Source organism: Pecten maximus, chromosome 4 (genome assembly GCF_902652985.1).
Source record: "Pecten maximus chromosome 4, xPecMax1.1, whole genome shotgun sequence".
Classification (NCBI taxonomy): Eukaryota; Metazoa; Mollusca; class Bivalvia; order Pectinida; family Pectinidae; genus Pecten; species Pecten maximus.
The window spans coordinates 41,854,265-41,926,353 of record NC_047018.1 but is presented as its reverse complement, the minus strand read 5'-3'; the positions used below and the strand labels follow the sequence as shown (position 1 = coordinate 41,926,353).

General features: G+C 35.3%; 4 protein-coding genes across 5 annotated transcripts; 2 read left to right on the top strand and 2 right to left on the bottom strand.

Annotated features, from left to right (window-relative positions):
• Window positions 1-2,308: 2,308 nt before the first annotated feature.
• Window positions 2,309-6,989, top strand: LOC117326121. The gene is made up of 4 exons (XM_033882746.1): window positions 2,309-2,377; window positions 3,342-3,480; window positions 3,894-4,008; window positions 4,522-6,989. The coding sequence occupies exons 1-4, from the start codon at window positions 2,323-2,325 to the stop codon at window positions 4,624-4,626; spliced, it is 414 nt and encodes a 137-aa protein (XP_033738637.1). The 5' UTR covers window positions 2,309-2,322; the 3' UTR covers window positions 4,627-6,989.
• A 5,946-nt stretch (window positions 6,990-12,935) lies between these two features.
• LOC117326120 lies at window positions 12,936-19,206 on the bottom strand. Its single transcript, XM_033882745.1, has 2 exons — window positions 18,245-19,206; window positions 12,936-14,272 (listed from the first exon to the last, which is right to left on the bottom strand). The coding sequence occupies exon 2, from the start codon at window positions 14,253-14,255 to the stop codon at window positions 13,470-13,472; it is 786 nt and encodes a 261-aa protein (XP_033738636.1). The 5' UTR covers window positions 14,256-14,272; window positions 18,245-19,206; the 3' UTR covers window positions 12,936-13,469.
• Window positions 19,207-24,200: 4,994 nt separating this feature from the next.
• LOC117324814 (stress response protein NST1-like) lies at window positions 24,201-25,547 on the bottom strand. The gene is made up of 2 exons (XM_033880646.1): window positions 25,406-25,547; window positions 24,201-25,101 (listed from the first exon to the last, which is right to left on the bottom strand). Exons 1-2 carry the CDS (start codon window positions 25,499-25,501, stop codon window positions 24,307-24,309), a joined length of 891 nt encoding a protein of 296 aa, XP_033736537.1. The 5' UTR covers window positions 25,502-25,547; the 3' UTR covers window positions 24,201-24,306.
• A 1,809-nt stretch (window positions 25,548-27,356) lies between these two features.
• LOC117326119 (hippocampus abundant transcript 1 protein-like) lies at window positions 27,357-51,562 on the top strand. Of its 2 annotated transcripts, XM_033882743.1 has the most exons (14): window positions 27,357-27,529; window positions 29,078-29,176; window positions 29,802-29,864; window positions 30,904-31,031; window positions 32,794-32,908; window positions 34,628-34,846; window positions 35,815-35,928; window positions 36,683-36,754; window positions 38,599-38,711; window positions 39,279-39,376; window positions 44,330-44,505; window positions 45,472-45,628; window positions 46,474-46,497; window positions 51,288-51,562. In XM_033882743.1, exons 1-14 carry the CDS (start codon window positions 27,449-27,451, stop codon window positions 51,341-51,343), a joined length of 1,515 nt encoding a protein of 504 aa, XP_033738634.1. In that variant the 5' UTR covers window positions 27,357-27,448; the 3' UTR covers window positions 51,344-51,562. The 2 variants fall into 2 exon arrangements, with proteins under 2 accessions (XP_033738634.1, XP_033738635.1); XM_033882744.1 differs by lacking the exon at window positions 46,474-46,497.
• The last annotated feature ends 20,527 nt before the right edge of the window (window positions 51,563-72,089 follow it).

Below are 72,089 nucleotides of genomic sequence, written 5' to 3'. Positions count from 1 at the left end.
AATTTGTGTAACTGTTCTATGTTCTTTGCTTATATGTGACCGTTTATAATTTACTTGTATCTTGATAAAGGGGCAGATTGCCTCGATTATTCGACAATTGACTTATCTGTACTGTCGTTATTACTACTTGACAAATTATATATATAATCAACAGTAAATAATGTCCTTGTGATAGATGTACATAATATATATATATAAACTTTATATCAAAAGCACAGTGTCCGGTATTATATATGAAAATAATAATATTAACAAGAAATATCTTTAAAAAAAAGATAAACGGCATAGTTTTAATTCTGGTGGTTATACTGTAAAACTGCTGGTGAAATTTATTAACGAACTGATGCGTTTCAGCACGGATAACAAAATTATATCAGCTTGAATCATTTTAGAGATAATAAGACTGCATTTGAATCAGGAATATAATTTTATTAAAGCATCATTTACAAAGATACATCCACTTATTCAGCTTGCATTCGTTTTAAACTGCATATCTGCATTTTGCATTTACCGCTACATTGACCAATCAAATACTTCATCTTGACCAGTAACGCTACCTGTCGCGTCATATCCGGTACCAAAAGAATTTATTTCATACGGCTATGCCGAAAAACACGTGTTATGATATATAATGGAAGCGCTCATGCTTTACAGATCAACGTGTTATCTTGGTTAGGCTATATGAATGTGTGTTCGCACAATTAATAAGGGACAAATCATGACTCCACTGTGAAGTGCGAGTGTGTGACACGAGAGGTTTATAATACCACAGGTGCCTGACTCGTTTTATAAAATAATAACATATAGAGTACATATAAATATCTCATTTATATGTACTCTATATGTTATTATTTTATAAAACGAGTCAGGCACCTGTGATAATACAGGAGGCTTGTTCCTCAATAGCATACCCTGCCTGTGGGTCCCTAGCAGCAATACGTTCTCTACACACATAGGTTAATATGTAGAGTAATGTCTATTTATAGTAACACAAATTTTCTCCTAATTACTCGCTAATGAATTAAGTCAATGTTACCACAAACATCTCAACTCGAAATTAGCATAGTAGCTTTAATTGTAATTAATCAATTGTTCTCTGAAGGTACTAGGAAAGCTCAAATCGTTGACGAAAGACAAACTTTGCCTAAAAAATGCGACCCATGACTATACTTCCATCGCACTACGTCCAGGGAGGTAAAAATGTTTGATATATATTGACTATATTGGAAATTAGTGTCAAATCCCTTTGCTTTTTAATAAATACTTTTGCTTTGGCTTCCAAGTCGTAATCATTGAAATGTAATGTGATGCAGAGATTATCTTCCCTATCGACAAACATTCAGATATCTTGGTCTTCGCTGTCGCGGGGACTTAGAATAGACATCCTATGTCCTTAGTGGCTGTGATCTAAGTATATTCCTAGTCATCTTTATGTCTGTGACCTACGTCGGTCAAAGGTCAAGAACTGCATGCACGGGCACCATTAACTTTGCGATCACACTCCTAACTTCTTTGATTTCGCTTACATTCGCAAACTTGGCATAACTTTTGTATCTTTGGTAACGCAAAACACATTTCTCCCTTGACCCACCCCCAGTCGGTTACACAACGCACCGGTCTGTACCGCGCGAAATATGATTTCTTTTGAGAGTATTGTGCAATAAGGGGTCCATTCAAAATCAATGCATGTTCTGTTTATGTATTCCTAATTAAGCTATTTAAAGTGCATGTTAATTGTCTGTCCACTTCTTTCTTTCTCCTTTCTTAATATATATTGGCCATGTGAGGTATATGGATCTGATATTAGCACAGGGATTTGACACGTTAAGTAGAGAGTACTATGACTCAGATTGAAAACAAATAAACCCAGGGTCAATAAGAATTAAGTGATCTAGGGGTCGGAACCTGGGGCTGATTTTTCATTCTATGTCATAGAGGAACGTGTCAAGACCATGTGGATATCGGAGAAACTTAGTAGTATGGTACCATGTAGCAGGGACATATATAGATGTATGTACGTCCCTGCATAACAAAACTACGAAAAGATCGCAATAAGCCCATATGATAAATTTAATATTGACTTGCACCAAAGGTGGAATTTATGTCGTTATGCCACTTAAATAAATCCTTGAATCGATTTCACAGGACTTGTTTTGATTAGGCACCCAAAGTACATTTATTTCCGAAAAGTGGGACGTACATGTATGCCTATATTTGTTCAAAATCTTCCCGCTATATGTCAGTTCACTGCAAGAGATAATTTAGGTATCAACAACTGGTAGACCCGCGAGAGATTCCGAACACCAGGAAATCGGGATAAAAATGGCGGACGACAGTAAACAAGTCGAAAGTTCCAAAGTAATAGTTCCTGACTATGGTAAGAGGCATCAATACTTTTTGTGTAGAGTTGTTCAACTGTACTACAGACTAACTTTACAACCATCCTCCACATAATCATCGACATTTAATCGCTATAGAATATAATTATTGTTATAAATAGCGGTAAATAACAAGCACGTGTTACGTCACCGGGGCGTGTGACTATTTTAGTATTTACAGGAATAAGGGATTGCGTGCATATGACATGTCACTGAAGTATTATGCGTTACGTTTTTTTTTTTTAAATGTATGTGTAGTGATGAATTGTGTTATAAAATTAATCAAATAATAAGAGCTCTAGATCAAATAATAAGAGCTCTAGATATCATTTATAATCATTAAAATCATATAATGTAAATCAGGGACGTTCATATATGTCCCTGTATAAGTAAAGATTTTTGAAAAATGCTTTTTACCCTTATGCACTCCGAAAGGCGATGTTACCATCAGAACACGTCAGATTAATGTACGCTATCACACTCATGGCGTCATGTACATAGTCTGCTAAAATTGACCATAATCGCAGGCTCCAAAAATTTTGACCGGTCATCTGATTTTAAGAGATAAGATAGCTGACCATGATGATGTTGCCAGTCAGAATTCTGCAACCTAAAATTATGGTCAGTTTAGGGAACTAACATGTATAAAGTGTAGGTAGCTGGCAAAAATGACAAATTTTTAAGATTGTAGCGAGAAGTAAATGGTGTACACGTGTTGAGGCAGGGACTATATTTTCAGGGATATCCGCAGCTTTACATGTACCAGGGTGAGATTTTCTTATCTTACCCTATGGAAAAGACAAGCTATAAATGCTCTTTTCATGCTCAATTACATTATACTCTGAGTATTATAACATCCGTAAATTAAGATAATCAAACATGTCTGTTGGTTCGAGCATATAATGCAGTTTATCAAACATCTGAACTCCATACTGCTACAATAGCATAATTTACTATTGACAGCTACTGATGAGAAGAAGAAAGATGGATTTGTCAGAGTGATTGTTGCTGTAAAGAACCTCAAAACTACACGTCAGATGAAAGGTCTCAAGTTTGTAAAAAAGGCTGACAATGCAGATGTTGCTGTTGACTTTCAGGAAAGGTAGTTATTGAAACATAAAAGATAATTTTACGACCACTGTTGCTTATTTGTTTTACTGATAATACTCCGTATATGGATCACAATATGCATTTTAATTTTATATTCCTTGCTTTAGAAAGCAAAACATTCTTCTTTGGTAACCAAGGAAAATATGATTTTCAAAAACTAATTAACAATTAAAGAGAATATTAATACCAAAACAATAAATTTCATGTAATAGATGTATATGTACATCTGCAACAATGAATGTCATATATAGTATTCATTTTATTTCAAGAACAATAATATTTCAAAATGATATTTGGAGAAACACTTCAACATTCTAGCCTTATGGATATCATGTATCTTAGAGACAGTGTAAGGGAGGTAACTCCGCTTATACTAAATGTTTTTGTGAACTTATTGAATCTTAGGTCATTTTGTTTGACGGTGACTGGGAAAACGAAAGGAGAATTGAAAGGAAAGCAGTTCAAACTTCACATCAAGAAACTCCCAAAAGAGATATCATCTAACACGTCTTACTTTGAGGTAATGGATTATTTTCGAATTTTCAATCTTTAATTAATGGTAAAGTTTTGATAACTTGGCAATATTCATTTTTTGATGATTTGAAAGTTTAGATATAGTTAACGTTGTGTTGTACTTATGTATTTTATAACAGAAAAATTTACTGGAGTATAAGTATGATTTCTCATTAGTACCTATGATATAAAAAAAACTTTCCAAAATGTTGGGTGATTGCGTTACATGATTAATGTATACATATTTATTCCAATTTTCGTGAAAGATATTCCCAGTGATTTTTTAGTGTTATATGTATTTTATTATGCATCTAAGTATGAAACAAAATATAGATATTACAGGTGTGGTGTAATATATTACATTTATACTTAGAGTCCTACATTTATATAGGTCTCAACATGATGATGCTGTAAAACAGTATTCTAATTATACCATAGTCTGACTCCATTAAAGAAAGGGTGACAGTAAAACAGTGATGAAACATCCCCTTATACAAAATGCTGCCTCCATTTTTGACAGGTGGACACTGACCGAATCCTGCTGTTTCTATGTAAAGCTGATGACAGTTCTTGGTACCCAGAGTTGGATGAAGGACTTGAAACTGAGGAAGAGGAGGCAGAATAAAGAGTTAAATGTGTCCTCTGACCAGAAGAGTCCTTGTGATGTCAGAATAGTGTTATCTTAAAAACTTCTCTGAAGATACCATAATTAGCCTGCAATAAACCCTGCTTAGTGAAAAGTCTACTCATGTTTGTTGAAGTTTGGTAAAAATTCTTGCAAATTTTATTTTATTTTACTACAATAAGTCTATCCCATGGCTTTAAGTTAATGTGTTTCTTCAAGCTGAGGGTTTATTACAGGATAAATATGGTGCAAGTCCTCCGCAGCATTGCAGGGTTCACTCTGAAAAAAAAAAACCTTTCTTTTAATTTCAAGAGACATGGTTGTGAAGATGAGAGACACTTCTGACGAGGGGGTTTATCTAGAGGAGTATCGATCAAAAGATGAAATGTACATGATTTGTGAAAAAAGGGAGGTGGGGTGCCATGGGGAAGGTGTTGTAGATTTTGAAGAGTGTCCTGTTGTTTATTGAAGGTGAAGATGATGTTCACTATTTTTTACTCTACCGTAAAGGTGGCCTTTTCAGGGGTCTCAATTTTTAGCAATTTAGAATTTGAAACAAATATAGAATAAAATTACCTTGAATATAAAGTTGACACATCCTGATTTGTTGAAATGTTTTAGTAAACAGCAAAAAATTTAAAATTGCAAATCAATTATAATTATACTCTATTATTCCACCAATTATGAAATGTAGTTTACCTGTAATTCATTATGATCTGAGTAAAATGTACTTGTGCTATAGATGAAGGGGTGTGGGAAGTAGATTTGGGAAAGGTGTTGTGAAGTTAATGCATTTCATGTTAGAATGTAAATTGTGAAATCTGAATTATGTGTCAAATTTATTCGTACATGTATTAGAATATTTTTGTCTTATTCAATGATATTCTAAAATTGTTGCATTTCTCCTGGAATAAGTCAGGATTTTCCATTACATAAATGCTACATATTCTATACGATTTAAGAAAGGTTGGTAAACTAAAAATATTTTAGTCCTGTAAAATGTTGATCCAACATTTTGTTTATTTTGTAGAAATTATCATGATATTTCACTCTTTATATCCAATGAGTAATATTGTTACCATTGTTTTTTCACTGCCATAACCTTTTTAACCTTTTTATATGAATTGGTTCCCTATAAAATGATATTGTTGATTTTTTCATACAGTTTTGTACCAGTTGATATTTTTACTTTTCTTTCTCTTTTTATAGCCATCTGACCATCCATGTTTAGTCCTTTTCAGAGTTTTGTTGCAAAATTGTGAATTTGTTTGATTTCATGGCTTGACATTAACACTTTGTTACAGTTATTGATAATCAATCATTATAATATTATTCATTTAATTAGCTGTGTAGATAGTGCAATATATTAAGCTACAGCTAGGTTGTTGTTATTGTATAATAATAGTAGTTTTATACATGTGTATTGAATTTTCTTCAACCAACATTTATATACCACAAACAGATACTACTAGTATACATATTGTTTTCTTCCAAACACTTGCTGTACATGACTTTCTGCTTTATACAACAGTCCCTAGAAAATATCAACTTTTAACTAAATTACAATTAAATAGTTACGACTTAAGCAAGTCTAATCTTTGATATTGACATATTTCCCCATTGTAACAAGTCTTGCTCAAGCCCAGCATCTTAAATGTCATTTAATGTTGGAATAAAGTAGTTAAATGATATAATCCCAATATAATAATGCTATGTTGTATAAAGATCTGCATACATGTACACAATTGTTGTTTTTTTTAAATTTTTTATATTTAACACAATTATTTACATGTATGTGTCACATGTAAATTTATTCACACATATATGTTATATACATTTCTTTACACATATGCAAACCATAAATTTATTTAGACATGTGTAACATCAAGATTTATTTACACATGTTTTATATACATTCATTTACCCATATGTGTTAATTATTAAGCTTTGTGCCTTAACAGCGCTTTACCTATATGTGTAAATTCTTAAGGTTTGTACTTAGTCTATTTTACATTCTATAATTTCAAAGGTGTGTAACATCACAGGGTCTTGTATTTTGCCTATTTTAGATTTGTCGGTTTGTCCATCTTACACATCGTGTGTGAGTGACAGTTCAAAATATTTTGTTACATTAGGGTAACATATGTTATACAAGACCCAATGTTATTAGTACATGTACTTACGGATTGTATTCTCTAGTCTACTAATATAACTATTAAGATTTCTATAGTTTCATCCTGATAAAAATACAAAATATTTAGTGCAGTAAATGAACTAAATATGCTATTTTAAAGGGAAACTGTCTTCATGTTCATGTACAAATGTATCAAATTATGTGTTAAATACATGTGTGTAAGTTTGAATTTTTGTTATTGATTTATAGTAGTTGGTTGTTATAGAAAGGCTATACAGACTTGTAGGTGACAAAGATAAGGCCATGTACTAATTAGTATAACAAATTGATACATGTAGCATCACGTGTAAACAGAATGTAGACATGTACCATCACATGTAAACAGAATGTATACGTGTACCATCACGTGTAAACAGAATGTATACATGTACCATCACGTGTAAACAGAATGTAGACATGTACCATCACGTGTAAACAGAATGTATACGTGTACCATCACGTGTAAACAGAATGTAGACATGTACCATCACGTGTAAACAGAATGTAGACATGTACCATCACGTGTAAACAGAATGTATACGTGTACCATCACGTGTAAACAGAATGTAGACATGTACCATCACGTGTAAACAGAATGTAGACATGTACCATCACATGTAAACAGAATGTATACATGTACCATCACGTGTAAACAGAATGTGTACATGTACCATCACATGTAAACAGAATGAGTACATGTACCGTCACGTGTAAACAGAATGTGTACATGTACCAACACGTGTAAACAGAATGTGTACATGTACCATCACGTGTAAACAGAATGTGTACATGTACCATCACGTGTAAACAGAATATATACATGTACCATCACGTGTAAACAGAATGTATACATGTACCATCACATGTAAACAGAATGTGTACATGTACCGTCACGTGTAAACAGAATGTGTACATGTACCAACACGTGTAAACAGAATGTGTACATGTACCATCACGTGTAAACAGAATATATACATGTACCATCACGTGTAAACAGAATGTATACATGTACCATCACGTGTAAACAGAATGTGTACATGTACCATCACGTGTAAACAGAATATATACATGTACCATCACGTGTAAACAGAATGTATACATGTACCATCACGTGTAAACAGAATGAGTACATGTACCATCACGTGTAAACAGAATGTATACGTGTACCATCACGTGTAAACAGAATGTATACATGTACCATCACGTGTAAACAGAATGTATACGTGTACCATCACGTGTAAACAGAATATGTACATGTACCATCACATATAAACAGAATGTATACATGTACCATCACGTGTAAACAGAAAGTGTACACTTACCATCACGTGTAAACAGAAAGTATACATTTACCATCACGTGTAAATAGAATGTATACATGTACCATCACGTGTAAACAGAAAGTATACATTTACCATCACGTGTAAATAGAATGTATACATGTACCATCACGTGTAAACAGAAAGTATACATGTACCATCACATATAAACAGAATGTATAATGTACCATCACGTGTAAACAGAATGTATACATGTACCATCACGTGTTAACAGAATGTATACATGTATCATCACGTGTTAACAGAATGTATACATGTACCATCACGTGTAAACAGAATGTATACATGTACCATCACGTGTAAACAGAAAGTGTACACTTACCATCACGTGTAAACAGAAAGTATACATTTATCATCACGTGTAAATAGAATGTGTACATGTACCATCACGTGTAAACAGAATGTATAGTGTACCATCACGTGTTAACAGAAAGTATACATGTACCATCACATATAAACAGAATGTATAATGTACCATCACGTGTAAACAGAATGTGTACATGTACCATCACGTGTAAACAGAATGTATACATGTACCATCACGTGTTAACAGAATGTATACATGTATCATCACGTGTTAACAGAATGTATACATGTACCATCACGTGTAAACAGAATGTATACATGTACCATCACGTGTAAACAGAAAGTATACATGTACCATCACGTGTAAACAGAATGTGTACATGTAGCATCACGTGTAAACAGAATGTATACATGTACCATCACGTGTAAACAGAATGTGTACATGTACCATCACGTGTAAACAGAAAGTATACATGTACCATCACGTGTAAACAGGATGTATACATGTACCATCACGTGTAAACAGAAAGTATACATGTACCATCACGTGTAAACAGAATGTATACGTGTACCATCACGTGTAAACAGAATGTGTACATGTATCATCAAGTGTAAACAGGATGTATACATGTACCATCACGTGTAAACAGAATATATACATGTACCATCACGTGTAAACAGAATGTATACGTGTACCATCACGTGTAAACAGAATGTGTACATGTATCATCAAGTGTAAACAGAATGTATACATGTACCATCACGTGTAAACAGAATGTGTACATGTATCATCAAGTGTAAACAGAATGTATACATGTATCATCAAGTGTAAACAGAATGTGTACATGTATCATCAAGTGTAAACAGAATGTATACATGTACCATCACGTGTAAACAAAATGTGTACATGTATCATCAAGTGTAAACAGAATGTATACATGTAACATCACGTGTAAACAGAATGTATACATGTACCATCACGTGTAAACAGAATGTATACATGTACCATCACATATAAACAGAATGTATACATGTACCATCACGTGTAAACAGAAAGTGTACACTTACCATCACGTGTAAACAGAAAGTATACATTTACCATCACGTGTAAATAGAATGTATACATGTACCATCACGTGTAAACAGAAAGTATACATTTACCATCACGTGTAAACAGAATGTATAATGTAACATCACGTGTAAACAGAAAGTATACATGTACCATCACGTGTTAACAGAATGTATAATGTAACATCACGTGTAAACAGAAAGTATACATGTACCATCACATATAAACAGAATGTATAATGTACCATCACGTGTAAACAGAATGTATACATGTACCATCACGTGTTAACAGAATGTATACATGTATCATCACGTGTTAACAGAATGTATACATGTACCATCACGTGTAAACAGAATGTATACATGTACCATCACGTGTAAACAGAAAGTGTACACTTACCATCACGTGTAAACAGAAAGTATACATTTATCATCACGTGTAAATAGAATGTGTACATGTACCATCACGTGTAAACAGAATGTATAGTGTACCATCACGTGTAAACAGAAAGTATACATGTACCATCACATATAAACAGAATGTATAATGTACCATCACGTGTAAACAGAATGTGTACATGTACCATCACGTGTAAACAGAATGTATACATGTACCATCACGTGTTAACAGAATGTATACATGTATCATCACGTGTTAACAGAATGTATACATGTACCATCACGTGTAAACAGAATGTATACATGTACCATCACGTGTAAACAGAAAGTATACATGTACCATCACGTGTAAACAGAATGTGTACATGTAGCATCACGTGTAAACAGAATGTATACATGTACCATCACGTGTAAACAGAATGTGTACATGTACCATCACGTGTAAACAGAAAGTATACATGTACCATCACGTGTAAACAGGATGTATACATGTACCATCACGTGTAAACAGAAAGTATACATGTACCATCACGTGTAAACAGAATGTATACGTGTACCATCACGTGTAAACAGAATGTATACGTGTACCATCACGTGTAAACAGAATGTGTACATGTATCATCAAGTGTAAACAGGATGTATACATGTACCATCACGTGTAAACAGAATATATACATGTACCATCACGTGTAAACAGAATGTATACGTGTACCATCACGTGTAAACAGAATGTGTACATGTATCATCAAGTGTAAACAGAATGTATACATGTACCATCACGTGTAAACAGAATGTGTACATGTATCATCAAGTGTAAACAGAATGTATACATGTATCATCAAGTGTAAACAGAATGTGTACATGTATCATCAAGTGTAAACAGAATGTATACATGTACCATCACGTGTAAACAAAATGTGTACATGTATCATCAAGTGTAAACAGAATGTATACATGTAACATCACGTGTAAACAGAATGTATACATGTACCATCACGTGTAAACAGAATGTATACATGTACCATCACGTGTAAACAGAATGTATACATGTACTATCACGTGTAAACACAATGTATACATGTACTATCACGTGTAAACACGATGTATACATGTACTATCACGTGTAAACAGGATGTATACATGTACTATCACGTGTAAACAGAATGTATACATGTACCATCACGTGTAAATAGAATGTATACATGTACCATCACATATAAACAGAATGTATGCATGTACCATCACGTGTAAACAGAATGTATACATGTACCATCACGTGTAAACACAATGTATACATGTACCATCACGTGTAAACAGAATGTATACATGCATCACGTGTAAACAGAATGTATACATGTACCATCACATGTAAATAGAATGTGTACATATACCATCAACGTCACGTGTAAATAGAAATGTGTACATGCAGTCATTTGTTAAAATGAATGTTGATATTTAGATACACCAACACGGTTAAACTGATATTTACCTAACAGACAAAGCCCTTGGTAACCAGTCACTAACCACGTGCGTTTTGAATAAGATCAAACCCCAAAGGACATAACGGAGGTATTCATAAGTATTTATCATATTCATAAAGTCGATCGGTTTGTCCTGTGGATACCGTAAGAGCGCGTGTTGGCTCTGACCTTTAACCTTCATCATCGGATGCTGAAGGTCGATACCTGGCATGGACCAAGCACAGACTGTCGAAACGCAGGTCTCCTGGGGGTGATAAAATGGTTTGCATCACTTGTGAGTGTATAACGATGACTATCTCAACAAAATATGTGCGTTTTTCTGCACATCGGCGTATAGGGTCCCGATCGATAGGTTTACCATCATGACCAAGGAGGAAAGTGGCTTGCTTTTTATTTTATATTTGAACAATTTTTAGAGGAGAAACCTGAACTGAAGCGAACAAAAGATAAACTTGATAAAAGATAAACTTGATTGCTTTTTTATTGCATTGGAAATGTTTTGTATCAATATCATCAGAACTTTGAACAAATTACATTAAACACGCATGGAAAACTCATCGTGGCGGATCAAATAGGTGGCGCAAAGGCTCCGCAACAGCTCGGCTAATTTCGTCGTAATTCCGACGACCGACGGAATTGGCCGAAGAGTTTGATGGCGTAAACAATCGCAACATCTCGGGGAAATTTCCGGCAACACTCGGAAATCTAGATTTCCGAGTGTTGCCGGAAATTCCCCGAGATGTTACGATTGATGGCGTAAAGTCACTAGTCGGTTATTTTGACCTTTTCTTTTTAAATACATGTACATTTTTGTATTTTTCTTTCTTTTTTTCATATTTGATAAGAAATAAATATTCTTTCTGCTCCCAATGTAAGAACGAAATAGATAGAATTTAACAAAAAATGCATATAATTATCCAAATGATGCATATAAACTATGTTCATGTGGTATAGATTTACGCATATAGAGAGGAACATTGACCTAAAATAATGAAAATCATAATATATGGAATGAATCACCACTCAATTACATAATAACTCTTAAAATATGTATGCTGGTACACGCACGAGACATTTCTACATATCTAATTGAATATACATGTATATAGGCACCAGGCATTAGCTATGCGCATGCGATTGTATATCCCGGTTCGTAAGCTCCAGATAGACTAAAGGCCGAGTTTACGAGGGGCATTATCCAGTTTTCCCAAGGGAGGGCAGTCATCGAGGAAATCGATAAGTATTAACAGCCAGGAAATAATGAAAGGGCGACGGAGTAAATTACTGGCTTGTAGACATGGTGGCACAATTAACGACATCATGACAGATCTCTATACTGCCCACAGCTTTGCATACCTTTTGAGTAACTGTACCACAGGGACTTGGTAATTGGGAAAAGTATCTGATATTCATTTTCTTAATGCTTCTGATATTAAAATCATGAAATAATAAGTCTTATCTTTGCTATACATTTTCTTTCGTCTACTTTTCGTCTATTTTTTCCGGAAATACATGTACTTACGTGTCAGAAAATGTATAGAATAAAAAAAATCGCCTCAATTAGCAAGACCCTGTGGTTTGATCTCGCATAATAATTATACAGGCATTGATCCTAGCAACAGCTCTTAATGGGCGGATCTGTTTGTTGATAATGTTGAAATACTGGCATGTCTAAGATGATGCATAGTATCCGGAACTCACCACAAATCGGGATATTTCACATAGCATATCTTCGTCAACAATAAACGTACGTATCCCTATAGAATCACATTGCGAATTTATTAATAAACAACCAATTGTATTTATCACACATTTGACATCATCAAATATTTTATCCAAGCACAGTGAATTTAATTATTCACGTTGGTGAGAAAACATACTTGTCACAATGAAATTTCGATGAATGCTGAAGAACTGCAAATTAAATCCACAGACATTAGCGAATCATTCCTCACAAAATGTATTCATCAATCATATTTTCTATATATGCTGAATTTTTCTGTCAATCACAAACAGATTAACTATAGGACACTTAGCGCGCGACGGAATAAAATATACACTTCATTAGTGACGTCATTATGACGTCGTTGTGTCAACCTCGTCTTCGCCTTCGTCGTCCTTTACAGCTTCAACCTTGGTCTGCGATAGTTTCACGTGCTGTTCTATACCGAATCTACAGCGACACCGTCCTTGTGTTATGAAGTATATTCCGGATTTGTCCACTCGGAACCCCTTGTCCCCCGTAAACAACCTCTTCACGTCAGTGGTGAGGGTGGTGATGGGGGTGTTATCTTTTTTATGACGTAACGTCACGTGGATCTTGCCTTCGAACTTGCTCTCTGTCTTAAAATGACTCGTATATTCATCTTCTTTGATAACGAGGTTGGCTTTTGTTTTGAATTTTGGCGGGACAGTAATCTGATTGTCAACTGACCACAAGAGTTCTTCTTCGAAAGTCTCGTCGCTTGTCTTGGTTAAACCTAACTCGCCCTTGAACCCTGCGTTGGCTTCTATGACGGGATTTGGCGGGGTCAATTTGATATCTACGCTGAAGCCATACGTATAACTTTTCTCTAAGGAAAGCGTGCACGTGGATTTTGTCCGTCTTTCTGTTTTTAGCGTGTACACCTGATTTTGGTCAGTATCGTTCGTGAAGTGCGCTGTAAAGAGAATGTGCGACTTTGGTGTAGTTGCCTTTATTTGGTCAAAGTACTGCGTGTCCCCGTGTTGCACGCGCAAGTGTTTCCAGTTGATGTCAGTGGATATGAGGTCATCGGCCTCTTTACGTTGTTTCGCGTCTAATGGAAAGTCGGCAACCCATTTCCTTACAATTTCTTCTAAATCGACAAGTTCTTGTGACATTTTGCTATAGAAGCGACCTGGAAGGAAGAAAGCAATATTTTAATTAAAACGATTAAAAGTTTAACACATACGGACATATAGGAAATGACATATTGTATACAGAACATAAGGTGATGGTTTCATTGTTCTTTGAGAGTTGTCGTTAATAACCCTGATCAGAACACAGCGTTAAAGTTTACATATAGGAGGTGAAAGCTAGGTTTCTCAGGACAGGAAATAACGTATGTTGGTACCCTTGTGCAGACACACTACTGACTGTACTATCACGGGGTCCGCCCCTTTAAAAAAATGTCTCTTAATGTCTCTGATAAGTTTATCCATGTCTCAGTCTATTATCAAGATTGCATTGTTCATTTTATTAAACGTTTATCTGATATTAAACTGATAATTGAATGATCATCAGATTATTTATTGCCAATATGACTGCAATGAGGATGGCTGATGAAGATAATTATTTGTCACTCAGACTGCATTCATTTTTAAACATGTATACAATGTACGTATTAATTCTACATGTATTTTGGATGGCGTATAATGGAGTTTCCTAAAACCACAATCATCTGAATGATTGATACTAATTAGCTTTAATAATTATGTGATATTTAAGTCGACGTGCAAAGCGTTGATGAACGCAGGTCAAAATGGCGTAAAATGACGTCATATTGTATTTTGATGTAGAACGTAAAGATTTGAAGTGCTTTGAATGAAGACTAGATCTACAGTCCTGTGAATACAATCTGTATTGATATCGAGTTAATGAGAAACTGTAAAGCAGACTGTAAATATAATTGTCTGTCGTGTTGATTCTAGTCGACAATCACTTGTGCTGTTTGTTGATTCTCGCCGACAACTATCACCTGTACTGTTTGTTGTTGTTACGCCTACCTGTTAATGAAGTTGAGATATATACAGGTGTAGATATATGTTCCTGTAAAGGGCGGTCAGTATATAAGTATACACTACGTACATGTATGTCGAAGCCCAGAGGGAATAACGGACGGTATTTATCAGGACCTGGCCATTCTTGCTTATGTTGTTAACTCCGTATGTACACAATTATCAACATCAAATACATGCAACATGACTCTAGGGAAGAGAGATTACAAGTAAAAAGCTCCTGTTATCATGTTTCGACCCTATATAGCGGATTACTTTCCACAAACAATGATATACACGGCTGGAGAATCTCTTGTTTAATTATATAGAATTACTAATTTTCGGATTGTTTTTCGATCTGAATCTAACTGTGAAGTGTGCTATTACACGATCTATTGAACCAGTGCCATCATGTCCAAGGCTCGCTACATCTATGCATATAAGCGAAAGACATTAAAATATTTGAAAATATTATATATAAGTGGATTTTGATTCATTTTGAATTAAAAAGAAGAGATAACGATAAAAAAAACCTTTATATACTGCAATTAATCATCCACAAAACCTCTCCTGGTACATTTATACAGCGGAATATCAAATCTGCAGTGTACTTGTGTAAATGTAAACACAACTTAATACACATATGTTAATATTTTGCTTGACTTGAATATCTATACAGATCAAAATTACGGGACCACACATACCATTGGGTTTGTATATATACAGTACATGTGTATGTGTGTGTACATATATTTAATTCTATTGAATCGTCATAGTGGTACCAAAATTTGATTTATTCTAACTTAACAACACGATACAAATCAACTCCATCTTATGATTTTATAGTAAAACACATAAGTTAATTCGCTTATATCTCCTTTAAATATTTGAATCAACTTTTTATTTAAGGTATGATGTGACCAATATTGAAAACATTCGTTAGTTTGTTTTACAATGGCTCGTCCGCTGAAAGACCGAAAGGCGCTGTATAAAGCCGTTAATGATAATACAATGTAGCTTGTTTTACTTTGGAACTCTTTTGTAAAATGAGGTCGTGATAGATAAAGTAACATACATCCTTAAAACAATCTTAAAACTTATGAATCATAATGAGGACATACACGGCTTTATATATATGTGTGTGTATATATATTCTGAAGGATATAAACAGGAAATATTTAATGCCTGATTTCCGTGTGTTCCGGGGAATTTGAACATAACCCTGGCTACGTTTAGAGGCCTGAAGTGAGACGGTGCATTTGAAATGTGGTATAAGATGAATGATAATACCGGTGGTGGTAGATAAGATGATGGGCTTCTAACTTCTACATGGAGAGGGGGAGGGGAGGGGGGGGGGGGGGGGGGGCGCAGGGGCACCTGCTGTACTCCCGTAAAGATTAAAATTCTATTTCCAACTTTGATGAGGATAACACCGATAGATTAGACCGACACAAACACAATCCTTCTCTATCTCTCCTACACCCCCGGGGATTTCGTGTATATAGACCAGTATATATATACACAGCGCATATAGATAAAACTAGGAGATGATAATTTCATATACATAAAGCTACAAAGCATGCATGCTCCGGGGCTCGACAAGTAGTTAAAGTTCAAAAGTGCATGTAAAGGGATATAACGTATATATATATATACATGTAACTTATATATACATCCAATATTACTTATATTAGATAATAGTATATAGATCCAATAAATGCTGTATCACCAGTGAAGCCGATCTGTTAAAATTTACATGTCCTTTACCATATACTAACTCAGGGTTCATAACGGCCATTTTTTACTACAAAACTAGATAATTTCTGTTATAGGTGTGGTATTTTAAAAAATTCTACAGAACTGTGTCTATGCATGTATGTATATTAATTGACAATATTTCTTTTCATGATCATTTTCCGATTTGCGTCGAGAGGCACTTAACGAAATCGAGGTTACACGCCATTCATCAATTTCCTGTGCAAACACGTACGCACATCATTGAAAATATGACTAATATACATTGTATATAGTGTCTGTTTCGTTACTACATTTGTATAACTTACCCGATGTATGTATACATACATAGGTATATCAATAGATATATGTCAGCTTTTCATAATGTAATAATTGTGAATACAAAATCTTCATTCAAAATCGACAATTATTACACAGCAAACATATGGGAAATGTGACAGACATTTTCTATCCGAGCGATATATACTAGTATCTTTATAATAGGGAAAAGGCATGCCCATCTTTGTCTTTTGAAAACAATAAAGCACATATGATTAGAATTTGAAATTGTAAATAATAATAGAAGTCTAAAAATATGGAGAATTACCTTGGAGATAATTTATGCACATTTAATCAACATCAACATGTTTTTGTGTATGTAAGGTGTGTGTGTGTGGGGGGGGGGGGGTATCGGCATCTGCAGCAGTAACTCTTTCTTGATGGAGTGTCATGGAGTGTCATCGATATTTTGTATATTGCACTCCGGTATATTTACAAGGTTGTCCAAATGACGTGTTAATGGGTTCCTCGGGGTTTATTAAAATGACCCGACTTTTCCGTTCACCTGGAACGCCAGATGGTCCCCGGGGGAGGAGGAGGAAATATATCCGCGGATTAATGACACAATATGGCCACTTCGACATGTTTACATTTAAAACAATGAATTCACATTTCGTCAAAACACCAGGAAGGAAGTCTATTCAGTATAAACATTCTGAATTTTCGCCAATTCAATGTTGTATAGATACATACATTAATTTCACGCATAATGATTTTGCTTACTGATGTATCCCGTTTAAATTTCCTTCAATTAATTTTACAGCAAGATTTGACTTGTCTAAAAGTGAAATGTCTATTAAATAAGAAATTTTGGGTGTAACCTATTCGGCCATTATTTAGCGAGTCTAGACCTGAGCATTCCATTATCAAAATAAACAGGTATTTGGAAGACCAGAAAAAGAAATTGCATAAAATTCACAGCTTTGAATTTGTCTAATGCAAATGAAATACCGACTAAATATGAAATGAATAAACACGTTAAACATCTATAACTGAATTAGAAGTACTTATGTTAATCATGCTGAAAAATAAGATCTTACCTCAAAGCTTGTGTATTCCCAAACCTAGAACGAGACACGATACTGAGAGGTGGTAGGGTGTAGGGCGAAGCCGATTGGTCGACGGCGATGAAACGTCATTTTCTCCCTACGATACATTCACACCAACACACATTACGTCTAGCTGTGTATGGGGCTTACATATACGAGATCTGACAGGAAACTACCACACGTTCTCAATAGATATATGTATGTGTGTGTGAAATTCAGAAACACGAACCCACATATACACATATATATACATATACACAGTAAATTTGTTGCAAATTTGAATAGAAATATATAAAAAAAAAAAAACATTTTACAATTTTTTTTCCGTATTGAATATATATTTCATATGTTAAATTTGTAACACGTTAAACATCATATGCAGATAATTTGAGTAGGGCCTGGCTTCTGACCTTCGATTTCTATATTTAAATGATAGAGCGAGTGTAGTTGATCAATGTACTGAAAGCATGGACGCGTGCATGCATGCTTTGCATAGCCACGTCACATTGATTAATAGCGATATCTGGCTGGCTTTTTAATTCAAACAATCAGAAAAGTGTTTTTAGGTTTTATTTCACATGTAAAATGATTTATTTGTTTGCAAAAAGGCTCTGATGCGATGAATACCTTATATGGATCGCTCAGCCTCCGGCTGCAGCCCGCCTTGTATCGCGGTGACAGCCACACAGTGAGAAAATGTCACATCCAATGTTTCCTCTCCAGAGGGAATATTCTATGACGACTGGCAATGCGAGCAAAACACTTTTCTAATCAATTATTCAGTGGAACGACGTTCATCTGCCTATAGTTGAATCGTGCTCCTACAGTACTGCCCTGTGTTGAAGTGATAGAGTAATTATATCTAACGAAATTCTGATGCAATTTGGCCCCTTTATGTTGAATTAACAATGCTCATATGCCTACCCAATGCAAATAACAAACTTAATAAAAAAAATACATCCGTAGGATTACAAAATCATTTAATAAAAGTCCTTTCGACGCTTCTCCTCCCGCTTCGAATCACATGCAAAGCGAAGATTTAAGCAAACATTGATGTGACGTTGGGCTGTTTTGTTTCTGTTTTTTTTGTTTTTTAATTATATGCAATATTTTCGGTAATATTTCACTATATTTAAGATTAAAGTGTCTTAAAGATTTCTGTAAAAATAGACGAAAAGGGAAATTAAACGACCAGTTACAATTCTAAATCATAATTTGTATATTTAACTGTAATAAACACGGTCAAGGTCAATCCTAAAACAGGAAAATAAAAATATTTTAAAAGCATTTCGATGCTTTCAGGTGACATTCATATTACCTATAAATGCCAACTGATACATTGTAGCAGGTCATTGGCAATAATATTTTCAGAAATATTTGAAATTCACCATTGCGTTTTGAATAAGTATATGACATCAAGTTGTAGTATTGAGTAGAGATCCTCAATGAATGACACAAGTTTACAATTATGACGTCACCACATCAATCACGTCATTCATCGGGTCATGTCATTCATAGGACTATAATTTATTTCCGGTTGTAGATACATACAGTTATAGATGTCTGTCGATGTGTTACTTTACGGCAAAGTGAAATTTTTGAAATCTTAATTTAATGTGATTAAGATTAGACATGTCAGTTAAATCACATAGTTTAGTCCATTCAGTTTCACTTTACGGAAAATATAACAACTAATAACGATCAAAGGGGGATAACTCTTACGACTCTTCGCCAACGAAACGCATATACGGTAAACCTCCGGTTAGTTCGAACAAAATTAAATAAATATTGACGAACCTGTTCGAATAATTCGAAATTATGCTCCAGAAAATATGCGCGAGTTCGAACTATTCGAGACAATATCGGCGAAAATCTCGGCAGAGTAAAATCATTAGACACAAACACATCCATCGTAAATCCGATACGTAACGGCGGCCTGAACAATGGCACATTTATAAGTAAGTAAAATGATAGTTTTTCATTTAATTCAATATTAATTGATCGTTAAACGTTCTTCATTTCGCGATAATTATGATGGTTTTTGCACGAAGTCGCTCGCGGATCGGGCAATGCGTAGCTACAGTAGGCCCCATAACACTACAGTACACGTTTCATTTGTGACACAAAAGTTAAACATTTGTACAGTATAATCTTTGCATGATTATATTTTTTATCTGAATGAGAAACTATCACTTTATTATTGTAATAAATGGTCTCTTAAAATACATCAAAAGCAGTCTTCATAACCTGTTCCGTTTACGAAACCACTACTGTAAAAATAGGCGATATGTGTTGGTAAAATTAGGTCAGAACATCAACATGTCTGCTTTTACATGTAAATATGCCCAGTCGTATTATCTACAAAACATAGTTGATACCTGCAAAATTATCCATCACTAATTGGGACACCTGTGGATTGTTTTGACTGGATATGAATGCTCTTCACGTCACTCAGCACGATCGGGCGGCCGATCCTTTCAACTTTACCGCAAGCGACACCTCGCGTGGCCTGCTTACCTAGCGTGAGGTCGCAGGTTTTCAGGTAATACCTTGATTGGCAATACTTAAGAGATTGTCCAGTCACAATTAAATAATCATAATGCTAAGTTAACACTAGTTATATGTGAAAATACACGGATGATTTCTTAGTTTGCCATACACAGCGCGAATACAAATATCGCATGTTATTTACACATTGTCGGGGCCTAAATTTTGCAATCAGCTGTCTCGTGCGTGGTGTATTTTGCAATGTAACAAAAACCGAATTAAAGCTAAAATATGTGGCATATATATTAAATCACAGACGCATTCTAATGATCACGCAATCTTTTAACCTAAACGTGCTTGTTGATCAAATTTAAATCTTGGCATTTTTTCTGGGCCGGTCATCGGGGCCGGGTCGTCGCGAGCTTTCAATTGAGTTTGCCGATAAAAAAAACCTTACTTTACGTTCTTCATTTGACAAGTTCGAACTATCCGAAATGGTGTCAGTTATAAACTGCCAGAGTTCGAACTATTACTAGCTAAAAAATTACTGTTTTTCTAGAAAAAAATGTGTGTTCGAACTATCCGCGTGTTCGAATTAATCGGAGGTTTACCGTAGCCTCTATTACAGGTCTCTGTATATGCGTGTGAATACAAACAAACTTTTTTTTTTTTTTTTTTGACATTTTTAAGGTTTTCCAATCAGGATTTAAAAAAAAATACTGTTGGGATATTTCCGTCCGCATGATACTTCTACTTAGGCCCTAATCGAGAAACACTCATGACGTCAAAAAAAGATTGTGTCCACTTGAGTTATGTTGCCTGAGTGAATAGTCTGGTAACTTGACACTATCGAGTTACTTTTTTAAATACTTCCTTAAAACTTTTCCGCAATGCACGTAAAGATTTAACCCCGCAATCTGTTAATGTTAAGTCCATGTGAAAAAATAGTGGTTGTTTTAAAAATCTGTATCGTTTTCGAACTCATTTACGTTCTAGATGGCACAAGGCAATTCTTCTTGTTCTTTTGGTTCATAATTTTAATTTCTCATAAAAATACAAAGACAAAAAAGTAAGGAATGATGGTTCAGCATGACAATGATATTGCTTGGTTATGTATAACGACATTTGTAAATGAAATGAATGTGTTTATACCTGAACGGTGACGTTTTTTTGTTTTGTTTTGTTTTTGTTTTTATAAATTTGTCTGAATGTCACAAATTATCAATTTACTTGTTGATATATCAACGTAGTTTATTTTGTCGAGTTGTAAAAAACTAACATCCACTGATCACGTGATTCCATAGAGCACGGACGTATTGTTAGCGGAGAGACATATCTATCGTATTTCAATGTTTTAATATGACTTTTCATTACATATTTTATGACTGTATGTGTGGAAGAGGCAAGTAAACCAAGCGAGTCTTCTATTTGGTGATTTTTAGTCAAGGTATATTGACTTATTTCGCCTTTTATTGAAATACCATTGTTACCTGTGGTATACCTGTGAGTTAACATGGCCGACCCGACACGTGCGTGTCGCACGAGCATTGAGGCCAATAATACTAGTGCAGACCAGAGATTACTATTCGCTTCACGTGTTAATGTGGACAACCTAACACATCAACAGTTTGATTCGTCACCAGACCACGAAGAAAATGTGTCGAAGAAATCCTAGCTATGTACACCCCCCCCCCCCCCCCTCCCCCCCAGCTACCATGCAGGTGAGATACTAACTTTTTAATGAAGATTTTATATTTCTGAACTTCTTAGTGCTCTAGTTATTCCAGTCTCAGAACTCGTTGCAAATGCTGTAAAGAAAAGTCTAAATGATTCACATTTTTCTCGTATAGCGAAGGTCGCCTCAGAATTTGTAAGCGATAGCCAAACGAAAGATTTAATGAAATGAATGTATTGATTCCAAAATCAGCGATTCTGTAAAACTACAAATGTCAGAGTTATCTACCCTCAAGTCGAAGGATTCGGGAGCTAGAAAGGGATAAGTACTGTATATATTCACCGGGTTCAATCGTACTAACCGGGCGCCGGTGAATTTTACAACCGGGCAACGATAGTTTTTATAGAACTCCCCCCCCCCCCCCCCCCCCCCCCCCCCTCCCTTTGCTAATTCGCCCACATTGTAGGCGGGTATGACCAAGTTATGCCGCTATCCACGAATTATGCAACATATACAGCAAATCCGCGATCGAAATAACTGTAAATCTCACAGTTTATCGGAAAACGTCATCAAAAACGATATAATAGCAACTGTCGTTTACTGGTATATTGTTATACTGGTCTCCCGACCCTAAAATATTTTGGAAATATGTGAATTCAACACGGAAGGTAAAAGTTAACATTCTTGATTTAATTTCTAAAACGGAAAATTCAGAATCCACAAATTAAGTAGTTCCAGACCAGGATAAAGCGGCTGTCCTAACAGGCGTATTTACAGAAGGACCCGACGGAGTGGTACCTATACTCTAGCCTAGCCTGCTGTGACGTCCGTCTTTCCGTCCGCAGGCGTTCGCTTTTCTCTTTCAACAACTTCTTCTCAAAAGTCAAGAATGCTGAAATGAAAAGGATTCCAAAGTTCGAATGTTTGACCTTAACCTACAAAGTCATAGGGATACCCACCCCCGTGTGCAGAGTATAGTAAATAGTCTGTCGTGATTAGCCCAGAGGGTCAATTTTGACAACGGATGGCATTGCTTGACAACGAGTTTTATAAACTGGTTTAAAGGCGCTTTCCTTTGTTTGAATAAAGTTTAGGTCATCAAAATTAAACTTACTGAAAAGTATGTATTTTTTCGTAGTAGTAAAAGTTATAAAAAAAATTACGTTAATAAGGCAGTTTTACTCTCAAGATTCTTTGAGTATTGAGTATTTGAGTATTAAATTCTGAAAAATTCAATTCGACTCGAAGTATCACTAATTACCGCCAAGACATACAGTTTTTCGAGTTTTATAGACTTACGGTATTTGTATACGAAACTCCTTTTTCTTGCAAATTTCGGCGTTAATTTCATTACATGCAGGCACACACACTCATATAATCATCGTTCGGATACAGATTTCGTCAATAGAAATTGTGTGTTTCTGGTGTCCGAAAGAAGGAATGCCCCTTTAACCGAGGAGTAGGATATATTTAGACGACTGACACACAGGTCCGTGTATTGATATACTAGTATATTCCGGATGTACAAGAACCGTTAGTCCAGGTATTGCGTAAATTAAGTTGTTATTGTTGACGCCAAGAAAACATTTTCGCCCGGTTCGAAAATTTAAAGATATTTTACTGAAGTAAATAGCAATTTTTTTTTAGCTTTTTTTGTTTTTGTTATGGAAAAAAAGGGGGGGGGGTGCAAAATGGATTACAATGTGTTCGTTCGATCTGCTGAGACCAGACTTTTTGTCAAAATCGTGTCAAGAGAGGAAAAAGACAAAACAAAGAGTAATTGATAATAGTAATTTATTCTATTCAATCATCATCATCATCATCATCATCATCACCACCACCACCACCACCACGACGTTACCATCATCATAAACATATAATCTATCATTGTTTACATCTCTATTTTTGGTACAGACGCTGCGGGTGTATTTAATCTTCGACTCTTCTTGATTTCTTCAATTCTTTTCTCCTTCCTGTCCAACTTCTCTCTCATTCCTTCCAGCCGTTTTTCTCTATTCTGTCGAGCCCGCTCTAACCTCTCGTCAGTAGATATCTTGGTAGGTTTTTCCGTTCTTGGAATTCTGGCCAATTTTTCGTTAACTCTTGATCGTTTTTCCGCTGCTTTTGAATCTCTTTTTAGACGCGCTTGTTCAATTCTGTCGTTAACATTCACCTTATGATCAATTTCCCCATTTTCCTGGATTGTCGTTTTCATCATCTTTGCTTCCAGGTGTTCGCGCTTTTGCTTTTGCTTTGCCTCCCTTTTGGCTGCCGCTAATTCTCGTCTGTTATCAGACAATCGCGCCATTTTGCCCTTTCTTCGTAATGCTTCATTTTTTGAATATTCGGCCTTCGCTTCGCGTTTCTGGGGAGGTAACTTAGAAACACTTTTGGTGGTAAGAGGCGGCAAGAGTCGTGGCTTTGATGTAACTGTTTTTGTGTTGCGCCACGTATATTGCGGAACCCCAGGCATTTGATGAAAGTCTTCGTTTGAGGTTAACTTTTGTAGGGGTTCGTCGTTTAATTTCACCGTGAAGGCCACGCCTCCGGATCCCGTATTAGGTATGATCCCTTCCTGCCTGAGCTGCATTAACACAGTCTGTTCTGTCTTGCGCCTAAGATTTATCATCGGAGTTCCTTCGTTCACGGCTACACCAACAGGGTCTCCGATATGGATTGATTGTACCTGTGTTGCAGAGTGATGAATGATTGTTAGTTATTAATTAAGATAATTAGTCCTGGCTATGTATATAGCTTTAAGAGGATATTGAAAATAGCCAATATATGATATGTGGTATAGAGAAGTTCCGTCATTTCAAGACAAGAGGTAAGGGTAAAATAATGATGTTCGGATGGTGATGAGCCATTCAGATAAATGTAGCTGACATGTCTAAGCTTTACGTCTGAGCAAATGTAGTCGTATCTGCTCTATAGGGACTTCTCTTGTTGGACAAGAGCAGACTTTTGGGTGCCTATCTTACTTATATTACCTTGGTACGTCTGTGATCCCGTCCGAACAGCGCCCTCAATCGCCCTCTCTTTGGTTTCTGCTCATACTCGAGCGTTTTCGCATATGAGCATCCCATGATTAGTCAGAGTAAGCTGCTTTCGTGAAATGATTGAAACATACATAGAAACAAGGTATTGTGACGTCATAGTCCTTTTGACGTCATAATGTTGCAGAACTGGACCGAGTCGATCATCTGGCACTTGAATCGGTTGGCTACTGTAGGCTTTCTACAAAATACCTGTAAGGTACATGGTTTCCCACACAGGTATACATGTAAGGTTAATGGTTTCCCAAATAGATATAAATGCAAGATATAACATTTAAAAGTAAATACGTACATCAGTTCCTATATATGTAAATATACAAAGAATACGGTTCCACGTGTGAATATACACGTGTAGGGTACGTGATTTCCCATACATGAATACATGACAGGTAGCTAATTTTTCATGTATATGTGTCTTTATTCGCATTAGGCAATACTGCCATTGAGCATATATACAAAACAATTACAATCTATATGTGAACTATGGGGGAACTTTGATGTACAATTGAGTAGCAACATTTTAGTAAGTACAATAAGGAACGGTAATAATTCAGTTAGCCTATGCATATTACAATCCAACAAAACCAATAAAGTAAGCGAAGGGTACACGAACATTACAAAAAAAATCAGTTAAATAATCTTTCTTATTTCATTAGCTTTTTAAATAAATATAGCCAAATTTTGAACAATTTTTGTGTCCTGACGACATGAGATCAATAAACTTAAATACATTTGGTCTAACATAGTATTTCCTTCTCAAGAACTTTGATCTTATCTCTGTGTATAATGGACATTCCAAAACAAAGTGATAATCATTTTCAATTTATAGTAGTACACACACTACAATATCGCTTTTCTGAAGGAATCGGGTTTGGACGATTCTATCATCCCGCTTTTATGTTAATGTATGTGATGATACACGCAACTTTGTGAAAGATTTCTGAAATTTCTTAATATTCACAATATCTAAATATTTCTTATAACCGAATTCGTGTGAAAAAAAATATATAACATCTAGCTCTTGGTGAATGTACAGTATGTAAAGTATAAGATCCCTCAAATAAATATATATATGCATGTAGGGTACATGATTTCCCATATAAGTGTATATGTAAGTTATATGATTTTTCTAATAAACACGTACAAAATTATATACATATATGTAAGATACAAGATTTTTCAGATAAATCATGTATGTTGATATACTTAAAACATTCAAATACATAATTCTAAAGTAAGTTTAATGTATGTATAAAACGAAGGGACGTGAACCATGAACCTTAGAAGTCTTATCATAGGACGAGAAAAGGCCACTCGATCACTATCCCTACCCTGAAAGCATTACTGGACATTGTATATATATTGTTTATTGTGGAGAGGGCCTTAGTGATGTAATAAATTGTGCCTAATCTTTTGTACTTTTGAAAGAAATAAAATATGTTTAAATCACCATCCATAGTAAAAATATTAGACCAGTAATATAAATCATGGCGCACGTGTACATTATTTTCCATATATTTTTATCAATGGTTCGCCCTTACAATATAACTGCGATATATATTACAAAACCATTGCCTAATAAGAAAAATAAAATAAAAACTAAAAGTTCCGAAAAAAATATTTCCCTGTTGCGCCTCGAACCCCTTACCTTAATATAGGCTTGAACCCGGCGTTCGCCGTTGATATTAATATTTTGATAGGAATAAACATTATAGGCCTAATTACGTACCCAGTTTATGCTTCATTCTTTTTAAACGGAAAGCACAAAAAATAAATTGCATGTTACAGCAGTGAAAAAAAAAGGAAAAGATTTTTTAATCGTCTTGTTCTATTTTTGGACACTTTGCAAAACCGGAAATAGGCGTGTGACTCTTAACTGCGGATCTATCATCGGCAACAAGGGTCAAGGTAGTTTTCCTGTTGGTACTCGAGAAACGGTGATGTTTATACGAGTAGTCTGACCAATATTTAACGGCTATGCCAGGGAAAAGAAAGAAACGGATCGTCGGGAAGATAATATGGGGACCGAGGAAAGGACATTTAAAAGAAAACGGAACGGTAAATTGATCTGTGTCTTGAATCTCGGTGATAGTATTTGTCGATATTATTTGCACAGCAGGATAACAGTTCGGTCAGTTGGCCCTGTTACTAATCCCCTTATCTATATATATACTGTACCTTGTGTCACTTTCGATTATATAATGTTTATAATTGATTGTAATTTATTTAAACACATATTACAGGTTTCCCGTCTGACTCTGGAAAACCAGAAATATAATAATATGTCCGAACCGATCTGTCCGAAATATGTTACCAGTTTGGGTACGTACAGTACTGTTAAAACTTAAACGAGTGCCGGAGTTGACTGCCTTTGTCGAAGCCAAAGGATTGCCTGTTTCACTTTAAGGAACAATATTGCCCTGTTTTGACAAGCTAGAATAGAGCTGCTATACAGCAATTGTCGCCAAAATGCCTATGGCATACTGATTTCATTATCAATTTATCACAATGATAGTAACAGCTGGTCTGAATATTGCTTTGTAGACGTTGGGCTTTATAAACTTGTTATACTGTTTTTATATTGGAGATAATACTTTGATGGAAATAAAAGCAAAAACATATTCGAATTGAGCATGGTTCATTGTAATGTATGTAACTGAATTAAAGATGTGTGTCGGTAATAATATATAATATAATATAATATATGTGTGGAATTATTAAGTAAATTCCTATACTGGTATAACAATTAATATATAAGTAATGTAACTGATACAAATTATTTGGGACTCCTACTTGTTTCATGGCTTTTTGGGGCCGTTAATGGGCCCGGCCCCATTCCCAATGGAAATTATTTCATATTGAAGTCAAATTCCCAAAATTTGTCGTTTACTCCTGAAAAAATCATTTCCAATTCATCAATTTTCTTCCCAAAATGAGACAAAAAGGCTCCTTCCAAAACCAGTGAGAAAAAGCCCTGTGTTTAGTCATTAATGATTTTAACACAGCTATATAGATTATTATTCAAAACAACAATATGCAGCCTAGTTACTGTACAATGTTATTTATAAACTGCAGACCTTGTGATTTGGCTTTTTAGATAAAACTATATAGTGACATGATACAATATATATTGTTTAGTATATAGTACAGTTTTTAATGTATGTGGTGCTGTATATGTACATTTTTCATACAATAAGGAAAATTTCTTCACGTGACACCTCACGATCAAGTCAATAGTTATAACTTAAATTTAGATTGATGAAAATTCTAATATCTAGTAATTTCTATTTGTGGTGTCCTTTGCATACAATTACATGTTACATTGTATGGTATCCAAAAGTCTGACAGCACAGTGGTAACACACTTGCCTTTCATCTAGGCTAACAGAGTTCAATTCCTCCTCAGACATGAAAAGGTATGGGTCATCTGTATGCACAATCATGTTGGTTTTCCCCTGATAATCCAGTTTCCTCCAACAGTAAGACCCCTCACGCTTCCATCTGTGCCAACAAGTGTGATAAATATAAGTTGATATAATTTGTTTCACAATTGTTGTAAACTTTACATTCAGTATATGGTAAAATGTCTATTTTTTGTGTGTTTCAGGCCTCGGGATGGATGAGCCAGCCCAGCGTGTACCATGCTCTTATTGTGATATTTTTAGAATTCTTTGCCTGGGGTTTGTTGACGTCCCCCATGATTATGGTAATTTGTTGTTTGGATTAATCATTGAATGGGTGATGAATAATTTACATCAAACTATGACTAACAGATCATAAATTTCTTTGGTTGATCATCATAATTTGACTATATAAGCTTAAGATTTAGAGATTTCGAAAATCCTAAAACAAAATTGACCTTAAAATTGATTATTTGAACAATTTTACCAGTGAATTGACTATGAATTCATTACCAGGTAAACAATTTACCTTTTTGCAAAGTTCTTAAATCTGTTAGTGTAGCTCAATGCAACTTTGACATACATTGTATATATATATATATGTACATTAAAAAAACAACAAACATTTGGTAATGTACTAACCTAATAGGTTAAAATATCATTTCTGAACAAAGCTTAGACATCTAAAAGTAATTTTCTACAACAGTATACCAGTAACCTTACCGATTTCAAAATACTGTAGTAGTCTAGATATTTCTCTTTCTATCAAAGATTGTTTGAGAAATGACCAATAATGAATTTTAAAGCAGTTTATTCTTACAATATAATCCTGTATATAAATAGTTTATTTCAGACTCTTCATGTTGAAAAGTTACTGTTTACTGAAATTAAATTACAGGTGATATATAATTATGTACATTTTTTTTTCAGGTCCTGAACGAGACTTTTCCCAATCACACCCTCCTACTTAATGGGTTAATAACTGGTGTAAAGGTAAGTGAATATGTTTTTACTATGTAATCTGAGGATAGTAGAAACAGTTACAATATCCAGGGCTTTTTCTGACTGGTTTGGGAAAGGGCCTTTTTGTTTCATTTTGGGAAGAAAATTGGTGAATTGGGAAAGATTTTTTCAGGAGTAAACTACAAATTTTGGAAATTTGGCTTAAATATGAAATAATTCCAATTGGGAATGGGGCCCATAAACGGCCCCAAGAAGCCCCCAGAAAAAGCCCTGATATCCATTGATGTCAATGATTTTCTGACCTGTATATTTCGTCCCAAATTAAGGGTGCATTCAAAATTGTGTCATTCTATTGTTGACGTTGTTGATTTCCAAAATCTTTAAATTTGTTTTTCATTTGAGGACAAAAGATTTAGCAACCTAACATGTTCCCCATTCCCTGTCATAATTTTACACTTTTTTTCTGCACAAAAATATAACATTATTTGTAAAACTTTGTTGCTTATTATCCAATGAAAACATCTTGAAATTACAGATGTAATAAATAATCGTATTGGTATTATATGTTTAGTTTCAGCAGTCTACAATATTCATGTGAAAAATAAATTTCCAGTTTTTAGGATTTTCAAGTATAATAACTGAATATTAAAAAAAGAAATCTTACATTGTTTTGTTTTTGCTGTCATATCCAGGTAATTATAATTAAGGAGACAATGATTGTTTTCTGGTAACTCATTAATCTATTGTATGTTTATGTACCAATAATAATTACCTACAAATTTTCAACATATAAAAGTTGCATTCCTCACGCAATTATCAAGATAAGAGAAAGTTTTATACGATTTTTCATTAAACATTTTATAGTTATATCACTTGATTAAAAGCAGTGTTTTTGTGAGAAAATAACAGATCTTATACATTGAATCTTATTTAGGATTTGCATTGATTCCTATATTACTTAGCAGTACCATATTGTCTGTGTTTACTTTTTAAGATCGATGCTCCCACACATGTAAACATCATAAATTTAACTTGTGTATACACATAATGTCTATTTTGTTTTCTGCAGGGGATGCTATCCTTCCTCAGCGCCCCATTGATTGGAGCGTTGTCGGACGTGTGGGGTAGGAAGACGTTCCTCCTTCTGACCGTGTCGTTCACGTGTGCACCAATCCCTCTGATGAAGATCAGTCCTATGTAAGAACATTTGTTTTTCTGGTTCATAAAAAACATAAGTTATTATACCTGCCATTTTTTGCTGTTGCCATGCATAAACTTTCACATTTCAAACTTCTTCTTAAGTTTCACCATTGGAATTCAGCTCTAACTTACCTGAAATAATTCTGGAATGGTCCTGTCCACAGGTATTTTTCGAGTTATTCAGAAATCCAAGATGGCTGCTAGTGGTGGGCCGATTATGGATTATAATCGAAAATTAATCGAAATAACCAAAATACAGCGACAATCGATTGTTAAATTCATAATCGATCAGTGAAATTTCCATTGAAAATATCTCCGGTAAAAAATGCGGCGTTTCCGGAATAAGTGCCCTGTGTTGGTTTCTGTGTTAGTCACTGTTCCGGTCACGAAAACGCTTCATGCACTCAAATTATATACAGTTATAAAGCGTCTGTTTAACTCATACGCTTGAACAAAATGGAGGCACCTGAGACATGAGGCAGAATTATTCCACCACCCAGGCGCGAGTACCTTTAGTATGGAAATATTTTGGATTTGGAAAAGTAAAAAAGGGCCTCCAAATAAAGAAAACCTCAATGTGAAGGCGGCAGTTTGTCGCCTTCGCTGATATGTTAATAAAGATAAGTTGACATATTTTTTTTCTCCTGTATGATGGCGTATCAAGTGACTTGTTTCAGTTTCAATTTGAATTTCAACATTTGCCGGTGATATTCATGCTAAAGTAAACAAAACCCAAAGTTACATACTGACTGGTCTGTTACGTTACAACTTGGAACAATGGCTTTAGTTTTGGATTACGTTGACATGTTTCAAATACTGGATTTCTGTACCAATTACAATATGAGTATTATACAGATTGTGGATGGGAAATAATAACAACAACAACGTCTCGTATGACTTCTTTTATTTCTATTAATCTGGTATGTTCATTGGAAACTTGTTAATATTGTTTTAAACTTTTAATCATGAATTCACAATACATTTTTCAAATATTCATAATACATTTAATAAATAACTCTGATTTACATACTATCCGATTATAATCGATAATCGATCGGAAGGGGCTCTCCGATTATGCCGATTAATCGATTAGGAAATCACATCTGATTCCCAACACTAATGGCTGCCATGACAGCCATCTTGAAAAAGACATTTTAAACTTCACCAGTTCCACTGGTGCCATTGAGCTGAAAATTGGTAGGGATGTTGAGAAAGGTATCCTAAAAGATGTGTTATTATTTTTTTGGCCTTATTACTTTAATCTAGTAAACAACAACATGTATATATCACATGTAGGTCATTGTTAAAACACTACAAAAAATATATCAAAGATAGATCACTGAAGACAAACTGTGAAAGACATTTCAAATGCTAGTCACTATTAGAAATGTACACCAGTATATGATGAATATAGGCCTCTGTTAGAAAACTACAACGCCAGGACATATCACATGTAAGTCACTTTATTGGAGTAGAGGTCCAATAGTATACTATATTTATATTACTGGTTCTGACTATATTGTAATATATACAGGTATATAGCATAAACATTTTGTCCATGAACTCGTGTCCCACCTGTGCATTTTGTGGATAATTGATGATTTGTTCTTTATATAAAGGTGATATACTGGAAAAAACATATCTGTAAAATTCTACTGAAATCTGTTGCAATCTGTCTGTTGTTTTGATTATTTCAGGAAGACATTTTACTGTACATAGGAAAACAATATATTTTCTTATTGTGTTGTTTCATTGACAGGTGGTACTTCGCTATGATATCCATATCGGGGATATTTTCTGTGACGTTCAGCGTTGTGTTTGCTTACGTAGCTGATGTAACAGCAGAAGAAGACCGAGGACAGGCCTATGGTCTAGTAAGTCGTATTGTATTTATCCAGCATTATATCATTCCTAGTAATAAGCCCATCCATCCAATAAATATAATGTCATTATCCTGGAATAAGTCCACCTCCCTGACTTTGAGTTGGAAGGTATGCATTAATCCTGGGGCTTATTGCAGGATATGTAAAAAAGATTTATATATAGATATAAGACCTGAGCTTGAAAGTATATTCTATAATAAATCATCAGTTCAACAGTGTTATGATTCTTTACTTGTCAAGGGAGACTGCATTTTGCATGCTGATTCTGTTCACCAAGTCCCAAACATATATGAAATGTTGTTCACCTGTCCAGCTTTTCTCAATCCCCAGAAAAGATGGTGATACATACACACACTACAGTTATGAGTCAGGATAAATATATATAATTATCTTGCTAGTGTAAGATTCAATTTTATTTTCTTAAACATAAGCTCATATTTGCAAGAAAATATGTGGAAACTACCAAATTTATTTCTGTATTAGACAGGCTAATTTTGACTTGAACAGTAATATTTCAATTACCAAGTATTTGATATAACATAATAATATCAACCAGGTAGATAATAAAAATTGAGATAAAAAAATTAATGTTGATACCATAGAATTAAATTAAAGTGTTAAGGTTTAAGATATTCATTTGTAAAAATGATGTCCTCTTCTCGGGGGGAAAAGACTCTCATGTGGAATTGATGTATAAAAAAGATACTGTACAATAATTTATCTTCACCAACATTATCATAGTTGAAAAGATACTAACGATTATAGATTCCAGCCGAATGAATAACAAAGCTAATTGATTAGGCATCGATGATGTTCCAGAAGTCGAAGCATTTACCTAAAATTGATAGCTAAACATGCATAAATCATGACCACAAGTGTAATTTTAACTAAAATGTGCTTCATTCAAATATGATCAGTGCTTGTTGTGAAATAATGGATAGGCGTTTACATTGACTTTTGATTGTTCCGAAACAAATAATTATCTGCTAAAATCTTCAGCTGACAAATACATACATGTATGATACGGTGTTTGCCCATTTCTGAATGAAAGATACCGAGCTAGGTGTTTTGGAAACTATAATTTATCGTAAACTCGCATGTATACATGAGAATGCTACAAAAAATTTAATTTATCCAGTTTCGATACATGTCCACTATATAGGTTGGTTTTTTACTGTGTGGTTAGAGTAAAAAATATTTAGAAGGAAATTTGGATAGACATAATTCAGAGTGGGAGTTTTTACAACAATGAAGTTTGTTCCTCTACCATCTTGCCTCGCATGTGCATATACAACTGTCGGGTCAGTTCAAGGTCACATGAATGTGGCAGGGTTTCTTTTGGTTTCTTGTCATACAGACAATAATTACTTCCAGATTTTTAAAAGACAAAGGTCACACTTTTTGTCAAAGCAGTGCAGCACACAGACACAACCCCAAAGTAACAATTGTGTGTAAAAATGCCAATTTTTCGCTCAAATACTGTCTTTTTCAGATCCTAGCTGGAACACTGTACCTTTGTAGACTTAGTGATTTGAGTATATTTTTGTGCAGGTGCCAATTATTAGTGTATATTATGTGCAGGCGTCCGCTACCTTTGTTAATTATTAGTGTATTTTTTGTGCAGGTGTCCGCTACCTTTGTTAATTATTAGTGTATTTTTTGTGCAGGTGTCTGCTACCTTTGTTAATTATTTGTGTATTTTTTGTGCAGGTATCCGCTACCTTTGCTGCTAGCTTGGTAACAAGTCCTGCTCTAGGATCGTACCTGGAACAGGCCTACAGTGAGAACTTAGTCGTGTGGCTAGCCACAGCGGTGGCTCTACTTGACATATTTTTTATCTTGGTGGCTGTGCCAGAATCCCTTCCGGAGAAACTCCGGCCAGCCACCTGGGGGTCCCAGATCTCCTGGGATAAGGCAGACCCTTTTGGGGTAAGGATTACATTGCAGAATTAGTATAGGAAAATTACACTAGGCAAGATAATTTTAAGAGATAGAATGAGGAATCATTGTAATATTTTGTTTTAAATTGTTTATTTTTAATTTTGGCTTAAAAAGAATGTACATGTTTATATATATATATATATATATATATAGATGTGTGTGTGTGTGTGCAATGGCGATTTATGTCGATATAAATTAAGTACTAAGTTAATGATTTGCATCCTGCCTTTGGAAAGGGAAGTGACCTTTGATCAGAAATGAGGTGTTAGTACAACTGTTCTATTCTTATGAAAATACAAAAGGATTGTTACATTTCAGATCCATCACAGTTTCAGTTCTGTCTGTTTTGTTCTGTAATTTGAAAATTCTTTACAATGAGAGCATTTACATTCTTAACATAACTTCTATACTTAATTTATTATAGGTATTCTTATAAGGTATCAGTGTTTGAAGAAATTCATGATTTATTTTTATTTACATTTAGCACTCCTAAGCTTTATTTTGTCAATGACCTGGCGACATAAAATATTGAAACAACAATTGAACCATTGATTAGCAGGGCATCCAGTTGACCCTTGACTTTTAGCAATTTCAGAAGTCAAATCACCTTTTCTCAGAAATGTGAAGGGTCAAAACATATGTCAAATAGACATGCTCCTTCAAACTCAAGAGTCAAATCTGATTTTGAAGAGTCAAAAACACTCTCAAGGGTCTACTGGATGCCCTGGATATTTTCAAATTGAAAAACCAGACTGTAAGAGTTGTCTCCCTTTGAACACATTTTCCAAGGTGACGTGAGCGACTGGGATTGCTTCATAACCTCTCTGCTAAATTACATGTATAAAAGTGTCAGATTCTTAGAATTTAATTTGCGGTTTATACTCAGTGTTTTAAAACATTACAGCATCTTAATGTTAAAATTGATGTGGTAATGATTGAGTTTCCAACATCTGCAGGCTCTGAAGAAGATTGGCCAGGACCAGCTCATCTTATTGCTGTGTGTAGCTGTATTCCTGTCCTATCTCCCCGAGGCTGGGGAGTACTCCTGTTTCTTTGTCTACCTTAGACTGGTGAGTTCATGATATTCCTTTTAAAATTTTCCAAAATGACATTCATTGAATGTACATAGGTGAATTCTTATCTCAGAACACCATACCATCACAAGTTTGATTGACTCGTTTGTTTTGTTTTGGGAGTTTTATCGTCCCGGCAACAGCCAGGGTCATATGACGACAGGTTGAATGACTTGTGCAAATTCATTGATATCCAGTATTCTAATGTATCATGATAGAACTTTTTAAAAAATGATACATTCAAAATGGGTAGGGTTAGGGACATACACTTTACCCTTTCACCCCTACTGATCATATTGGACTTCAAATCATGAATGAATGGCAGAGTTCACTAAGGTTTCTTGGGGTTTAAAGGGTTAATGTCAGCTATGTATATATGTATGATCGTTGTATAAGATTGTTTTCTGTTTTTATCTACTCTTCACATTCGTTGTGTCTTTTTTTATAACATGTTTGCTGCTATTTTTGTTAACAAATCGTTTGATGCTGCCATCCTATGGCATTATATGAAGGGGGACATAAAGAAATGCAAGTGATTAGAGGGAAAATGAACAATGAAAGAACATTAACTGCAAGTTAAGTAACTGTTTTACTGTGTAAACAGCATTATATCAGGGTTTTTGTATATAAAAAGGGTCAATATATCAAGATTTTTATTGTATATAAACATGGGATTTATATCAAGGTTTTACTGTATACAGGGAATTATAACAAAATTTTTATTATATTTATAACTTTTTGACTTTTCCAGAGAATGGGTTTCTCAGCTGAGGCTGTCGCATCCTATATAGCTTTAGTAGGTGTTCTCTCCGTTATTGCTCAAGTAAGTATTGATGTTTGACATCTGAAACAATGTGATGTACAGTGCAACTTCCGAAAACCGAACCTTCTAAAAACCGAACACCTCTGAATACCGAACGAATTGACATTGTACGGAATTGGTCCTTCTTTATTATAGTATTAAAAAACTTCCAAATACCGATCCCTCTGAATTCCGAACACCGAACTGATTTTGTGTCAGGTTCCTGTTAAAATATAGCAAAAATTACTTCTGAAAACCGGCCTTACCTGAGCGAATATGACACGAGGTCAGGCCAGTCAACCGTGAAACAACAACCGTGACGGGTATTGTGTGAAGCTTTATTGTCTCGGGACCTACATTGTACGTATGTGATTTGTACAGGTATCCAATATATATCCCAAGGGGGCATTATGACGGATGGCCTTGTGTATAATCAACACAACAATTATGAAACAATGCCACACTTCATTGAAGCGCGTCGGTTCGTTTATCTTCTCAATGCAAGTAGAGCTAGAAGCCTGAGTTTCGCATTTAATCTAAATGAGGCCCAAAGGGGGTTGTTTTCGTAAATGAAGCCTGTGATATTTTTTTAGACAACAGCGATGTCGGAAATACGACCAGCATCATCTGATCAATTGTAATTGATATTGAAACAAAACATCTTCACACCCTTTAATATTAGTCGATATGTAAAATATTCCGTATTGGACTATCGGCCCCATCCACATGACGGAAGCTTCACCGGATGTAACAAAATGTAGGTCGATCGTAAAGTGTAGTTGTACATGTGAAAATACTGTTTAAAACTATAGTTATAGTCATTTGCCTTTCTTATATATTCTGCAATAGATACATTGATTAACTTTCATAATATGCATATTATTCAGACAAACCAAATATTGTCTACGTGATACCGGCACGGTTTGTAATCGGGTACATTCTAATAAAACCATCGTCCGACCAATTATATCCGGAATTCGACCGGTCATTTTTCCATCAACTTCTCCAAACCGAACCCTCTGTAAACCGAACAAATAGTCATGTCCCATGCATGTTCGGTTTATAGAGGTTCCACTGTACTAGTAAAATATATAATTTATCAAACTGTACTCTACCCTCTAGAATTTAACATGCCAACGAACATGCTGAATAAGTAATGATACAGACATGTGACTGTTCATTTCACAATCAAAATGATGATTTACCAGGTATTGATTTAAAATTTAAAAAAAAACAGCAACAAAAAATGTTACCCTAGTACATGTATTCCTGATCAAAGACAGCATTTTAACATGTGTAAGGATACCTTTCTTCTAAAAAGCTGAACAGACGGTCTCTGGGCCTTCGGAATATATTTTAATAGAAACAGGATTATGTTTACCTCCATCTAGGGTATGAAAGTAAATTTTATTGAACAGATATGAGTTTTAGGGGAAATAATCTACCATAAAAGAATAAATGAATTTAAATATTGTTTTAGTAAATTTGCTGATGAAATAATCAACATCAAAAAATAAATTTCTATAATTTCTAACTTCAAAATTTCAAAGAGGAACTAAACTAAACACCACTAAATAGGTAAATTGATAGAACATCGCCCTCGGTAAAAAGCTAATTGTCAATTTTATATGAGGTTATATGCCAATATTACACTATGTATACATTCTACCAACTATTTTGTCAAATCTACCAGCTGTCTGAAATCTTTATGAGGGAATATGTAATAGGTATTGCTGAAATAACACAAATGTAGAACAAAAAAATAATGATGCATGTAAAAACCTGGTATGTTCTTCAGGTATGTGGCTGGCAACGATCAGGTAACGTTGATTCAAATTTTTTTTTTTTTTTTTTTTTTTTTGTAGACGTTGATATTGACAGTTTTAATGAAGTATCTTGGTCACAAGGGAGCCATCATGTTTGGACTGGTTTTTGAGATCATTCAACTAGCCTGCTATGGTTTTGGATCTCAGGACTGGTGAGTTAACATCTATATTGCATGTTTTTTTTAAGTTGCCACCTCATTAATACAGTATACAAGATTTAACTTCATATCATTGCATTGTTGGTTGTCCCAGCTTCAGCAACTCAAATCTGCTGGACAGGCCAAGTACAGATCTTATGAATGAGATTCTATAAACTGATTTCATATTCATGTTCTTCATTTGAGTTGATTATAACAAATAATGAAAATGACATGGAAATTGCTATATGACACTTGATTTCAGCCTTTCACCCTTGTTTTCAAAGGGCATGACCTGCTTACTAGTCCCCTACTGGTGAAACCGGGGGGAGGGGGGCTATATAGGTTTCCTTTCCGTCTTGTACATATACGTAATGCAAAAGTTTGTCAGTGCTTGCAGCTTCATTCCTTGAGGTGTTTAGGTTAAGATCAAGGTCACTGTTACTATTTACAGCGGGGGTCGGTAAGGGGACATGAATCCCTGTAGCAATACCCAGTATGGTTGTTCTTTCTAGGAGGTAGGCATCACTGAAAATTGTCTGTAGTATAATTTTCTCATTACAATCATACCTCTATTTACAGGATTATGTGGGTGGCCGGATGTATGGCGGCCATGTCTAGTGTGACCTATCCAGCTATTAGTGCGTTTGCTTCATCACATGCTTCTGCTGACCAACAAGGTAAGGAGGCAGTTAACATTCCTACTTTATCTACATGTATATGCTGTGTTGACATAGCAATAAGCACACCTGTCCCCATAAGTGCATCCCTATCTTTTTTTTTCAGAAAAAGAGGGTGGGTGTGCTTATTGAAATATATAAACAGTTCTTCACCTCCCTGATCTGCCAATATATATGTCAATCTTCAGTCTTTTGACAAGGAGTGTTTTCACTACATAAAGCCATGTAAATGGAAAACAAAAAGTTATTTTTTCCACCCAGATATCTTTTCCCTGTTCATGGCTTTATTAAGGGCGCCCATTTGGTGTCATTTTAAGTGCACAATGTGCCTCTTAGGTTGAATACAATATCTCCTTTAGGATGAAGGGGTGTTACCATACATACTACACTGGATAATGGGTAATATTTGAAGGACATTTCACTATATCTGTTAATTCATTAAATATACTGTGAAAATAAATACTCAGCGAATATTTATGTAATTACATACACACTAACATGTAAACATGTTCACTGCAGAATGTTTACAAAGCTGTATTGCCTAAAGTTAAATACCTGCCAACAAGTTCCAACTGGGACTACCTTGAAACATTAGCCCCATATACCAGTCTATATACAATTAAATTGTTGTTTGTATGTCAACTTTTTCTTTAAATCTCACAACTTGTCTAGAACAGCTGAGTTTGTGTGTATGTCAACTTTTTCTTTAAATCACTCCTTGTCTAGAATAGCTGAGTTGAATTTGATCAAATTCGGTTAGAAGCATACTGCTTATAATCAATTGGGGCTTCAACACGGTCCGATAGAGGAAGTAATACAAATTCTTTAAATTTGTTTAAAATTTGGTCTGGAGCATCTTGGGCTGAATAGGAGTCCAAAACAGGGAAGATGGTAGTAATATAATTAAGTTAAAGAAGACTGTTTCACAATCATTGCTAGAATATTTTCCAAGTAAAATACAATTATTGCCATCATTGTTTCACCAAAATCTATTTTTAACAGTATTTGGCAGCCATCTTAGTTCAGAAATCTTGTTTGAAATTCATCTCCTTGGGACCTGACTTTATAGCGTTTTGTGTGATCAACAGATGGTCCTTAATAAAGTTTGAACCAGTGCTTCATTCAAGTTTGACTTTAAAGCTGCTGTCATGAAAAAGTTATTGTAGTGACCTCGAACTATTTAGTAAACACTGCACAGGATCTTGTCACATTATTAGAAAGTCTTCTCCCGTTGACGAGGTCATAATTATCATGAAGTATCCCTTCGTTAATTCATCTCCTCTTAACAGAAAGTTGTATGAAGATAGGACTTTCACTGAATACATGGGACCTGAGAATTTTATGCAAATAAGCAGGGATATGCAAATAAGCGATATGCAAATAAGTGTGCTCCTCTGTATTTGTTTGTGGTCAAAAGTATTCTTGCTCATGGTCCAAAACGCACTGGTCCTAGCTAAAATTTGGACTTGACATGCTACGTTCAATATGGACGCTGTCTTGAACATTTTGATATTGCTTCATTTCCTGGACACCCAACAGGCTAGGATGCTCTATAGAGGCAGAACTTTAACTAATAAACTGTGTTTGATCCACACACAGATGATCCTTAAGTCTGGAAACTTTGCATGGTTTCTGTGAACAGTCTTAACACTTTAAGTTTGGTTGTTTGTACAGTAGAACCTTATATATAAGTCTGGACACTTTGGTTTGTGTGGACAGTAGAACCTTGTTAGTCTGGTCACTTTGGTTTGTGTGTATAGTAGAACCTTGTTAGTCTGGTCACTTTGGTTGTGTGTACAGTAGAACCTTATATATAAGTCTGGTCACTTTGGTTTGTGTGTACAGTAGAACCTTGTTAGTCTGGATTTGTGTGTAATATACAGTGGAACCTTGTTAGTCTGGATTTGTGTGTAATATACTGTGGAACCTTGTTAGTCTGGATTTGAGTGTACAGTGGAACCTTGTTAGTCTGAATTTGAGTGTACAGTGGAACCTTGTTAGTCTGAAATTGTGTGTACAGTGGAACCTTGTTAGTCTGAAATTGTGTGTACAGTGGAACCTTGTTAGTCTGAATTTGTGTGTATAGTGGAACCTTGTTAGTCTGAATTTGTGTGTACAGTGGAACCTTGTTAGTCTGAATTTGTGTGTACAGTGGAACCTTGTTAGTCTGAATTTGTGTGTATAGTGGAACATGGTTAGTCTCGATTTGTGTGTACACTGATCATGAGTGGAACCTAGTTAGTCTGAATTTGTGTGTATAGTTGAACCATGTTAGACTGAATTTGTGTGTACAGTGGAACTTTCTCAGTCTGGATTTGTGTGTACTGTGGAACCTTGTTAGTTCGGACACATATATATTGATATTTAAATTGGTTTTATTATTCTAAACAATGCTTATGTACATTAGTGTATAGATATCGTTGGAATTATCTTTTCCAAAATAAAAGCCCAATGCCTGCTGAAAATAACTGCTATGAGAGCTACAGGGATCATATCTATCTGTATGTTTTACTCAGAACAGTTTATTGATCCTTCAGGAGTTATCTTTCTTCCTACACATAATTCCTTGGAAAAACCCACAAGTTTGCATGATTGCATCCATAATTTGTGTAAATAATCATGATGTGTCTCGACTATTTATATGCAAGTCTGTTTTGATGCGAATCTGCACTGCGATTCATCAATGAAACCATATGAAATTTGTCTGCCACATGATTTACGTTAATTATATACATTTTATTCTGTCTGTGTACAATGAAGTAGCAGGGATGTTGTACGAGTTATGGATTGGCCTCGGGCGTCTGGTTATGGAGGTACAGGGGTTTAATGTTGGCCCTGTCTGTGACTTAGGTCTCATAGTACCTCTTAATAGCCACAGTAAATTACACACTCCATACTGGTGCTGTGTGACCATAACTGTGACTCACGTGCTTCATGCACAAAGTCATGTAATTACGAGATTGCGACAGACAAGTTTTCCCTGTACCTTGCTCGTCTGTGCGTCATATTTCGTGGTAATGTACATAGTAATGACATTGTTCAATCTAAACGCTATGACATTGTAATTGTAAATGGAAAAGCAACATTGAATAATGCAGATAATATTGTATACAAATTGCTGTAAATAGAGGTGTTTATTCAGAATGCTAGTGCCATCGTCCATTCATTCTCCACTAAAAGTGTGGTTGGCTGTTGTATAAGTTCAGACCTTTGACATATAGACAGATTCTTTCACAAGGTTATGGCCCTACTCTGAATTCATTACTGCTATTTGGCGAGCTATAGATTACCTTTGCTGAATGTTTCCACAGAAAAGAGGCTGTTAAATTGGTATACATGTATATGTGACTCTAGTCTTTCGCGTATATATACATCTGTGTATCTGAGACCAACTTGTATTTGGTATCATGCAGGCCCTGCCAGTCACCAATACCGACACATAATCTTTTACTTTTTTTTTTTTTTTTTTTTAATCTTTTACTTTTAGTTCTACCATGATAGTGCTTACATCATTCTGTCATAATTTTGTTTTCCATCATTTATGCTTTAATTAGCATAAAATTGTAATTTGTTATGACATTGATTATATAATGGTAATATGCTTGTCAAATGAATTTCTTTCAGAGTTGTGGCCATCTAATTCTTAGAATTTTAATTAAAAATGTTCTCAAACATATAGTAGGACCAAAATGGGAAGGCCTTGACTAGTACCAGAGCGAATTTCATAGTAAAAAAAAAATCACAGAAAAAAATATTTTTTTAAAATTGGAGAATCTCCTGGTAAAGGAAGCACTGTAAACAACCTTATCTGGGTTCCAACTATAAGTCAGATTAGCTATGTAGCTAGCTGATAATTTATTTGGTCAACTAACAATGCCTGACTATTTCGGGCCTAAACAAAGCCAATAATACTAAAAGTTTCAAAATTTTTACGTTCGTTACTAACAGGACTATTCATGTTGCTCTGACACATCTAATTATTGGCCTTTGTTAACCAGGGGGACTAAAGTTTTGCATTGTGTCTGTCCATCAATCTGTCCGTCTGGCAATCCATCCGTCCGTCCTTCCATTCATTACCTTATACAGGCTCTATCTCCTACTTCACTTGACTATAGAACTTTATACCTTGGGGCATATATAGGTTTACCTAGATGAGACACTTTGTCATGTATCAAAAGTAGGTCACTCTGACCTACATTTTGACCTCTTACATGTACCTACAGCAAAGAAAAAGTTGGTCTGGATCTATCACTCTTACACTTCACTAGAACTTTGTTCTTGAGGTATGGGTTCACCTGTGTGAGGCAGTGTGTCATGTATCAAAAGTAGGGCAATCTGACCTACATTTTGACCTCTTTGACTACATCAAAGAAAAATTTGTCTTGACTCTATAATCGTATATACACTTCTTATAAGTCGCTGAAACTTCATACTTGGGGTTTGGGTTAATTTACTTTATTTATTACAAAATTTTCATTTGTGGATTCTTCTCATATAATTTCACATGTATCTAGTGGGGGACTGTAATATCCTGAACTTTCTTGTTGAATTTAATTAAACATTAACTTTTAAGCTTTAATTTTACAAAAAGGTAGGAACATTTTACCTATTAGAGTCACTGTTCAAATTATATCAATGAAAATTCTTGTTTTCACTGACCATAAAGTAGACATGAATCTGTGCATGTATACATATGACTATAGTAAGTAATCATATTATTTTTTTTCTGTGAGTGTGACCCAAGGATTCTTCAATGGTATGAATGGACTAGTACTGTGTCAGGAGATGGCTAGTATATATATAGGCTATGTCTGTTGCCCAATTTCCCTTTGTGCTAAAATCTGGGCAGTAAAATATTCTGAAATGAAGAAAGAAAAAACAACAACAATAAACAGATGTGCAAGCTTTTATCTGATTGTGGGGTTAACTGACATTATCATTATTTTTCTACAGGTGTGGCACAGGGTATCATCACTGGTATCCGTGGACTGTGTAATGGATTCGGTCCAGCCATGTTTGGATTCATATTTTACCTGTTCCAAGTAGACTTAAAGGAAGCTTCATATCCAACAGCTAAACCATTGGCAGCAAACGCCACAGCACGTCCAAACGCTGTCAATCCTCTAGAGGTAAGCATTGACCAATGGTCATTTCTTTAGAGTGAAAGCATTGACCAGTGGTCATTTATGGTCATTTCTTTATATTGTAAGCATTGACCAATGGTCATTTCTTTAGATTGTAAGCATTGACCAGTGGTCATTTCTTTAGATTGTAAGCATTGACCAATGGTCATTTCTTTAGATTGTAAGCATTGACCAGTGGTCATTTCTTTAGATTGTAAGCATTGACCAGTGGTCATTTCAATAGATTGTAAGCATTGACCAGTGGTCATTTCTCTAGATTGTAAGCATTGACCAGTGGTCATTTCTATAGATTGAAGTTGATGTGTTATGAAATATAATTTCCTTAGGCATCTATAGCTATTGGACTTTATGTTCTTGGGGAAATTTTCCTCATCTTAGGGATTCTCTCTTTTGGCATCTATATATTGATCATTTGTCAATAATCATTCAAAACATTGAATTGTTGTGACCAATTTTCACAATGTTTATGTTCAAAAATATTTTAAACTCATTAGAATCATATGCTTAGACAAGAAAGACAAATGACTTTAGAATATATTTTTTGAGTCGTAGGCGACTCTATGTCATCAAAGCTCCAGCTACTTCAGACAGATCAGCACTATTTATTTCTAATTTCAAATAATTAACTTAATGTACCACATAATTGGAAAGATTTAAAAGATAAAATATCTTCCAGATGCAATGCATTATTTATTTGCTCACTTATTATATTCAAAAGACAAAATGCTGAATTGTTTTTAGGTTGGTAATATTGTAATATGTATTTTAAATGTAGATATTGTATGAAAATAAACAGCAATTTTTAATCTGTCATTGTTCTTTTGTTGGAGAAGTAGTACCTTTAAAAAGCTTATCAACTGAATTTAAGAAATATGGCGCATGTCTAAAAAGGTGTCTTGTAAACTTATCATTATCAACTCTAATTGAATGTTTTATTTTTTTTTTTTTCAGAGTATGATTCCTGGTCCCCCATTTGCATTTGGAACCATCCTAGTCATAATGGCATTGCTTGTAGCTATATTTGTGCCGGAGAGTCCACACAGCTCTGTGGGGAAGGGCAGCTCTCGGCGTACATCACCAACTGTTGAAACTTTTAGTCAAGAATCAGGTATATTATATTTAGTGAATTTAATCATCAATTGAAGAAAAATACATTAATATGATTTGCTTAAATTTTCATAATCTTTCATTCTTCTATAAATCATATACTAGCATGTTTCAAAGTTTCTACTCAAAGAGTTTAAAGATAATGTATTTCAAAAATATGACAGGTACGTGTTTTTATCTTTTACCATGGCTTGTGACCTATTTTTTGAGTCGCTCGCCTACAGGACAATTTACATTTGTATGTACTGATATAAACGTTTTAGTCTAAATTTACCTTTTGATCCAACATTTATAATAGTCACCAAAATATTAAGTCACCAAAAAACCATGTTTAGCCTGAAGTTAAGAGTGGAATTGTTTTATATAAGATCTCTCATCTAACAGTCTGTCTAGAAACAATACAACAGATTTCTTATATACAGAATGCATTGTGTACAAAAACATAGACAATGATACTGCTGTAGTTTGTAGATCTATGCATGGTTATTGTTTTCTCAATTGCTTGCATCTAATTATGCTTTCAAAATCAACCAAATATTTCGGCGCAAGTGTTTTTATATTTAATTACCAGTTTTAAATTTAATAGTTTCCTTTTTTGCATGAGTCAATTAAAGGCACTTTACATAATGCCTCTATAGACTTTTTCAATTCTTTCAAATGCTTAATTCTAATTTTACAGGTGAAAACTTTCAAGAACATATTAATAATAAGTTTTGTATTAAAGATGTATGCTACCTTTGATTTGTGATTGGGTTGTTTCCCTTAAAAAAATAATTTGGTTATTATCAAAATTAAGTTCCAGTTTAACACAGTCCTGAACAAATTTAAAATATGTGAATTATACAGATTATTACCTGTCCAGTCGAGGAAGTGAGTAGATACCGTTCATGTTGACCCTAGTTGTCTCCCCTTCATTGGAGAAAAGCTTATCCCTCTCTTATATTTGTTTTCTTTCAGTGGAGAATTCAACATATATTTTCTTCTCGCTTCTTGGTGGAATCGGCCATTGTTCTTATTAATAATCTAAATATGTCTTCCTTTCTTGAACAAGTGACCACCATCCTTGAAGTTGGTTGTCTACTCCTTAGTAGGAAGGAAGCATATGCAGATCACATCAGGCCTTTTCCCCCCCCAGAGTATTAATTGCCTTGTAAAATCTTAAATATATATATACTATACCATAATTGTAGAATCTCTTGATCGAGTGAGCACTGCAAAGTGACAATATCTGGGAATTTAAAGTGAAATTTTAACCAGCCAGGCCAGCTGGTAATTTACTTATACAATCATTCCTTGGTTAACCAGTACCCTTCTTGTTTTGAAAAGTCATGAGTACACCTCATTACAAAAACAATCACACTTCAGCCGACTATAAATGTAAAAATCACTGTAAGAAAATGTTATCGGGCATAATATTCAAAAAAAAAAGAAAAAAACAATTCATGTAACTAACACTTTCCATTAATTGGGAAAATTTAAAGTGTCTCCATTTCCCTATGTCTATGTAGCATTCTTTACAAACATCAGGTAACCAAGGTAAACATGCAGTGTTTTAAAACTCGTAAACGTATGTTTATGGAACGTATTTTATGGTATAAGCTTTGGTATCGCTATTTCTTAGCCCCAATTTCACTCATCTTCGCCTTAGAGTCAAGACTTCTAATTACATTTCACTCCATAAATGTTCTTGGAGTGAAACCTCATCAGAAGCCCTTAATTGGTAAGCAAAGATGATTTGAACTACTTATAAGAAGAAATCCCCATTTAATGAGTTTGAATTCTACAGATATTGTCACTTTAAAGATCACTTTGGTTATATTTTATAATTAACAGCAAGGGTATTTGTGTCATGCTGCCCAAAATCTAGTCATTCAAGCATAATATTTATCATCTTGGCTATTTTAAACTTAATCTGTAATCTTAATTACACTAAATAATATTAACACCTGATCTTCAATATATAACTGGGTTACATACATGTAAAGCTAGTAGTGTAGTGGTTCGACACTCCCTACCTGTGTCGGTTTGTGTTTCTCGGGAAGCTGAGAAATGGGCCAGTCTGTGCTGTCATGGTTGTGTCCTCGAGCAAGACACTTTACTGTAATTGCTTTGGATGGTAATGCAACAGGCCTCCTGTATGTCATTCAGTGAGGTAGCTACCAGCTACTACAATGACACCCTACCTCAAAATGAATCAATTAATTCATTGCTTTGATGGATAATGTTGTAATATTCAATTTCAAAGTCAAGTCGTCAGAGTCAAGTTCAAGGGCAATCCTTTCATGTATATGATGGCATTGAAGGGGAGACAACTTTTCCTGTATCTTATTTTGTCAGAAATATAAATTCATGTACATATATATAGAGATTATATAAGCCACAACAACACTGTATACTTGCTGCACCATATATAAAGATATATAGATACGGAATTGATGTCTTGCACAGATCCCAGGAATTCCCTTAGGCAGCTAGCTACTCACACAATTCTCACCGAACAATATTGATGTTTCTATACCATTCCTATGATAATGTTAAACTAGCTAGAATCCAGTATTCTATTCATCTGTGGACAGACATTTTTCTAAGTAATACTGTTTATTATCTCAACCAATTTTTATAAAACTTTAAAAAAGATTATGCACATGATCGTCAGTATAAATGTACATGCATATAATGTTGTTGCTCATAATGAATTTATTTTATTCATTTTGACAATTTCCTTTAGAGTTACATGCGTAACACTATTTTAATATTTTACTTTTAAAAAAAAATATTGGAGGCCATGTCCCGAGGAAGTACAGCATTTCTTATTTGACATGTTGCAGCAAATTGTTGCGACTGAAAAGTGCAATTCAGAGCGAAATTATGTAACTCAGGGCAATTATTTCTGTGATGGTCTGTTTATCTGAATGCGGGGCTTGATGATGTCGCTGTACAAATATGTATTTGGTAATGGGCTAGATTGTTACGTACAGGGATATAGTGCATGCTGTATCTATATACATTTTTTGTATGTGAAGATTTGTGGTCTATTTTGTACTATCCTGCCAGGGCTTCTCAATGTTAATTGTGTTTCTTGTTGCATATACATGATTCATATAAATTCCTTAGATTTATATTGGTTTCTGTTTAAAAATAATTATTATATGAATTCTATGTGAAAAATCTTTGAATTAAATATGAATACATGTACATGTGTACGTATGTATATCATATGAATTCTGTGTAAAAAGATTTGAATTAATTATCGTACAAATTCTGTATAAAAACTCTTTGAATTAACTGTAGATCATTTATTGCTTAGTACACGATCATTACCCCATGTATACCGGTGTCATGTGTATATTATCAGGTGAACCACTGTTTACTACAATCACACCCTGATGTACCATCCTTATTTATTGCTTAATTACTGCCAGTTAGTGTTACCTGTACATAACAAATTGGGGTTTGACACAAGGTTTCGGCCAAACTAACAAAACACCCGTTGTGACAAGCCTGTGTAATTGATTAGCGTAGTTATACTATTAGTGTCCAGGTAAATTACAACCACTGAGTGTTATGTCCCTGGTTATAGGTACCGATATCAATTCAGAAAATACATTGAATAAAGGAAGACTGTTCTTTGAAATTAGTAACCGAGATGAGGAAAATCACGAGCAAATTGGAACCAGTCGAGTTTGCTTGTGTCGTCAGAGGATATCACGTTTACAGAGTGTATTGGACACCAGTCATCGGTGAAGAGTTAACAACAGAGCCTGACATAGACGGGCATTTGTTTGGTGACAAATTTTCGGTTGCAGTTATGAAGGGCAAACATACTGTTGGACATTTACCAAGGGAAATATCACAGTTGTGCTACTTTTTTTTAGCACACAGGGGGACAATCACATGCCATATCACCGGAACCAGAAAGCGGTCTCAACTTAAATGTGGGGGACTAGAAGTACCCTGCATACTGAAATTTGGGTCTCCAAACAAAAAAATCAACGATCGGATTCATGAAAAGCTGAAAAACATATCCAAGAACTGGTAGCTTGCCGCTGTGAAAACGGCCCTTTTTAGGGCCAGCATAAAACGGCCCTTTTCAGGGCCAACAAATTCTCACAAAAAGTAACCATAACCCTCGAATACGATACGCCTCGTGTATTATTAACATAACGATAACAAATCATAACGTTATATTTAAATTACGTACACATCGCAATCTCAGTCAACATTCCGCATTTTATTTTCCGCCAATACACGGTTTACTCCGCATACTACATCTTCCGCCAATACACATGTACTGTTTACGGGCCTTTACAATGCACCTGATCGCGGCAGTAACATGGAGGCAGCAGAGTTGATAATTGATTACATGTTAGCAATTCTAGAATTGTGACAATAATCATGAACGGCAAAATATGATAGAATTATCTCGTATCAACAGTTGTTTGTGGCCAGCTAACGTTCAAGCTACAGTAACTACGTATACCCTGCAGGCTTGACAGTCCGCCATGATGTCGACTCGGATAGTTCGAACGTTCGTCATTTTAACGATTTAGACTCGGATAGTTCGAACTTAGGTTTAATTTCTCAGCATATAATTTCGAACAGTTCGAACAGGACCGACAATATTTATTTAATTTTGTTCGAACTAACCGGAGGTTTACCGTAATTACAATAATACAAGTTCTGTGTAAAAAGAACCTTTGAATTATTTATCACACAAATTCTGTGTAAAATATCTTTGAATTAATTATCATACAAATTCTGATTTTATTTTCGATTCTGAAGTTTCTTTAATTGATATTTGCTATGTGTAAGACCTTTAAAGTGTGAGAAATATCTTGCGACAAATGGGAGGGGATTTTAGATGTTTGCCTTTTTTGTCCAGCTGTCTATGTCCTTCTTTCCATCCAAACCTTAGCCAGACTTTGGGTACATGTGTATAGAATTCACAGCGGATGATAGGACTGATGTGTCATTAATTTATTGTTAAATAGACAGCCAGTGTTGTCTCTTATGGGGCTTCTTCAGATATGTCCAGAAAAATTCTTGCCTAAAGTTCTTATGGGGCTTCTTCAGATATGTCCAGAAAAATTCTTGACTAAAAGTTCTTATGGGGCTTCTTCAGATATGTCCAGAAAAAATCTTGACTATGAGGTTTCTTCAGATATGTCCAGAAAAAATCTTGACTAAAAGTTCTTATGGGGCTTCTTCAGATATATATCCAGAAAAAATCTTGACTATGAGGTTTCTTCAGATATGTCCAGAAAAATTCTTGACTATGAGGTTTTTTCAGATATGTCCAGAAAAATTCTTGACTAAAAGTTCTTATGGGGCTTCCTCAGATATGTCCAGAAAAAATCTTGACTATGAGGTTTCTTCAGATATGTCCAGAAAAATTCTTGACTAAAAGTTCTTATGGGGCTTCTTCAGATATGTCCATAGAAGAAATCTTGACTAAAAACTGTTAAAGACCTAGAAGTCTAAAACTCTATTTCTTTTGACTTTAAAAACAACAATATTTTGATTGATAAAAAAACTAGCAAAAAATTTGATTGATTTGAATAAATGAATGTAAATAATTATTCATAATTATCTATTTTTTAGAATATAATATTTGACTTCACGACGTATTTATTAACCATTTTCTCTCTCCCGTTTTGCAGGTCATCGGAGTATTGAAAACGAGCCGTTAATAAATGAATCGGAACAGGAAGTGTAACAATGGTGGACTTTAGGACATCACACTTTCACCAGTGACATTCAAATATGCCTTAGTTTGGCTGTCGCATTTTTGACTACTATAAAAGAACTACTACTTAAGGTTCTTGTTGAAATACAGTCTTTCTGAAGAAACATTGAGTCGGGGATGTGTTTATGATTTGTCTGCTGTAGTAAGACGTTTTTAGTGAAAGATTTCAAATGAAGGCGGTCTTTGTGAAAAAAAAATTGTCTCGACAACATTTTCTGTAACATTGACTGTGGTATATTTACCGTTGTGCTTGTAGATCTGCGAGAATTGGGAAAAAAACTGCACATGCATATGCTCTACATGACTAAAGCCGTGTCTGCCCCTCTGTGTTCTGAATTGCTTGTGTTTGGGGTATGTGATCCCGCATTCTTCAGTGCCAGTACTACTGTGTTACGCGGATTCCCTGGTACAAGCCTTAAGGACTCTGGACCCAAGCTGCCATTCGAGAGACAATGTTAACATTGCTATGTGTTTTGTGTGCCAATACTTTGTATCGTCCCATGTAAATTGTAAATGTAGAAAAAAAAATTATTTGTGCTTTAATAGAAAATATGTCAATCTAATGTCTATTTCCAACAACTTGCACATACATGTATATGTATATATAGAACCTCTAATTGAAACTTTTCTATGATAATATGGACCACTCTAATTATTATTTTTTTCAGTTTTATGCAAACATTTTTTGAAATCTCATTTATTTTGGATTTTCATGAAGAATGTTGTATTTTGAGAAGAAATCCACTTTGATGAAGTGAAAAAAATGATGAGTTTTTTTATTTGAGATTCACAATGTGGAATTCATAAAATAATCATTTGATAAGATATTCCTTAAAATGGGAGTTTAATTGTGCAGAAATTTGTGGAAATTAAAAAAAAAAAAACAGTTTTCTTTGAAGTGAGATTGAGTGATTGAAAGTTTTTCTATTATGAAATGTATCGATCAGATTGATTTCATTTATTTTTTGTTTATTTGTGAACTTATTTTCACTTATTTTGTTTGTGAGTTAAACTCGGAAAATATTGTTTTACCTTGATTATCCAACAATAAGCACTGGCTTGGTACATGTTACAAGCCTGCCTATGGCTATTGCAGTTCAGTGAAAATGTTAATAAATGAAACTTCACTTTCCTGCAATAAGCAAAGTATATTGTGTACTGTACGACCCCTGGGCTTATCAAAGAATTAATCCAGTATACATATTAACCGAGTTGCATGCGTAGTAGTAAAGGTTATCTATTAAATCAAATATAAGATATTTTATTATATTAATTTCTAGTTAAAAAGATGTGCAACAAATTGAAAATGCATGCATTTTGACCTGATCGCTGCCTGTTGTATTTTTTTTGTGGCATTGTGTATTAAATTACAAGCTAAGCACATGTAGACGGACATCACTGGACGTTTATTTAGACAATATACATATATACATAATAGAATGAAGTTTGTGCCATCATGTCGGGTTTCCTATAGTACCATTGTGGTACTGGATATTGATTTACAATCATTCTGTCTTATTAGTAAATCCACATTTCAATTTTATTTAATTCTCAAATATTTTCTTAGTTTATAATACATGTATATAATTTTCTTTTTCATCAAAAATGTTTTATGAAGTATATCACAGGGACATGGCACGAATATATTCCCCACCCATGACCCACAGTCCATATGAACCATTGGTTGATAATTTGTGTCAAGTCCCTGTGTGATGCATATGTGAATCTTCTTTTTATTTACCTCATATATACATGTATTGTCTTTTTAAAGTGCAGAAAGTGAGAGTTTAGATTATGAGGGTATTTGTTTCATATACATGTATATTCTAGATCTATGTTCAGATATTATATACATATTTATAATACATACTAAATTTTTTCGAAATTAAAACCGTTTCAAATTAAAAATCAGTATGAAATATTTAATCTCCATAATGTACGCAGGCAAAGTACTTTCACAAAAAAATATTTTCAAGTTAGTAAACCTTATATACCAGCTATACACATTTCAGTTATGTAAGATAACAAAGTACATTGAAATTTTAAACGAGAAAGTTCGAGTACATCCAAATTCAGGCATGATGCATTAATTGATTATAGACCCATTTTCTGAGAAATTGATAACTTAAAATACTGAAGCTGATCTTTCTTTAGAACTAATTAGGTTTGTTTTAATTAATAATAATCAGTTTTACTGATTATTCTTGTGTTTCCCTTATATGGTGTGAGCATGTCTCTACACAGGAGAGTCTGTAGGGATGGGTGTGTCTGTATGAGGATAGGCTCTGGGTTAGAATGGGGTGTCTGTATGGGGATGGGCATTTTTGAATTGGGATGGGCATGTCTGTATGGGTATGTCTGTACGGACTATGGAGATGGACATTTCTGTATTGGGATGGGCGTGTCTATATGGGAATGGGCGTGTCTATATGGGAATGGGCATGTCTGTATGGGGATGGGTATTTCTGTATGGGGATGGGCATTTCTGTATGGGGACGGGCATTTCTGTATAGGGACGGGCATTTCTGTATGGGGATGGGTGTGTCTGTATGGGGATGGGCTTTTCTATATGGGGATGGGCATGTATGTATGGGGATGGGCATGTATGTATGGGGATGGGCGTGTCTGTATGGGGATGGACATTTCTGTATGGGGATGGGCATTTCTGTATGGGGATGGGCATTTCTGTATTGGGATGGGCATGTCTGTATGGGGATGGGCGTGTCTGTATGGGGATGGACATATCTGTATAGGGATGGGCATGTATGTATGGGGATGGGCGTGTCTGTATGGGGATGGGCATTTCTGTATTGGGATGGGCATGTCTGTATGGGAATGGGCATGTCTATATGGGGATGGGCATGTCTGTATGGGGATGGGCATTTCTGTATGGGGATGGGCATGTCTGTATGGGGATGGGAGTGTCTGTATGGGGATGGGCATTTCTGTATGGGGACGGGCATTTCTATATGGGGACGGGCATGTCTGTATGGGGATGGGCATTTCTGTATGGGGATGGACATTTCTGTATGGGGATGGGCATGTCTGTATAGGGATGGGCATTTCTGTATGGGGACGGGCATTTCTATATGGGGACGGGCATGTCTGTATAGGGATGGGCATTTCTGTATGGGGATGGACATTTCTGTATGGGGATGGACATTTCTGTATTGGGATGGGCATGTCTGTATGGGGATGGGCATTTCTGTATGGGGATGGGCATGTCTGTATGGGGATGGACATTTCTGTATGGGGATAGGCATTTCTGTATGGGGATGGACATTTCTGTATGAGGATGGACATTTCTGTATGGGGATGGACATTTCTGTATGGAGATGGGCATGTCTGTATGGGGATGGGCATGTCTGTATGGGGATGGACATTTCTGTATGGGGATGGGCATGTCTGTATGGGGATGGACATTTCTGTATGGGGATGGGCATTTCTGTATGGGGGGATGGGCATGTCTGTATGGGGATGGGCATTTCTGTATGGGGGTGGACATGTCTATATGAGGATGGGCATTTCTGTATGGGGATGGGCATGTCTGTATGGGGATGGGCATTTCTGTATGGGGATGGGCATGTCTGTATGAGGATGGGCATTTCTGTATGGGGATGGACATTTCTGTATGGGGATGGGCATGTCTGTATGGGGATGGGGATGGGCATGTCTGTATGGGGATGGGCATTTCTGTATGGGGATGGACATTTCTGTATGGGGATGGGCATGTCTGTATGGGGATGGACATTTCTGTATGGGGATGGGCATTTCTGTATGGGGGGATGGGCATGTCTGTATGGGGATGGGCATTTCTGTATGGGGGTGGACATGTCTATATGAGGATGGGCATTTCTGTATGGGGGTGGACATGTCTATATGGGGATGGGCATGTCTGTATGGGGATGGGCATGTCTGTATGAGGATGGGCATTTCTGTATGGGGATTGGACATTTCTGTATGGGGATGGGCATGTCTGTATGGGGATGGGGATGGCATGTCTGTATGGGGATGGGCATTTCTGTATGGGGATGGGCATGTCTGTATGGGGATGGGTATTTCTGTATAGGGGTGGACATGTCTATATGAGGATGGGCATGTCTGTATTGGAATGGACATAATAATAATAATAATAATGATAATGATAATGATGGGCATTTCTGTAAAGAGGGAAAAGCCTATTTAATAAGGAGTGAGCATGTCTCTGTATGGGGAGTGGATGTTTGTATAAGGAGCGTCTTTGTTTGTAAAGGGCATTTCTGTCCGGAGAGTGTGGCATACTCTTATTATAGGAGAAGACATGGTCTGTCTAGGAGTTGCATATCTTTTAGAGAAGATCATTCTGTTCCGACGGAGTGGGCATATCTTTATAGGGGATGAGCATTTCTGTCCGAGGAGTGGGCATATCTTTATAGGAGAAGAGCATTTCTGTCCGAGGAGTGGGCATATCTTTATAGGAGAAGAGCATGTCTGTCCGAGGAGTGGCCATATCTATTTTAAATTGGGGATGTCTGTATGAGTAGCGAATGGCATTTCCGTATGTAGAGCTGTCATTTTATTTGAGATTAGAATTATATCTTGAATTTAGTAATTGTTGATGAATTATGTATTAATTAATTTCATGTTAACTAGATGTACCAGTTTCAAATGTATCATTTTTCCAAATGTTATTTCAATTTGTGCATGTTTTTCAAAAATAATTTTTACCACTGAAAAGAAACAGTCATTGGTGAATTTATCTTATTTGAACTATACATATATATACATTGTTTGTTGAGATCAGTGGCTATTTTTAGGAATATTGTCAGGAAGAATTGTGCAATGTGCGAAATTCATGGATTATTCGGAGAATATTTATAGCTTGATGTACACTCATTTGTAGCATATACTTATTTTAAATTAAACTTACATGTATAGATTTGAAAATATAGTGAATTCTGACATTTTCATTCATTTAAATGCGATATCAAAGATCTCTTATCATTTAAACCTTGCCATTATGCTGTATTTTAAGGATAACTCCCATAACAACAAAAATTGGCCTTGGAAGCAAATTAATTCAATGCCAGTTATTAAAAGGTCAATTTTATGCTTATAAAACTTTTGGGCAATGCCAGTGATATGATCGGTTTTCTTCCTGATAAACTTATTGGAAATTATTTTAGATTTTGTTTACAGCACAATTGAAACTAGAAGGTTGAGATGTCTAGGGTTATTGTTATTTGAAGTAATGTTATTCAATTAATACAGATTGTGCAATTCAGTTTTAAAAATCTGTACACAGATCTTGTTAACGGGTGTATCATCTCAGTTGTTTATTTAACTGTTGTCAGGGGTCTTAGGTTCCGTCACAAGGGGGTTCCGGCACTGGGGTCTTAGTTTTCGACACCACATTGGCGGCATTCGTCTTTCTGTACATTATTCCAGGTGACCCAGCTGTCAAATTGGGTGCTGGTGGGTATTTCTGTGAATGACCGGCGTCTATATGGCCGTTTCTGTTTCTTTTTTAAAACTAAATTGAATTATTGTCACCAGTAACTAAACCAAAGATACAAGTAATTTTTTACATTGCATAGTAATGAGAATAGCGCGGGAGCAGGAATAGTCAGTTGTCAAAATGTATTTGGGAGAGGAGCATTATTTATCAAATATGATACCGTAGAGAACCAATATTTAACGGTCACTGGAGTTGTATAATCCTTTTATCTTAAAACTGTGTATAGAATTCATTTTTAAACAACTGCACATCACACGCCTCATATTGGTGCTTTTTTGTTTGGGTTATTGAAGCTACAAACATGACTTTTATCAGTATTTGTATCATTATATTTATTTGTTAGATAGGAAAAAATGCATATATATGGTTGTTCACTTTCAGAGAAAAAAAAAGGGAAAACGAAACTTCTGCTCTTGTTATTCCTATCCGGAATATATTTTACTCTACACTCTTTTACACTATTGAAAAAAAAAACAGTATTCTGGTGAATGTGGAATGTAAAGATATCTACAAACAACAAGGGTTCTGCTCTCAATTTACCTTGAATTTCAAAGCCAAATGGGAGATGACATATGGAAATTATGAGAATTAAATACCAATTGTGAGACAGTGTGGCTTCAGGTGGTAGAACGGACACATCATGAAGTGGCATTGTCTGTTGATTACCGGTGCCTTGAGGATGTCCAAAACTATAAGTACAGAATTTAATACCGCATACACCAATACACGAGATTAATGGTGTCTCCTGCTATCACACCCTAGAGACCTATACGAGAGATTCATATCCTTTCTTCACCATTCAATAGAGACCTATTCATGATTTATTGGTTATCTAAACCCCATTACACCGACGAGCCACCATGAATTGTACCGTCAATCTAGGGCATGTAAATGTTTAGAGGTCACCTGTACATGTAGGGTTAACTCAAGACTCTCATATACAGCACTTCTTTTGCAATAATTTCAAAAAACTGTGCAGATTAAATATTTTGGCTGCGAAAGCCATGATCTGATATATATAAATCAATTTTATATTTCTTTGGCTCCTTAAATTTATCATTTTACTAGCTGAGCATTTGTTAGAACTTCCCATTCTTAAAGGGAGTTGATTGCAGTGAAATGAACATCAAATATTTTGCTTTAAATTGCGAATATCAACATAAATATCGCATTATATATAATAATGTCATGTTTAATTCATTTAATGTCATGTTTAATTCATTTAATAAGTTCAATACCTCATTAAGACATTATTACCACAGTCAGACATGTCAGGAAGTAATAAAAGTGAAACTTTTTACAGAACTGAACTTTGCAAGATATATGCCTACATTGTTTGGTGATATAGGTGAACACATCTTAGACATTTTGATCAATTCCACATGAATTATTCAGAGACATTCGGTACTTTTCATGAAGTAATTGTGAATTAGTTGTGAATTTTTGTGGTATGTTTGAAGTTCAAAATAAAAGTGCTTCCTTCTTTTATTAATGAAATCTCTTGCATCATGATCAAGATTTCAATTGTCTTCAATGTTGTGTCTGTCTAAAAAGGGTACAGATACATGCTGGAACCTGTGCTGGTTTTGTCAGGTTACTCAGCATGAATAGGACTAGATCTGGTTACCCAGGCATGAATGTTAGTGATGCGTAATTTAAATCTGTTCATTGATTACTGTACTGGAAATCGGTTCAAACCTGTGTCGGAGCTAATTTGATTAAAGTTATTTTGTACTTTGTGAATAAATATTTTATGATACTAGGCCCCTCTAAGCTTCATCGGTGGACTGAAATTGAATTGCATGCCTTTTAAATCTCATTAAAATTAAATGAAAATTAAAAACAAAAAGTAGATTCTATGGAACAAACTTAAAAAGTTGGTTTCAGGTTAAAATGTGATGTTGTAAGGTGATATATTTATTTAATTGATGTTAAAATGGTGCATTTTTCATGAAATGCCAAAAAATATGAACTTGCTTGCTGTTGCTATATTTTCCATATTGAAAGTGTGTGATGTGTATTTGTACACCCGGTTAGCATTAATGAATCGAATGCTGTAGTAAGTTGTGTTCTGTCTTCCCTATAGGCACTGATGATATGTCATTATCTGCATATAGAGTTAAATTTGTAATGTATAAAATTTATTATTTGAAATAGTACGTTTTTGTCAAAAGTTACAGGTAATAACTATTCTAAAAAATTACAGATATCCCCTTATGAATGAAGTTCAGCATTTTGTCTGATGATTTTGAATATATGACAAGTGCAATTTCTACATCGACTTATCTCCCTTGAAAGTTTTAGGTCATGCCTATCTCCCTTGAAAATTAAACTTTAAGGTCACGCTTCTAGACTTATCTCCCTTGAAAATTAAAATCTTTTAGGCCATATTCTGAAAGTAGATTTAATACTTTTTATTAAATCAAATGTTTTTGCTTTTGATGGGAGGGGGGCAAAAGGTGAGCTGTGTAATCTTTCAATACAATGGACTGTATGTTTCAACAACGTGTGTTGATTCTAGTGTAAGAATTTTGTACAATGGTCAAGTTTTCCCACGTCATTTTAAAATCTATTCTTTGTAATTTGTCATTAATCAACTGTACATTATTTGTATACATGTATTTAATATGAATCAAAGTTCGGTGCATTTGAACTGAAATAAAATGTTGATGTTTCCTTTAGAAGAAGTAATGTTGTTATTTTAATCATGGAGTCAATGTTGTTGTCAATTCTTCTGTTGACACCACTGTATATGGTGTCCTTCTGAAAACCTAGCTACATATGTCTCTCTGTTGACGCCATGGTATAAAGTGTCCTTTTGCTTTACACCATAGTATATGTGTCCTGCTGACACTGGTTAATAGTGTGTTAAAGCGACTATATAACTGTAAAAGGCACTGTTGGAAAATATCAGGCATATTATCAAAAAAAAATATCATAAGTAAGTCTTTCTCTTGATTACGAAAATTAGAAGTGTCTGCAATCGTGTTTGTAAATACCTTAATTGATCCAAACAAAGGATGTTGCAGGGACACGTCACTCGTGCTCACGTGACTCCATTGTACATTCTCCATGTAACAATGTTTGCAGACATATCAACCAATGTAAAGAGTGCTTTCAAATCTGTGATAATATATTTATAGATTTTTTTTTTTGTACGCATAGGTTTGTTATTGCTTTATATTAAACCCATTTCATTTCATTTAGAGGAAATCTACAGTTATAGTCGCTTTAAAGATACTGAAAAGGGTTTTTTGCTCACCCGGCCCGAATCGCCAAGCTTTTGTCATGGTGCAGTGTCCATTGGCATCAACTTTATCATTCAAACATTTTCTTCTCAATAACCAAGAGGCCCAGAGACCCGATATTTGGCTGTAGCATGCTGAGGTGAAAGGCTTCCAAGTTTGTTTAAATAAATGGCCTTGACATACATGCAAGATCACGGGTCAAATATGCTAAAATTATTTACCAACTTTGATTAACCAAAAGCCCCTTAAGATCTGATATAGGGCCTGTAGCATGCTGAGATGATGGGCTACAAAGTTTGTTCAAATGAATGACCTTGACCAACATTCAAGGTCACAGTAATAAAATGTGTTAAAATCTTATGATTACTTCTTCTCAATAGCTAGGAGGCCCTGTGACATTGTAAAGGGCCTGTAGCATACTGGAATGAAGGGCTACCAGATTATTCAAATTAATGACCTTGACATTTATTTGAAAAAGTTAAACATGTTCTTCTGAAAATTCAAAAGGTTTAGAGTAATGGAGTTTGGCCATTAAAATGCTGAGACCAAGCTAGGATATTGATGTTAAAATGAATGACAAAGATGATATTGTCATTAATACCTATTATCTTTTTTTATACAATATATCTTAAAATAAAACCACAGCAACCAACTTTCAATGACTTCTACTTTACAAATAAATGTTTCACCTGAAACTCACTTCTCAGATTATTGTGAGGTGAACAATACAGGCCCCTTGGGCCTCTTGTTATTTCTAAGGTAATTCAAAAACAACAAAGAATAATGACATAACAAAGCCATGATTCAAACTTAAAAATGATTAAATGAGGGTAAAAAATAAACAACAAGAGGGCTACATAGGGGCCTTATCTGTCACCCAAGTTACAATATATATATTGATACATTTTACAAGTCTCATCCGTGACTTGAAAGTAGATAAAGGTTTAATCGTTTGAAACGACTTTCTAGGACAAGAAATGCTTGAATCATATTATCTCAATTCATCGATGTACAAACTATTCATCAAGAAGACTTAGATTTTCCCATTATGACATACCACACACATTTGTACTGTGATGTGAATTGATTCTTTCTACTTGTGGTGACAGAAAAGTATACGCCAGTATAATACTTTTTTGTTAGCGTCCAAGTGGTTTTATGTGACCTTTAAAAACCTCGCCACAATTACCGCCAGGGTTTTTGACAGAGATTCAATTTGACCTTGACCTTGAACCCAGTAACCTTAGTCTTTGGTAAGTTGATTGCTTATTTAATTCCAACAAACTTTGCTTCACAAAGTCATTTCACAATGCTCAGTAGTGAAAATATATATTTTACCCAACATTTGACCAAATGACCTTGACCTACAATCAGTTTACTCATGTGAAATTTAGACTAACTTGGCTTCAAAATGTCATCACAACATATTTACCAGTGAAAATATGCAAAAGGTGACTTTGACCTTTAACCACGTGACCTTGACCTATTGTGATTGACTCTTAAACCTTCCTTGATCTTGACCTACCTTGCCTCATTATGCCATAACAAAATGTTGATAAAATATGACATTCACTCTTGACGCAGTGTCCTTGACCTCTTAAACCCAGTGGTCATAATATTTGGTCAGTTTACTCTAGAGTCCTTGACCTCTTGAACCCAGTGGCCTTAACCTTTGGTCAGTTTACTCTTTGCCCAATATCATGACCCTTGGACTCTTGGGTACTTAGAATAAGTCATTTGAAGATTTTAACAAAGTTGAACCCTGTGACCTAGACAGTAGGTCTAGATCACTAATTTGAACAAGCTAAGTAGCCTTTCATCCCAGCATGCTACTGAACCAATATCATGACACTGGGCCTCTTTGGTACACATTTGACTTCTGTGACATTGAAAGTAGGCCAGGGTAAATGTTTTGAAGAAACGATGCAACTTTTCATCCGAGCATGCTATTGGCCCAATAACATGATCCAGGGCCTCTTGGTTATTAAAATCGAAGTCGAAATTGCAGGTTGTTTTCGACGCACGACGACGGACAAAAGGCGATTACAATAGGTTAGTTGACCTTGAAATATAAATTTGCATAGAGACTCATGGAAAAGTACAATGAGAAAAGGACCGGGTGCCCCGGAAGAGTAAACGTCTTCTGCTTCATCCACGACACCAGCCATCCGGGTTCACAATCTCGTGAAAAATTGTGATAATAGGAACAAATCCTTGAATATCAAATCAACTGGGACGATAAACACTACAGGATATGTAGGACATGCAGGAATGTTACTATCTAGAAATGGAAAATGAACAACTGGGAAATAGATATCGTCATGCTCATCATACATCTAATTGTAGGCTGGTACTGTTGGTTACGTTGTCAGTAAATATCGAGGTAGGTAGGCGGCTGATGTTGACGGTCTGAAGCTTACGTCTTTGCTTTCAAGTTCTACGGGCTATTTTCGATCGACATGGTCCAACAGATTTTTCTTATTTTTTTTTTTATTATTATTATTATCTATCATTTTTAATTTAGGATAAACATCGTCAATATACCAATAGGTGAAATTGAAAGACTGTGCAAGTTCTATATTACCAGTTCTGATAACCTCTCCAATACATGTCAGCCAACAGAGGGACACAGACTGCTCCCAACACTATGCCAATAATCTGTATAGGAAGATCTGGTAACCAAACCCAACAAAGATATTGTCGGTCAAAAATTCAATCATTCACAAGATATCATCTTCGGTGTACTTTCCATGAGCCCTAGTCGTATGTTTCACCAAATGAAATATTCTCCCGTATATATTTCACGAATGTTTACTTACATCGTCGTTCCCCTTTTCCGGAAAAGAAAGCTTTCATCACAAAAGTCGGAAGGCTGGGTAATGGTAGTAAAGAGTTCGAAAATTAAATGTTTTTATTGTTCAATATTATTCAAACGATATTTTGAGTTCTACTTCTGGAATAAACAGTATCCCAATAAGACCGTCTATGCAGATGAAAGCTTACTTGAACAACTATTCGAGCCAGCACTTAGAAGAAGTATTCAGAAAGATTCTTTGATCTTAAGAAATCAAATATAAATGATCCGCATCCTTCTTATTATTAGAGATTTTGGAAGATTACAATACCTATATAAGAACGATAGGACAGAATTTCGTCTTCACAAAAACCGGACAATACGTAGACAGGGTAAAAATAATTGTTTTGCGGTTTTACCAAGTGTATCAAACAAAAGCCTTTTTCCACACGATAGTTGTTGAATTTATATTTCATTTGTCTTTAATTCTGATATTTTTTTCTTTGAAATTTCATTCTATATTTCAAAATAGTGAAAATTACGAATTTTACAGTAAGAAAGTATGTTCAGAAATTGGATCGGTCTTTTGTTATGCCCCCGGCATGAAAGAGGGGGGAGGGGGCATATAGGTTATCCATGTCCGCCAGTCCCGCCCCGTCCCGTCCCGTCCCGTCCCGTCCCGATGCAATGTAGCTAGCTAATCTCAGGACCTGCTGGTGCTGACGCTTACCAAACTGTCATAGACATTTTCTAGTTTGATCATTTGTAAATCAGCAATAGATTTGCTTGGAATACTTCAATGTTTGACCCAGGATGTGAAACCAATATATGATGGGTTTTTAAAAAAAAATTCTGCTGAATAAATTCAGGAAGCATATTATGTTTCAAACGAGAAAGGAACCCCGTTGTTATGGGAACGGAAATGCTCCAGAAAAAAAAAATCTTTCTTTTATGATACATTTGCTCTTTAGAGAGCTGTTTTAATTCAGCCGATGACTCTGCAAACACCATGATGTTATTGAATGACCATAAAATGGCGATATCTTCTGGTGTAAACTTTATGTAACAAAATCCTGTGAAACAAAATATACAAGAAAAGAAATTAATGAAAGCACTTTCATGAAATCGAAGTATTTGTATATGGTCCAACGCTGGTGTCCAAATCTCAAAGGAAAAATAAGCGTAGGCCCGCCAATGGTCGTGAGAGTCGTATCCTTCAAGATGTATATCAATTAGCACTGAATATTACCCTCAATACGTAGTTTTCATTGTTATATGTACTTTTCTCAGATTACAGTCTGTTCTGTTAGGAAAGAATTAACTGTCGATGTGCTGTACAAATGACCCAGAACGGACGGATACAATTTCAGAGCGGCATTGTTAAAAGTACGCATGGTACCCTTGTGGGATGATAACAGCTTGGATTCAGTTACAAAAAAAAAAAGTTCGATAGAACGCTTTTATAGAAAGAATAATCAAATAGCATGCCTGGTTTCATTAAAAAATTGTAAATAAATAACATTAAGTAAACATTTGTTAATTGATATAAAAGCCAGGCGAACGAGTAAAGCGGGTCTCGGTCATGTCTCGACATTCTACAGAGGTAACTAATTTGTTCTATTGTCGTATTCGGGTATTTTTGTTTGGATCTAAAATTACTTTTATTATCACTGCCGATATTTGGTCTTCTCCTGATTTTGTGTTATATGAAGATATTATTTTACGCCTACTCGGCCAATCTCCGGTGTTTTGTTTGATACTTGATATCATTTTTTGTGATTTATCAGAACTGATATCTGTTTTCTTTGTATGGATGTTAAATTGGAAAATAACGAAAAAAGATAAATACCTTCATTATTTGAATAAACATAGATTAAAAACCTCCCTAACTAGAATGTCTTTTTCTCTTGCTCTAAAATTCTACTATCGGTGATTTTGGTGTTAAGTGAATTCGATATACGGTGCTGATATTTTGTTCAGTTTTTTTTTAATTTATAGACTTGCTTATTTATTTATTTATTCATTTGTTTTTTATCTCGTTTTTTTTCATTCTATTTTTCTTTTATTTATTAATTTTTTTGTTCATTTATTTTTTGAGATATCTATTATCTGCGATATTGTCAACGTGTTTTATTTATTCATTTATTTATTTATTTATTTTTGGCGTAACATGACATACATTATTGATGCGAACGTTTCGCTGATTTTAATTTTGACCGCTACATGTATATGTAAAGTTGGGCTCGCTACCATCACTACCTTGTATTGTTTATGCTTACAACAGCTTATATCGTAAATTCCAGCTGAATTTTTTTTCCCTAATGTCTGAAGTGTCGTCTACAAAGGGAAATTACATCATGGCCCATTTTTGCTTTCTTACATTTGACGGAATGATTAGGGATTTTATATCGCTTTCGTCTGCCAAGTTTCCACGGAATATTGTGTAGTCCAGGTTCCAGTTTTAATGTCCAACCTACAAACTATAAATGTCAGCGGTCGCGTATAATCTGAAATAGGTGGGCAACTTTCCTGTCACATGGCTGAACAATCCCTTTGAGGGAAGCGTCATTGAATAAAATAGCAATAGTTTGACGTGTAATGCTCTTTAATGGAGATTTTAGAGGACAATTTTAGAAAGCGCTTATCAATATGACATTACGTGTAAAAGGAACGCTCCCTGGACTTGTCGTTCTTTACAAGGGAACGCACCTGTTCAATATTCTTAGCTATCCTAAAGCATTATCCAAAGTTTAAGGAATGTTGATGAAATCGGGGTGATGTCCATTTTTCTAATCATAAACTTTCGAAGAAACGACCCTTCGAACTACTTAAAGTCTGATGAAATGTATTCGTTTAATCACATTTCTTTGCCATAAAAAGGGCCGAGAAACGGGCCAGTCTTTCGACAGATGTGGTTGTGTCCATGCACAGGGGTTTGACACGTTCATATGACCCTGAATGAAAATTCACTCTAGATCACATTTGAAATACGATTTAGTGGTCGGATCCTATAGGGCTATTTTTTGATAATATGATCTAGGGGTTGGACATTGGAGATTTTCATTCTGTGTCATAGAAGCTTTTCAAGCCATGTGTGTCCTCGGGCAAGCAACTTTACCCTAAATGCTTTGCATGACATGATAGGGGCATCCAGAATATTGTTTAGTGAGGTAGCCACCAGCTACTACAAGGAGACCCAGCCTCAAAATGAACCTGGACTTCCACGAGGCGATATACCAAACAAGCAATCTTAGCAATACGTATACATAACGAAAAAAATTGAACGTTACCAATATGAAACAGTAGATATACATTTGTATATATATATATATAAATACACAAAACTGTTCATCAACAACACGGAATCCAATAAGTTTTAATCTATGTCAACCAAAAATGAAACTGTTGCAACATTTTTATAACGATTGAACGAGATAAATCATTACAAATCATATTCAACTGTATCATATTCCTCCTTGTGCTATGGCATTACTTTCCATAGTCTGGACCGCTCAATGTCACCTTCACAACTGAAACGGATCACGGCCGTGTATATTTACGTGTAAATCTAGATGATAGCTCGTGCGTTCAGGGTGTCGAGGGGGTCGTTATAATAACCAAAACGAAAGACGGACGCCGTATAACAAAACGCGTGTAAATCGTGTGACGATAATGTTCTGGTGTTATCGCTCGCATCAGAGACTAGGGAGAATACGAGTTTCCCTGGGTAACAGTTGACATTTCCTTGTTTCTGAAAAGCAATCACATGCCAAAAGATGTTTGCCTTAAACTACAGTTCGGCATATAAATTAAGTAATTTCCGAATGGAAGTGAAAAATATTCCGCCTGTGATTTTCGCTGATAGCCCTTACCTTCTACCGGGCTCTAGACACAATCATTGAATGCAAGTTGGTCATTTTCTACAAAAATCAATTTCTGTAGCCAATAATTTTCCACCAACAGACTTTTTCTAATTACACTTTCCCCTGCCAACCAAAAATTGGCAAAGTCCGCAGATTATCAACAGACATGTAATTTAATGCATGAATTAGTGTTTATATAAGGAACGTGAGAGCGGTCACATTTTCTAAAATGGTCAACGTCGGCAGCATTCAACCAAACAACTTGTTATTGTCAGAAACGAAAACGTTATCATCTTTGGTTAGTTAAGTACACGTCTCGGCATTGGCGTTAATTCCTAGAAGCCCACTGGTTTGAACCTTGACTCGCTGATGATGCAAGCTAGATACTACAAGCGATTGAGACAATGTTGCTGATGCTGAGAGTAATATGACTCTCCATAAAGATTGCTTTTATTGGTATTTTGCATCACTTTTGTTTTAACAAATTCTGCTATTTTTTTTGTATCCATAATTCCGGAATTGTATTTTTCCTTCAAAAGTCTCACTTGTTATCATAGCCAATCGAATGCATCCGGGAAACCACGAGAAACTCCGTATATAAGCCGAAAACACCCAAAACTGCGCGATTAAATATCAAAAGTTTTTAATAGCACGAGTAAAATGCTTTGAATTGTGATTTCACGTTGCAAAATTTGATCCCACCTCGTGTTGCGTTTCTTCATCTTACGTCAATGCTACATATCATCTATTTTTTAGGCGATCATCACTAAAAGTTAATAATTTGCTTTATCATATTAGATATTGTGAATATAGTGTAAGCGAGATTAGAAGAAACTAAGCGAAACAATCAAGGGCTGATACACATCCATGTTGGAACGGTAAATGTGGTCAGATCAGCGTATGGAAAATAGCAAATCTCCAACAGTTGTATTTCACCAATTATTTAGGTTACAGATTACGCTAATATCATTTTCAGGAACTTCAGTGACTTTGAAAAATCTGTTTGAAATTTTGGACCCCGGACCTAAACGTAGTTTTCTTATTATATTTTCATTTTTCACACTAAATAATTCTTTGCTTGTACGTAGTATAGACAATTTGTGAAATACTCTTGCTGGATAAATTTGCTATTTTTCATAACTGATATTATCTCACTTCACAATTTCAACATGGACGTGCATTAGCGCTAAAACTTGAATGAATAATGACTACGAATGGTAATGACGCACTCGTGAAAACAAGCGCAGGATCGGGGAAGAGAAAATAGGAGATATGTCATACCGTAGGGATTTAAATTAGGGTAACAAGACATTAGTGTGCGTTCTTGAATAACGAGGGTATAACTAGAGCACGTGATCGGAGACGAGACTTGGGAGATCTAGCAAATTTTAGGTTTAAAGACAACGTGTATTCTGGGATTATTACAGTGTTAGAGCACGTAGTCTGAGACGTAAAGGAGATTTGGCTTGAGTTTGGAGAAAACGAGAACATTAATGAGGTGTATGTTCTGGGATAACCGAGTATAATTATTAAAGCACGTGTTTAAAGATTTCCTGTAGAACCATTGGAGTCCTAAAACCAACGAACTTGTATCTTAGATTCTAACCTACTAGCTTCCACGGAAACTTTCACTTTGCGAGAAGGAGTCGTTGGTGTCAAACGACATGGCCAAATTATTCCAAGCTATCATAACCCAACGCACACTTCATTGGTTTCGCTGTGAAGCCCGTCTCTCGCAGCCGTGCAAATTGTTCTTCGTATAAATAAGCAAGGCATCCGCAAAGCTCTCGATGTTGTACATCCAATTCAGCAGCCTTCTTATTATCCAGCAGAATGTTGGAGGCGAGTTTTCTAAGCCAACCAGCATTATAATAAACTTGAAAATGCCCGCTGGGGTTGAAATTGCAATCATCTGCTTGGAGTCCCAACACCTGTCAATAGCTTTTAATAAGGTCCAGTCTGGAAAAGTGGGAACTTAGTGTCCAACCAACATAGATCTCTTCAGCATCTGGCTCAACACAAAAGACGGCGGTCCGGTTTAAACATAGTCGATGCAGAATCAGTTACTTCCATGTTTCCTCTTCACATTGACGACTGGGGCAGCGTATGGAGATTCCGACTCCCATAGAAGCATATTGTCCATTTCTTTTATTGGTGATTTCATGTTGAAAGGAACGGCTCGGGACTTCGCTCTGAAGGGATGAATTGACGTTGTCTTGTTGCGTTGTTCAATAAAAAAAGTCGTTCTTCCATAAACGTCTGTGTATATATCCACATGTATTCCTGAAACAGATCAGCAGTATTCATGGACTCACAGCCTCCAGATCCGAGACTAAGACATTACAAACAGCGAAACACTACCAAGTTACCAACAACAGGCTCTTTTGATATTGGCAGTATCTGTATTACTGGAGCTCTTCGAACAAGTATCAGTCAAGGGTTATTCCTTTCAGCAAGTATAACAGTACCTTTCGGACGAATGCTTCGTGTTCAAAATCTGATGATGGCCATCGTCATTACTCTTCACCTTATCATTGATGAGTTCTTGTTTTCGGATTTCTTTTCTTATTTCTTTTGTTGTCCCGAGAAGGAACATGCCGTGCCTCCTCTTGCCTCTATAAATTGATGAGAAAGTGTAGCCATGTCCTGATACATTAGGCAATTTCTTCCTCAAGAACACTTTCAGATCGCTACCACATACTAGCAAGAATTTGGTTTCTTACTACCGAATCCTTGATACACTCACAAGTCTTCTGTACAGCCGTCATCTCTATCAATCTTACGATCTCATTCTCCAACCTGACAACAAACTGTACAAGTGTCTCACCATGGTCAGTCAGGTCTCTCCATTCTGATCTTCTTTTAAACCCTTCATCTGTCATGTCAGACCGCTTCAAGAACGCTTTCAATAAATCCTAATTGAGATTTCTTTCAACTGGTAGCCTGCTGAAGACATCGAACGCTTTTCCCTTTAACTGATATTAGCTGCCTTGTGAATTTCCTTCTCCCATATCTGAGTAGAGTTGCGTAAATCTCAAATAAATTGTTGCAGGTAAAAATATATATTGTCTTCGTTTTCCTTCCTTAAATGAGGGGGGGGGGGGGGCAGTTAGACCCTTTTTCCTTTTTCAACCGTTACTGTCTTTCTCGTCTCATCTTTCATCTTACCTCACCGCCATCTTTTTATTTATCTTATACTCCCATTTTCCTGGCATTGCATTTTTCCATTAGACCTTTCCTCCTCATCTCTCTTTAGTTCTCGTCTCTCTTTTATCATCTACATCATGTGTTTCATATATGCCTCTCTGTCCGGTCTCTGTCTTCTCGTGCTCTATCCTGCGTTTGTCATCAAGACTATGGTTTGTGTCTTTATAACCAAGAACTTGCCCTATTGTTTAATTTCCTTAAGAAAGCCAATGGTTAAGAAAAGCAACGCAAACGATCACAATTATAACAAGAGCATATCTCGTCTCACAAATATATATATAATCTAAACATATAAATCGGTCATAAAGCAGTTATCTTTTTTTCTTCTTCTTTTTTGTTGATGTTTTTTTTTTTTTTTTTAATTCCGGGAGTGAATAGTCTTACCCACAAGAGACCCTAATGTCAAATATCAGTACCCTAGTACATTTATAAAGTGATGTGTTAATGCTTTGCAACATTTGCACCAAAATGTTAATATTAGAAAACCAATGCTAACGCCGACGCCGAGGTGACACCATTCGCTATCCCTTTTCTTTGAAGAGACGAACTGATCAAGTGCATTGTACATAAACTGATTGTGCGAGACAGCTTACCCTCTTAAAAATACAAATTCATAATAGTTATTTACCCAACGAGATTCCTAAAACAAAATGATCAGCCAAAATAATTTTTACTTACCTCGAATAGATTGATGCCCGCCCCATAAGGAAATATACTGTCTCCAGCTTTCCTGGACTATTTTCCCATTTCTAGGTAATTCGCCCGCACAAATAATCTTTTACTCGTGAACTTCATATAACTTCAAGTAATCCCACCGCTTACACCAAATCATGTTACAAGAACTGTCCGAGATTACTTGAATACCGATTGTCTAATAATTAAGGCCAGAAGTCACTGCTTTCTATATACAATTTATTTGTATTACAAAGAATGTTAACAATATGTAATATTCATCACAACCAAAATTATTCACAGAATTATTCTCTGTCCCTTTCATTTCTCTCACTAATGACATATTACATGCACATATATATAGATGACAAAGAATACAGAATATTCAATAGAAATAACACTCTAAAGTCTCTTTTCTGGGCATTGCCGGTGAAAGCATGTGTTGAATGGTCGATGTGACACCGCCCATCCGTGGCCTCTGTCAATCTCATGAAGTCCAAATCTAGGCTCACATAGATATCAACCAACATTTGGTCACAAAGACAAATGAAATATAGGCTACCAAGACCAGCGACATATTGGTCACAAAGACAAGTGAAATATAGACTACAAAGCCCCGCAACCTATTTGTCAAAAGGACAAGTGAAATATAGACTTCAAAGACCAGCAACCTATTTGTCACAAAGACAAATGAAATATAGGCTACCAAGACCAGCGACATATTGGTCACAAAGACAAGTGAAACATAGACTACCAAGACCAGCGACCTGTTTGTCAAAAAGACAAGTGAAATATAGACTTCAAAGACCAGCAACCTATTGGTCACAAAGACAAGTGAAATATAGACAATAAAAACCAACAATCTATTAGTCACAAAGACAAAAGAGATATAGACAATCAAGACCAGCAATTTATCGGTGAAACGACAAGTGAAATATAGGCTACCAAGACCTACAATCTATTGGTCACAAAGACTGGGGAAATATAGACTACTAAGACCTACAATCTATTGGTCACAAAGACTGGTGAAATATAAGCTATCAAGGCCAGCAACCTATTGGTCAAAAAAACCTGTGAAATAATGGCTACCAAGACCAGCATCCGATTGGTCACAATAACAAGTGAAATATAGGCTACCAACACCTAGAATATCTTGGTCAAAAAGACTGGTGAAATATAGGCTACTAAGACCTACAATCTATTGGTAACAAAGACAAGTGAAATATAGACTACCAAGACCAGTATCCTATTGGTCACAACGACTGGTGAAATATAGACTACTAAGACCAGTATCCTATTGGTCACAACGACTGGTGAAATATAGACTACTAAGACCAGCAACCTATTGGTCACAACGACTGGTAAAATATAGACTACCAAGACCAGCAACCTATTGGTCACAACGACTGGTGAAATATAGACTACCAAGACCAAC

Excerpts from the sequence above, each read along its gene's own strand:
- LOC117326121 (XM_033882746.1), top strand. The coding sequence starts at position 2,323 with ATGGCGGACGACAGTAAACAAGTCGAAAGTTCCAAAGTAATAGTTCCT. Across the intron at positions 3,481-3,893 it reads GCTGTTGACTTTCAGGAAAG|GTCATTTTGTTTGACGGTGA; the intron begins GTAGTTATTGAA and ends ATTGAATCTTAG. Across the intron at positions 4,009-4,521 it reads CTAACACGTCTTACTTTGAG|GTGGACACTGACCGAATCCT; the intron begins GTAATGGATTAT and ends CATTTTTGACAG.
- LOC117326120 (XM_033882745.1), bottom strand. The coding sequence starts at position 14,255 with ATGTCACAAGAACTTGTCGATTTAGAAGAAATTGTAAGGAAATGGGTT.
- LOC117324814 (XM_033880646.1), bottom strand. The coding sequence starts at position 25,501 with ATGGGATGCTCATATGCGAAAACGCTCGAGTATGAGCAGAAACCAAAG. Across the intron at positions 25,102-25,405 it reads GGGATCACAGACGTACCAAG|GTACAATCAATCCATATCGG; the intron begins GTAATATAAGTA and ends TCTGCAACACAG.
- LOC117326119 (XM_033882743.1), top strand. The coding sequence starts at position 27,449 with ATGCCAGGGAAAAGAAAGAAACGGATCGTCGGGAAGATAATATGGGGA. Across the intron at positions 35,929-36,682 it reads TCTTTGTCTACCTTAGACTG|AGAATGGGTTTCTCAGCTGA; the intron begins GTGAGTTCATGA and ends TGACTTTTCCAG. Across the intron at positions 45,629-46,473 it reads AACTTTTAGTCAAGAATCAG|ATTATTACCTGTCCAGTCGA; the intron begins GTATATTATATT and ends TGAATTATACAG.